The 68,634-nt window shown below is 32.1% G+C and overlaps 2 protein-coding genes across 3 annotated transcripts; one reads left to right on the plus strand and one right to left on the minus strand.

Annotated features, from left to right (window-relative positions):
- Window positions 1-10,467: 10,467 nt before the first annotated feature.
- LOC145258109 (small ribosomal subunit protein uS8A-like) lies at window positions 10,468-35,926 on the minus strand. Of its 2 annotated transcripts, none has more exons than XM_080115850.1 (5): window positions 35,238-35,926; window positions 31,796-31,936; window positions 26,173-26,252; window positions 16,245-16,330; window positions 10,468-10,591 (listed from the first exon to the last, which is right to left on the minus strand). In XM_080115850.1, exons 2-5 carry the CDS (start codon window positions 31,926-31,928, stop codon window positions 10,498-10,500), a joined length of 393 nt encoding a protein of 130 aa, XP_079971976.1. In that variant the 5' UTR covers window positions 31,929-31,936; window positions 35,238-35,926; the 3' UTR covers window positions 10,468-10,497. The 2 variants fall into 2 exon arrangements, with proteins under 2 accessions (XP_079971976.1, XP_079971977.1); XM_080115851.1 differs by having other exon boundaries at window positions 35,022-35,244.
- Window positions 35,262-59,453, plus strand: LOC145258108 (gamma-glutamylcyclotransferase-like). The gene is made up of 4 exons (XM_080115848.1): window positions 35,262-35,394; window positions 41,908-42,022; window positions 50,872-51,005; window positions 58,305-59,453. The coding sequence occupies exons 2-4, from the start codon at window positions 41,918-41,920 to the stop codon at window positions 58,585-58,587; spliced, it is 522 nt and encodes a 173-aa protein (XP_079971974.1). The 5' UTR covers window positions 35,262-35,394; window positions 41,908-41,917; the 3' UTR covers window positions 58,588-59,453.
- Window positions 59,454-68,634: the final 9,181 nt, after the last annotated feature.

Consider the following 68,634-nt stretch of genomic DNA (forward strand, 5'->3'; position numbering starts at 1 on the left):
GTGACAATCATGTTAGAGATTAGAGACGTGAGTGATGTTACAGCCATAAGGAGAAGTCATGCGTGGCGGGAAAATGAGGAAATCAATGTCGTTGTTACAAAAAAAAAGAGGAGATGAGTTATTATTTGTTCTATATTCCTTGTGATGTACTTTGTTATGTGTTTTATGTAAACAAGTGTGTACAATGTTACAATGGAAAGAGAGAGCAAATCAATGACGAAAACATCTGACGAGAAGAACAAGTTGACGGTAACCCAGCCACACACAATAGCTTTTGAGTAGCAGTATAACTACTAAAATTTCATCGAACTGACAACCATGTTTTGTTTGTGTTTCTTGAACAATTAATTTTTGATCAACATTAAAAAAAAAATAGAGTTCAAAACAAATAGGTCCTGGATATGACCTTAAACTATATCCAATGGTGAGGCCCCAGCCTGTGGGCTTTGGGGAGTGTGGAGCCACTCTTTAATTACCATTGCTCCCAGTTCCACTCTGACCTGGATTGGTAGTACCTGTTAGGGTCCCAACTATGAGTTAAATAGAAACTGACTTAAAAAAACAAATATATATTCTATTAAAAAATTGTTTGTCAAAATCACTGGATTCGGCATTAAATAACCTGAAAAGGGTTGATATGCCGTAAAACAAAACAAATAATATTGAAATGCAGTTGTGTTAGAACTTTTGTACAAGGAGCGGATAGAGTAGTTTATTCAAAATCAATCCAAGGTAAAAGTCTATCAAGCATGTTTACGTAGTGTGATTAAATGTGGAAGTGAAATCTGGCCGGTGAGAGTTGAGGAAATGCAGGCAACATGATATGATTATGATATGATGCGATGCGAGTCTGAAAGAATAGACAAGAATTCTTAGATTAAATGAATCAGAGTACTTTAGTTAGTAGATGTAGGACAGTTGAGGTAGTAAGGTCTGTAGGCAAAATGAATGAAGGGAAAACATGTAAGGAAGTGATAAAAGGTGGATTTGAGATAAAGTGGTGGTAAATGAAGACCTGGACAGAGATCGATTAGTTTGGAAGTCAGTTTCTAAAGTTTACTTTTAGTGGCAAGCATTCGGTATACAGGAAGTGTAGTGGAAGTAGTAGTGTTAGAGAATGGATCAAGAGAGAGAGAGAGGGAGGTGTGTATATTATATTGAGATACGTTGACCGGAAGTCAGGATCAGCTGATCGGATTGTGTGTGAGTCACGTGATCAGGTTAGCTGAATCGAGGAGATTGCATTTGGATTTAAAAGGCGACGGACGGCTTAACAGTTGTCTCCTCCCCTTCACTTGGGGTGGGGGAGACGCTGACATGTGTAGAAATGAGACCAAAAGTAAACCACGCAACCCAGAGATTCACTTTCCATCCTTCTGCGAGACATCTGGAAAAGTGCATAAAAACTATAAACAATTCCTTGTCTTGGAGTGAAAGGTACCCGTCTCTCCTCCAAGACACGAGATGATTCCAGATAGACCAACATCCACGATGCAGAAGGTATGTCTAAAATATATGTACCATACACACACACAAAACAGCATATGAACAAATAGATGATCACACGATGTTCGCCCTTATTAGAGATAACATAACAGTAGTAGGTCGAGACAAGAGAACTAATATGTAGTTTGTGTGAAACATGTGTAAGATAATAGAGATGAATGAGAACTCATATATAGAGAAAGAATATTTGGATGGCGAAGATACAAAAGTTTCAAGAAGATTTGTTACCTTGGTGATATCATTGAAGCACAGGGTGGAGCAGGTGCTAGTGTGATCGCAAAAGTTAGAAGTGGATGCAGTAAGTTTAGGGAACTGTTATTACTAACCAGCAGAGCGTTATCACTGCTGACTCAGGGAAGAGTCTGCCATGCATATGTACGCAGTGAGATAAAGTGGGGAAGTGAAACCTGGCTGGTGAGAGTTGGGGACATGCAGACAAATGATTTTTTTTTTTTTTACACGGTGGTCACCACTTATATTGCAAGTACAGTACGTTAGTGTGGAGATTTGAGCATGATACAATGCGAGTTAAAGATGGGCTTAGTTTTTATGAGCTCAGAGGGAGATATTATTCGTATGGACATGTTGAAAGAATAGACAAGAATTCTTAGGTTGATTGATTTAAAACAGTTGAGGTAGCAGGTCCGGAGAACATGAAAGGAAAATAAGAATTGACTTGAAATAAAAAGGTTTGTTTTGAAAGTCACTTTTTTAAAACCATCCAAGACGAGTATTCTGGTAGTTAATAATAAAAAGTGTTAGGAGAGAAAAGAAGTAAAAACAAAAGAAATAGGAAAGTGTTTACTGGGGTAGACAAAAGAACAAAGCGATTGAACAATGGATGGGAGATTTTTTTTTTTTTTTTTTTTTTACATAGGCATCACCACTTATCAAGGCCAAGAGGCCACTCAAGAGTGTACAGTAGAAATTGGACAATATAGTAATCATTAGTAATAAAAATTTGGTCAATTTGATAACTCATATGGAACGGCTCATCAAGAACTTATTTACGTTAGACTTGAAGACAACCATATTATAGTCAGCCGGAAAGCAGGAAAACGGAAGACAATTCCACAGGCGTGCAGTTCTAAGAAAGAAGCTTTGTTCATGGAATCTACATTTAGGTTTAGGCACAGATAAAGAGTGGGGGAAATTATTGATAGTGTTTACAGCTAGACGAGTGTTTCTTGTGAAAGTTTGGCGAGGGGGGACCATAGATTGAAGCTCAGTTGAACACTTTCCATAAAAATAACGATACATCAGAGACAAACTCGCAACATCTCTTCTGTGAGATAGAGGTTGCAAGGAGGAGAAAAGGACATCTCCTACGAGGCTACGAAGTCTATTTTGAACTCTATCAAGGCAGGACAAGTTCTTTCTAGCAGCTCCTGCCCAGATGTGGCAACAATATTCCATCCTTGGACATACCTGGCTCTTATATAGATAGAGAATAGCATCAGCAGTGAGATATTTACCGGATCGATAGAAAGATCCCACCATTTTTCCAGCGCCCTTGGCAACAGATTTGATGTACGTGTTCCATTTAAGATCAGGAGTAAAGGTCAAGCCCAGAAGTTTGTCAAAACTTGAGGCCTCCTGAAGACGAGAGCCATTCATTTCAATTGATGCCAGATGTGGATCAGAATGTTGATGTAAAGAGAGAAGCTTGGTTTTAGATGCATTAAAAGTAACCAGCTACTCCTTTCCCCATTGTACTACGTGCTCAAGATCAGAGGAGAGAGAATTGGAGAGAACTTGGTCGTTTACTGTCTTAGATGTGCTACCATAAATGGTAGTGTCGTCAGCATAAATGTCTACAAATGATGTAAGGATGTGATTTGGAAGATCATTAATGTAGATCAGGAAAAGAGTTGGGCCCAGGATGGATCCCTGAGGGACACCGGCATTATTACTGTGAGCTTCTGATTTTTGCACCTCAACTACTACTCTTATGAACCTATCAGAAAGAAATGATTTAATAATTGAGAAGACATTTCCAGCTATACCATAGCTAGAGATCTTATGAAGTAAACCTTTATGCCATACCCTATCAAAGGCCTTAGATATGTCAAGAGCAATTGCCCTAGAAAGGTGGCCTCCGTTGAGAGATTTGCTAATCATCTATAGATCTAGCACAACGGAAACCATATTGAGTGTCACTAAGAAGGTTATTTTTGTTGAGATGGTTGATTACTTCTGTAGTTAACACAGATTCCAACAACTTACTCTTACGCTGCTCAGCTACTTTGGACTTAACAGATTGAGCATACAACTCTCTTCCATTCTTTATTACTTTCTTACAATGGTTGCTGGCAGTCCTGAAAGCGGCTTTAGTTTCCATACATCTATTACGTTGGAAACAGTGGAAAAAGTGATTTCAGTGCGCAATGGCAGCAGCACATTCTGGAGAGAACCATGGCTGGCTGTTAGGTTTTTGCTGAAACTTTTTTGAGGGTATGAAACGGTCAATACCTACAATTAACCATTCCGTCAGGTCTAATACTATAGAGGACACATCCTTTTTAAACATGGAACGCAGAGGTAGATCAGATATAAATGTACGGAAGCTATCCCAGTCAGCCTTAGTGTATCGATATACTGTACGATGGAGAGGTACGTCTAGGAACGTATTACATTTCATTTTTATCTTAATTGATACAACAGAGTGGTCGGAAGATCCAAGAGGCGACAGAACAGAAACTGAACATAGTTCAGGGCAAGTTGTGAGAAAAAGGTCTAGTAGGCTCGCATACTGGCCGTCATTGTCGGGCACACGGGTGGGTTCCTGAACAATTTGAGTGAGGTCATAGGCAATGGAGAAATCATGACAGAACCTCCCCTCATCATCGGTCTTGTTTGAGTGGGTCAACCATTCGACGTTGTGAACATTGAAGTCACCACATACGTGAATGTTAGCTGAAGGATAAGCAGATAGGACTTGGTCAATTTTCTCAGATATGCTTTGAAAGATAGTAACTCCGCTGTTATGGGGGCGATAGAGAGTAAATATAAATGCCGTAGTGTGAGCTAAAGCAACCCGGAAGCACATATAGGGTAAGTTAGGATCTTCCCTGGAGATGTCCCTACCACATGGAAAGCTATCTTTAATATAGGCACATATTCCATGCCCATGGCGATCTTGGGGGTCAGATTTAGAAGTTAAGTTAGAGTATCCTTTAATTGCGAACTCTTCTAGGGAAATAGCCTGTCCAATGCCAGTTTCACTTAAAAATAAAAGGTCTGGTTTAGTCTCCTGTAATTGGGTTTCAACCTCTGGAAGGTTAGAACGTAGACCCCTGATGTTGGAGAAGGGGTCTACGTTGGAAGTTGGAGAACCGGGTTTAATCGTGTATTTTTTCTTGAAACTTGTCATGATGAAATTTTGGAATTTGTGGACTAGGTTGTCAGATTTACTTAGAGCAGGACAGAGAGGGGAAACTAAGAGAGAAAAAGAAACATATTTAGATTTAGTTTGTGGGTACTTTAGAATTGATAATGGGTTTTATGATGTTGGGGGAGAGGGTCTGGAGTTTTTTATGATAGTCGTGAATCAGACTTGACAATAGTTAGACACTCGATGACAGTTGAAGATTGATAGTGGCTCAGAGCAGATGGAGAGATGAACTGACCAACTGACTGACAAACGCAACCTCGACAGTAAAACATAGATGCGGACATTTAGAGAGTCAATGGTGTCACACACGCACCCAGAGTTTGACCAATATGTGAAACTAGCCTGAGTACCCGGTGTTGCCCGGGTGTTTGGAGGTGTGTGTTGAGCAAAAAAAAACAAAAGTGGTAGTAGGCAGGCAGACTTGAACCTGTACCACGAAGGAGGAAAAGAATGTGAAAAAAAAATGTGATGTCTTTGCTGTTGCGTCCATCACCAAACCGGAAGTGACAAAGATTTAAATTAAGGCTAGTCAATCAAAAAAAGGAGATGATTTTCGAAAATATCAGCGAAAAAGCGACCCTCTCTGTAGAAAAGTGCCCAGTTGTGGGTGAAGAAATTAATGTTTTAGACCGATTTTTCGATATTTGTTGTCTGAAGGGTCAAGCTTTAAAATGATACCAATCTTGTGAAAATCCGCTGTCTCTGTCGAAAGTTTTAGGTAGACATACAAACATACATTTAAACAGACCGGTGAGATTTATATTATAGACTAGCAGGGGGTACCCGACATTACCCGGGTGTTTGGAGGTGTGTGTGTGGTCACCCAGGTGTGTCGGGGGGGGGGGGGGGGATTTAAAAAAAAAAAAAAAGTTTTGGTAGGTAAGTATGAAGGATCAAACCCGAACCCTTGAGGCAAAGTTGGAAATTAAAGTGTAAAAAAAAAAGTGCGACGTTAACCACTGGGTCACCACGAAATACTAACGGAAACACGTTTGAATTTATTTAAGTATTTACAATTGGCAGGTGCCCGTTTTAATGAGGTCAACTTTGACTGCGGGAACGCTTTTTTTATTTCCCCAAGATGTTGGGGGGAAACCAGCTCCGCATAACAAGGGGATTGTCACAATTGAATAGCAATTGTCTGATATAAAGAGAAATGCAGGTTTTTCTGAGAGCTGTCAGTCAGTTGGGCCAAGGTTTCTCTCTTAGCAAGGTGAGCTGTTGGGGCTCTTAACTGAAGGACTTCTCATTTTGCAATTCTGCCATTCAGTTGGTAACTTCGAAAAAAAATTTAAGAAATAAAAAAAAAAGTTGTGACCTTTGATTGTAGGGAGAATTCCATTGTTGTAGCGTTGAATTGAACAACCTTGGACTGGCACAATGAATGAGATGATCACAGCCCTTGTGTAACAGAGCACAGGCGCGCATATGCACATGCATACAAAATGATGTCACTATTAGGAAAAAAAAATTATGAAAAGTGAGAGCACATTAGAGAAGGCTAAAAATGTCGTATACATCGTTTGACCATTTAAAATAGGTGCAAAATAAATTTTTTTAAATTATTTAAAAAAAAAAAAAAAAAAAAAAAATCAGTGCTCCAGATAATTAAGCTTTTTTTTTTTTTTTTTTTTTTTTTTTAAAAAAACACTGGCTGATGGATAGCTGAAAGTTCTTACAGTTTTGTTCAAATTTATCTGTGGGTCAAGTTTCTTTTAAGTGTGGCTCATGGTCACTTGGCACAGAGGACTTGAAAACACGACAACCGGTGTTCACAAAAAAAAAATTCTGATTTTTTCCCTAAATCTACTTGCTTAATATTAAATTTCATTTCAGAGTCAAGAGAGTAGGGATTAGAATGTCACACCTCAAAGCTAATTCCTACTTAGACGACTGTGGAAAGCCAAATGATAGAACCATGTTTGGCCAAGTCAAGCCTAAGAACGAGAAAGAATGAAAGTCTATCAATTTCTTGTTCTGCGCATGCACAAATCCTTTTTGTATTTCAAACAGAAGATTCAGTTCTCAGGTAAGAAATTAATTCAAGGGACGTAACTCTTAATATACTAAGCCAACATTATAAATACGAGTCGACAAACGACCTTCTTGGCCTTCGAGCCAGGATCAAAGTGTAGTATCTGTCCTGCAGATGATGCACTTAAGGTAGTTTGTCCCAGTCAATGGATGGGAAACCCTCTACACTGGAACAATTACTATTTTTGGACCCAACCAGAGTCCCCTTTTCCCTTTTTTTCGGGGGGCTGGTTTAACCCCAGTTTAAAAACGACCTCGTGTCTCATTTTGCTTTGGTTGAAAAGCAAATAAATACTAATAAAATATTTCGATTTCTTTTTGTCGAAGTACACTACTGATCAAAAATTTAAGACCACTTGAAAATCTTTAAAAAGAAACCTTTTAAACTTTTCCGACTTAAGGTTACTAATACTACAATCTAAGGTACATTACAAAAATTTGCATTTTTATTAAATTAGGCTTTTTAAAATTATAAGACCAAAGGTATAAATTGTTAAATTTATGGTAATTCTAATGTTTTTATTCCAGTTAGAGATTAGCAATCACTGTGTAAAGATGTTATCATGCCTAAAGCAAGAAAACTAACCAAAGTTGAGCGCTCTCAAATTCTAGGATTCCATAAGCAAGGTTTGTCACAGCGAGCGATAGTAGCTAAGGTAAATCGCAGTAAAACTTATTTGCAACTTTCTCTAAAGAACATTGAAAAAAAAAAAAAAAAGGCACGGTAAATAAAAAGCGTAAACAAGTTCCTCGATTGCTTTCACGTCACAAAGTGGACAGCTTAAGATTTAGTCGTGAATATCAAACCTGGGACGTTGAGAAGTAGAAAGTCTAATGAGAAAAAAAATTCAATTTAGATGATCCTGATGACTTCCAGCGATCTTGGCATGACAAAAACATGCCCCTAGAAATTTCTTATAGTGGTGGAGGGTCCGTAATGGTATGGGGTGCCTTTTCTTACAGAGGGACGATGGAGCTCCAGGGTCATCAGACAACAGCTGGTTATGTTAGCATGCTACAAAAAGCACCTTTGATGATGAAGGGTCATCGTTTGTGTGGGATGGATGGTTATTCCAACAGGATAATGCTGCAATCCACACCTTGGGCTTTCTACAAGAAAATAGAGTCCATCTCTTGGGACATACTGCATGCTCACCAAACTTGAACTCAATTGAAAATGTTTGGGGATGGATGACAAGAGAGGTTTATCCAAATGGCAAACAATATTCAACAACAACAACAAAAAAATAAACTACGTGAAGCCATCTCCAGAAACTGGAGCAGGATCCCCCGCACCTTAACGGAAATGCTTATTTCTAGCATGGCCCAAAAGAATTTTTAAAGTCATCAAAAGCAGTGGAAGTAGAACTCATCAAGTTTGATTGTTCCTATTTACACTGCCTCCCCACGGGACAAAGTTAGACACCAGGGTCGTTTTTCAACGTGGAGAAAAGGAACAAAAGTAAAAATTGTCTCAGTCGTGAAGGATTTCTCCTCCACTGACAGGACAAGAAATTGAAGTGCAGCATCTGAAGGACAGATACTACACTTTGATCTTGTCCCGAAGGCCAAGTAATATGATTGTTTACATACAATTTAATAGAATTTTTGTCTCTGGTTTTATAATTTTGATCATGTGTTTAATAAAAATGTAAAAATTAAAAAATAAATCTTTGGAATTTTTGTTTCCATAACCTTTTAGATTCTAGTATTGGTAACCTTAAGTCAGAAGAGTTTAAAATCTATACTTAAAAAAAAAAAAAGTGGTCTTAAATTTTTGATCAGCAGCGTATCTGATCTCAGTCATTACTCATTTCTAAAATGCTCTATATAAAATGAGCCATGTCACATTTGACTAATGAATGTTTTGCTTTTGATAAAATCAAACAAAGTCAATTCCACAAACAGTTGCATATTGGCATTGACTGGCTAATTAACATCCAGTCAGCCTAACTTCAAGCAGAATCTCATTCCAAACTTGAAAAGTTTCAAAGGATTTTATGTATGATTTCTCTCATTTATAATTAAAGTTGAATAAAATAAAAAAAACTCCAAACGGTAAAGTCTGATGTGCTCATATTTCAACCCTTTGAGTGTCGTTCATTTGAGTTTTTGACAAGTGTGGGTTTTGAAGTATTTCTACAAGACAAAACCCATATGGACACAAATGTTTATCATGATTTATAAATAAATAATAAAAAAAAAAAAAAAAGTGGCAGACGACAATTAACTATCAACATTAAATCAAACTTTTTTTCACTGATTTAAGCCCCCTCCCTGTTAAGAATAATACTTTTCTTTAAATCAGTATCACATGTTTTGAGGAAGTATTTTTTATAGGATGGAGGTGGGGTCTAAATATTTTTAAAACCCTAATCATGCTGTCACATCGGTTGAATTGTGGTTTTACATTAATATCTCATCTGATTCAAAAATTTTTTTATTTTTACATCTTTTCTAATTGTAAACTGCTTGTCATTTGGATCGATTCAAGTCCCTTCCAATAGAAGCAACGGCCTTTGCAGCATCTTGTCCAATAATTTGATCTTTGTTGGCAAACAACACAATGCCACCTTGTCACAAAAAAAAAAAAAAAAAAAAAAAAAAAGGTATTGTTTCACTTTTTCTACATGGGTTCAAATTCTTTATATGAATCAACATAAACCTTTTTTTTGTTTCTACAGAGATGCTATGTAGGGAGTTGAACAGAGAGATGTTTGTTCACATTACATTTAAGCTTCTACATGTCAGTACAGCCAAGAAACCGGGAAGGTTAGAGTAGGCCATGCAGTATCTACTTAATGTAGGGGTGGAATTTTGCTGTTTGTTGGGGGGGATATTTAAGATAGAGAGAAAAAGAAAAACGTTAGTCATTAGATCCAAATAAAATCTTCAGATCTAGCAGGAAAACTGCTAATTTGGCAACACTGTTTACCAAGAATCCATTATTAAAAACCCGGCATATAACGCATGCGATAGGGTTCAGAGCCCAAGCTACCTAGGGAGGAAGGTGTATCGAATAGCAAAATAACTAGTGAAGAATATGTGGTGTTGGGGGTAGAGTGTTTGTCTACATTCCTGAAGAAGTGCTAGGACAAAACTCATTGAACATAAGAGACTAATAGATCCCTTGTTTGCAAATTGATTGGCAGGTCAAGATGCCTGATACAAAAATATGGATGAGATGAGGGACATTCATTGAGCTCTCTTAGTTGTCACTCATTCTTACTAGTATGTATCAAATGTTCAGCTTGCTACTTCACACACAGTAGGTAATGCTTGGGAGAATAGCCTCAATATCAATACTAAACTATCATTCTCTGTCGAACCTTAAAAAAGTGGTGGGTCGGGTATCATATTCTTGAAATATGTAGGCAGGTGGTTGACTGCACCTGTAGCAATATTCAAGCCAGTGAAAGGATTATGCAGAAAGTTGTTTTATTTTTCATATATAAAATATAATTTCAAAGTTATGCCATTGTCATAAAATAAAGTTTATAAAAAAATAAAAATAAATAAAAATGACAAACAACTGATGTGATGAATTTTTATTTACACTTCATTTAAAAGAAGTATCCCAAAATTTTGCCACCAAGATGTTTTCTTCTGGCTTCTTCATGGTCCAAGATACCTCCAGAAGTGGTCAATACTAAAAACCTGCAAAAACAAGGAAAATGGTTTTCACCTTTGAATTATATATATATATATATATATATATATATATATATATATATATAAAAAAAAAAAAAAAAAACAAACAAACAAAATTGTCAGTCCAGCTAGTAGTATATTTAAAAATTATTAACAAGCCAGGGATGCAGGGTCTCCCCTCCACGAATGAAAAGTTTACTTTCATCATAACCAATGTTTGTACAAAATTATAAAAAAAAATCAAAGGGTTATTAAAGAAAAAGTGCGAACAGACAAATAGGATCGAATTACTAGGTCCAATCCATTTGTCGGTTGGGGACTAAAAACTAAACCATTCCCTACAAAAATTGCACAAAGAACTTGTTAGAAAGAGAAAATGCTAAGCACACACACCCAGAAACAGCTGACTGTGCATTAAAATAATATTTTAAAGTTTTATTTTTTTAATTCCAATAGTCAATTAATAGTAAAAAAATAAAATAAAAAATCTAACAATGCAAGAAATACAACCAAAATTTAATGAATAAATCTATAATTAAATATTACAGAAAAGAGGAAAAACATGTTTATAAAAATTTCTATACGTAAAATGATTACCTGTTTCTTTACATGGCTAATTGCACTTTATTATTTTTAACCAAATAAATTTGACTTAAATGTTCCAATAGTTATAAAAATAGAATTGACAAATTTAAATTCAATCCACAGAAAATAATGTCCGACAGATAATGATGGTGAATACAAAGATATATTCCCCAATTATTTTTTTAATTATCCGTCAGTTAATGTTGCATCCGGCCCTTCCTGAATGACTCATGAGGGAGCCAGCCGTACACAGGGATGCAGAAAATGATTGTGAAAACCTTTCATAAAGTAATTAACACAAAAAAAAAACAAAAGAAAACGCTTAAATTTTTTTTTTTTATATGTTGGATTATGCAAGTCTACAATTTAATTGCACAAGAAAAATAAAGGCTAAAGAATATGAACATAAATTTCATGTAAATTTATTTAAATATCAAACCCACATTTGAACAAAAGGAAGTTTTTTTTTGTTGGGGGAGGGGGGGGGGTTATTACAATCTAATTTGATTTTTTTTTGTGTGTTAAAAATACAAATAGGACAAACAATACAAGATCAGTTTAATTTTCTTTTCCATAATATGGACCATCTGTTGAGATCCCAAAATCCAAACTTCAAAATCATATATCATGAAATAAGAGCCACCAGAACAACCTATCACGAAACCGGCCAAACATATTGGACAAAACTGTTTTATAAATGAGACAGAATTGGAAAAGTCGCCAAAAATACACCAAGAACTTCTATTGTAAAAAAAAAAAAAAAAAAAAAACTGGATAGGCACGCCAAGTATTTTCTGGGTGAATTCACTCAGAACTAAGGCTCACTCCACTGGAATTAGGAGAGAATTATAATGGCTACTCAAGGTCAAGGATTGATAAATGCTTTGATCACAGCAATGACAAGTGCAGGTTCTGCCACGCAGAATTAGAGTGGGAGTCATCTGACATCTAGCTGAAAGATTTTGCTGGGGGACAACTACTATGGAGTGTGTAAATATCTCCACAGGACAATCCGCAAAAAGTTAAATATCAAATGTAAAAGAAAAAAATGAGAACATGTTTACCAGCAAGAACAGTTGGAAATAAGTCAGACACCATCCACTATGACTATGCAATCCCTACAGCTACGTGCTGAGTTCAATCCTGAACGAAGGCAATGAAAAAGTAACATTCAAAACAGAGAATCAGCAACTATGTCCCAAAGCCTAGCTGGAGTCCGAACACGGTACCCCCGTAATAATAATAAAGGGTTGGGTTCGAGACTCCTAACAAACGGTTCCTCAGTTCAATACAAAACACCTGACGAAGGCCGGAGGGCAAAACGGCCGAAACGTTGTGACAATAACAACCAAGATGAGGAAGTCAGTCCGACAATCTCAATCAATGAAAACACCTCATCTCAAAAATACGATCCAATATCCATTTTGTACTGAAGATCTCCAGAAAAAAAAAAAATTCACTTAATTTGATCTAGTAGTTTTTTGTTTATTTTTTTTTTTTACAGCAGAAAAACATTTTTATAACAGCACGTTGAAGATAGAAATCTTTGAATTTTTTTAACACGCCACGGGGAGATAACTCAGGTTTAAAGTGACGACACTCCCTCCCCATCTTCAATACTAGCTTTTCTTCCTAAAAATCAAACCTTTTCCTCGGTATCATAAATTGCTTTTTTGCTGTACAAAAAAACTACTTTACGAAATTAAGTGAAATTTTTTTCGGAGAACTTCATTCCATAATGGATATGTACAATTTTATTTTTATTTTCATTTTTTTAATGTCTTGATTAAACTGTACAAGTACCTTCAAATTAAATTAAAAAAAGCTGAGGCAAAAACAAAAATTCAGAGATGGTTACATCTCCAGTTAAAAATGCTACATAGAAAAAGTGGAGAGGATTACTGATTGCTTCTTCATTTTGATGATTTAAAAATCAATAAAATAATTCTAAAAAGACAATGAATTGATTTCTTTTCATTTGTAGACAGTTTTATAATTTATATTAAAATTACCAACATTAAAAGCAAAAGTCATTTCAACCAATGAACTTTACAAAACTATGGCGTGCTAACATAAGTTTACCTACAATAGGATTTTTTAAATAAAATTTGGAAACTTAAATTCATTTTTTTTTTTCTTTGGTAAAATAACCAGCCAGACTCATTCATATTTGCACAGATTTGATTTTATAGAGATTGCAAACAAATTTAGAATAAAATTTAATTAGAACATATGATGTAATTTTGAGAGGTGGAGATATTAAATCACAATTAGATCTTAAGCACGCGCACACACACACACGCGTTCAAACCGGGGGGGGGGGGGGTTTACATAATTGTTGAATTTTTTGTATCTCGTTTTGTCCGACAGATAATGATGGTGAATCTATAGATATATTCACCATTTATATATATTATATCTATCAGTTAATGTTGCATCCGGCCCTTCCTGAATGACTCATGAGGGAGTCAGCCGTACACAGGGATGCAAAAGATTGCTGAAAATCTTTTATAAATGGTGTAGTTTTTTTATAAACGCAACCTTTTTGGGATTGATTAATGCAATTTACTAATAGCTGAGAATGGGTAAAATCCATATCTTCCACAACAATTCTAAGATGCGTGCATTCAATATGCATGTTTAGGGAGAACTTTTTTTTTTCATCTACATATATTCTAACAAAATTGTTTTTCTTCATCCACATATATTCTAATAATTTTTTTTTTTTTTTCATTCACATATATTCTAACAAACTGTCATATGTTGAAGTCTTTCAGATGTGTCAGCCTATGGGGCGGGGCATGTATTCCAACTTTTTCGTGCACATTTTTTACATTGAAGCATTGCTTTGATAAATATATTTGATAATCGTTAATTATTTTAAGGGAAATACAGTTGGAAAATTAGCCAAAATAATTTATTTTGGTTTCTCTACTCTTGATAACATATTTGCTTAAAAAATAAAAATAAATAAAAAGAGAATTCTTTAAATCGCCATGCGCGAAACTTTTTCAGACGAGATGAAGTTAAAATGAATAAAATAGCGCGAAGCACCCCAACCCCATACACCAATTGGTTTCCATTTATCTTCAGACAAGAAGATTTTGAGCTTAAATGTAGTTTTAATAATTTAATGACCAAATACTGTGATAATCAACACATCTTTCAGAAATTTAAAATAGTTTATACAAAGAGTAGACGAAAAAAAAAAAAAAAAAAAAAAAAAAAAGCAGGAATGCTAATTTGGCACAACTAGTAGAAAAAATGTCATCAGTAATGGTGTGTGAGCCACAAAAGATCGTTTAAGATACTAAGATATGTCAAAAGCAAATTTTGTAATGCAACACATCAAGAAGCTAATTGACAATATATACACATTTATATTAATGTGTTGCTATGGAGAAAATGTATACAAACATAATTGATCTTTTCCTTGTAATTCCTGTCGCGCCTATTGACAAATGGATGCTTCAACAGGATGCTTTACAGAGTACCATTCTTAACAAGGGTGGACTGCACCAGGTCAGTTGAGAACACAAAATATAGATATTTGGCTAATACGAGATGAGGTTATTGAGAAAATTATCAACGGCTGAACGATTTGGGGACAATTTTACCCTGCTGAGGGGGGGGGGGGGGGCACAGTTATCATGGAAGATCTGTTCTGGCAAAAATTTACTTTCACCATGACTAATGTTTGTGTAAAAAAAAAAAAAAAAAAAAAAAAAAAAAAATCCAAAAAGTGTGAACAGAGTGAATTATCAGAACCCATAAGAAAAAGTAGTATACAAAGAAAATAATGTCCGACAGATAATGATGGTGAATCTAAAGATATATTCACCAATTATTTTTTTTAATTATCCATCAGTTAATGTTGCATCCGGCCCTTCCTGAATGACTCATGAGGGAGCCAGCCGTACACAGGGATGCAGAAAACAAATCTTGTAACAAAGTTTTTTTATAGAGGTAGAAGGAAAAATAATTTCAAAACTATGTGTAGAGGAATGATGTATTTTATACACAAATAAAAATCAGTAATATATAAAAAGCATGTAGAATAATTATAAGCGTAATCAAATTAAATTTTTAAATGCAAATCTAAAATGCTTTTTAGCAATAAACCCCCTCCCATTTGTTCCAGTACTTAACTCATTATTTTTGTAATTTAAAAATAAGTTTGACATGTACCCCCCCCCCCCCCGTGAATACTAGTTCTTACTAAGTACAATATATTTAATAAACAAATTAAACTCAATACCATGAAAAAAAAAAAAAAGTCTATGTTAAGTATGCATGTCAATAAAAGTTTTTTTTATTGTTTTTTTTTTTTTAAATAATTCTATCTTATCCATTCTGAGTAAAAAAGATACAAAAACTACACTCATGCTGGAGGTTTTGGATTAATCCTTTTAGTACACAAAGACTACTTTGACATGGATGATAAGAACATGTCCGAGGGATCCATCTTATTGTTTACAAATCAGACGCTTACAAATAAAATTCATGCACAAACTAAATTACTTTTTTTGTTATTTACAATTAAACATTGAATTAAAAAGATCAAAAGTTTAGAGAAAATAATCATGTCCGACAGATAATGATGGTGAAATATTCACCAATTTTTAAAAATTATCCATCAGTTAATGTTGCATCCGGCCCTTCCTGAATGACTCATGAGGGAGCCAGCCGTACACAGGGATGCAAAAAAGAAATCTGGAAAACTTTATGATTGACTATAATGAATCCATCTTAAAATTAACAAGGTTTATATATGTTAAAATAGTTAAAGCATAAAATATCAGTTCACATCTACACAATTTTTCTTGGAAAATCAATTTATCATTACAAATGATCCAAGGTAGCACAGTTGAAAAGTATAAAACACTGAAGATTCTAAAAACGCAAACTCTAGCAGTAATAACTGGAGTTAGATATATTTATAATATATACACACTACTAGTATAAAATAAATTTCATCCCAACCGTGAAGAGTATTGGACAAGTCTAACAATACGATGCAGTAAGAATAGAGGTATGAAAATAGAAATAAAGTCACGTTAAAATAGAAACTTACCCAAACTGCCTAGAAGGAAGTAAATTATTCGTCCATTTTTCTAATTCACTCAATCTTATGTCAAAACGGGGACTGATCACACCACACTGAAAAAGAAAAAATTGTAAAGAATGTAAGAATCTAAAAATTGATTTTTAAAATGAAAAGCTTTAAAATTATATTTCAAAGCAAATGAAATTTAAATGGGCAAATAAATTGTACAACACATTTATAAATTTCATTGAAAACAGAAAGGAAAAAAAAAAAGAAAAGAAAATTGTATTATTTGAATTCATCGGACTACTGTTCTCATCTTAAGTGTTATTTTCACGTTTCGATTGATGTAACCACCGACCTTCTTCAGGTAGATCTCTTCTAACTTGGGAATTTGGACGGAATTTTGAGTGGAACCCTTTATTTACTTCACAGGGGTAGCATGCTCTTGTTTTGTCAGCCATGATTGGATCCTAAGTGATTCACAATTGTATTTTTCGGTTACCCACACGGAGGATTGAACCTTCAGGAGAATATCACGTTTTACAATCGATTTTTTCCAAGTCTTCTAAACATTGCGTCACAGATCCTTGCGGACAATTTTAGATGCTTTAAACTTATTTTTATTTCTAGTTGTAAATATCACTTAACGTATATCCATCTCTCTCATATATATATATATATATATATATATATTATTATTATTGCCTGTATATATTATCTATTGTTTATTAATCATATTATTAATATTTTTACTTATTACTTGTATATATTATAATTACTGGTTCCCATATAGTATTATAAGCAATAATATAATATATATATATAGATATATATATATACTAGCTGTACCCTGCTACGCGTTGCAGTGGCTCAATTTGGTGTAATGGAAAAATTTAATAAAAGAGAAAATGCATCCACTGCAAAAAGTGAAAAAGAAGGCGAAACTGAAAAAAATGGTGCTCTTGCAGAATTTGATCTGGATCCTCGAGAGTTTCTGTCAATCATTCATGTTTTGAACTTGACCAACAATCAGTGGATGAAGCCGAACGTAGCAAAAATGTTGAAACGCTAAATGCTTTTTTTTTGTTGTTTTAAAAAATGTGATTTAGTAATTAATATTTGGTTGATGATGGGGGAGGGGGGAGGTTACTATACACAGATTCGAAAAAGTCATCCAAAAACAAATAAATGAAAGCAAAGGTATGGTAATTTACGTTTCTACCTAATTGGATAACTGTTTAGTGTTTTTATGTAATGTAAAATGTTTAATTGGCTCAAAAAACAGAAATGGTCGCGAATTCTGTTGAATACGTTAAGTTTGGGAAAGTAAGTTGAAAACTAAAAACTATACAAAACAGTGTCTGAAACTCACCAAACATATGTTACCATGACATAGGCTGGCATAATGGATAGGTTTCTGACAGTATTTTGTATAGTTTTTTTAGTTTTAACTCACTTTCTCTAACTTAAAGTAATCAACAGTATCCACCACCATTTGTAGCTTTCAAATACACCAATAAACACTGTTTTTCGAGCCGACTAAACGTTACATTAAATGAAAAGGGTTTATATTACTAAACACAGATACAAAGAAGTTGTCAAAAAATAAATATATAACAAATAAATGTTATCAAAGGCAAGAAAAGTGTTCTACCTAACTGGATAAGATTTTAGTGTTTTTATGTAATGTATAATCGGTTCAAAAACATTCAATGTTTATCGGTATATCTGAAAAATACAAATGGCGGCAGACTGTATCGAACATGTTAAGTTTGGGGAAATTTTGGGAAAATGAGTTTAAACTAAAAATACTGTTAGGAACTCACTCAATATATGTTACCATGATGTATGCTGGCATATAATCGGTGGTTTTAAACTTTTGCTTGATACAGGTGACGACTTTTAAAAACCCCTTTTAGTGATTACCTGGTGTGAGGATATTTGTACAACGGCAAATCTGCTAAAAAAAATCCGGTATTATTTTACTTTAAGGCCGGTTTCACGTTCATATATAACGAAATATTCTATTGTAGATTTCGGTGTGCTAAAAACGAATCTGCAAACCGTTTACGTAGCAAAAAAAAAGTTTTCATGACATTCATGAAATTACTTTTTCGAAAAGTGGGTGATCACTTTTCAATGTAAATTTAACTTAGAATGAGCACCCACTTTCTGGCCACCCGAGAGAGGGGCATTTTTCTGTTTCTTGGCTAAAAAGTTTTTTGTTTTATTTCTTTTGCATGGTAATAACCCCTGAACTCTGGGACTATTTTCCATTTAACAGCCGTAGCCTTCGTTTACGCTATGCGTAAGCATAAACGAAAGCTGTTTAGCCAATAAACATGGGAAAAAATCCCCCCTCTCTCAGGTGGCTAGAAAGTGGGTGCTCATTTTAAGTTAAATTTACATGGAAAAGTGATCGCCACTTTTTCGAAAAAGTAATTTCTTCATATCATAAAAACTATTTTTTTGTGACGGAAACGGTTTGCAGATTCGTTTTTAGCACACCAAAATCTACAAAAAAAATTTTGTTATTTACGAACGTCAGACGCACAGCCCTTAATGGAAAATTATATCAAAAATCCGGGGAAAATAGTTTTCAATAAAAACAGCAAATGAATTCGATAGAAAAAAAATGGATGCTATTTTTTTTTTTCTTTCTGTGTGTTTCTTGGCTTAAAAGTCTTTTTGTTTGATTTCTTTTGCATGGTATTAACCCCTGAACTCTGGGACTATTTTCCATTTCACAGACGTAGCCTTTGTTTATGCTATGCGTGAGCATAAACAAAAACCGTTAAATATGCATTCGCGTACCAAACTGCCTTGTCAAAAAAAACCTTTAAGCCAATAAACACGAAAATAAATGCCCCTTCCTCAGGTGGCCAGAAAGTGGGTGCTCATTTTAAAAATTTCTTCAGATCATGAAAACTATTTTGATACTCCTTGGGCGTTAAGTTCCATGGCGACCCGCAGAATTATTTAATGGTCGTTCCCTTAGTACCCCCCCCCTAGTCAAGGCTAACGCATGCGCACGTAACATTTTTTATTTATTTACTTACGTGGTGGAGTTTCTATACTGATAGTTTTTTTTGAAATTTTTTCACTGGATTATTATTGATTGAACACTAACCAGATTATGAAAAAAAATTGAAAAAAAAAAAAAAAAAAAAAAAAAAAAAAAATCATTTCAACATTTGAAAGGGATACTCACTTTTTAGTTACCACGTTCTGGTAAATCGGTCACTTTTTATTTATTTTTTTTTTTCTAAATACGGAAGTGTCTTCGGGAGATATAAAATGGTCGCATGTTGACGAAGCAATGTATCGGGAGGCGTACGGGATTAAAAATTATTGGTAAATTTTTAGATTAGGTCCACCTCCTCAATTTTCTTTTAAATGACGACTTGAGATGGTTTTCGACTATGCTGAATACGAAAATCGCATCGAAATTTTGCAGAAATAAGTAGTTATCAAGATATAAAAAGTTGTATTATGCATTGTAATCTTTGGCGGCCATCTTTTTTACGTGTGTGTATTTGTTTATGGCGCGTGTGCACGTAAAAAGATGGCCGCCGAAGAATACAATGCATAATACAACTATTTATTTCCGCAAAATTTCAATGCAATTTGCGTGTTCAGCATACTCGGAAACCTATAAATGTCGTCATTGAAAGGAAAATTGTGGAGGTGGACCTAATCTAAAAAAATACCAAATTATTAAACATTTCTCCAGCATGTTAGTGAAATTTATAATACTTTAAAAAAATTAAAAAGAAACAAAACAAAAGTTTTGAAAAAAAACTCACCTTTCACAAAAACAATTTAAAAAAAAAAAAAAAAAAAAAAAAAAACACAAACTGACTAAATAAGTAAAAAAAAAAAAAATAATTAAAAATCTCCAAACTTTATTTTCATGAAAACAAAAAAAAAAAGTCCTGTTCTCTCTATTTTTTTTTCTTTGAGAAACAAATATATTTCTGACTTACAAATGCGGTAGAGACTCATTATTTTTACTTTCTATGGTTTTGATATACCGCGTTTTTATTGCTTACAAAATGGGTGACTGATTTATCAGAACGTTGTAACTAAAAAGTGAGCACCACTTTCAAATGTCGAAATAATGATTTCTTTTTTACATTTTTTTTTTTTAATAATCTGTTTAATTAGTGTCCAATCAATAATAATCCAGTGAAAAAAAATTCCAAAAACCTATAAGTATAGAAATTAAGCATGGGAGTAATGTTTGTACAACAACGTAACGTCGCCTTTCGCACTTTTACAAACATTTTAAAAAAAAATTAACTAAACCATTTATTGCTAATTTGTCACGTGTACAAACATTTATTTATTTACGTAGGCTTAACTCCTTTCATGAATAAGAAAAGTTTTACTCTTTAAGAATAATAAAAGGAAAAAGTTACTGAACATTTATAAAAGGACTTCTTTTCATGAAGGCCAGAGGAATAGTTGGCCGAAAATTCGTGAAACAACAACAATAAATAAAAATGGTGCTAATGCAGAGAGCCGCGCTATTTTTTAAATCATATTTCCACGTTTAAATAACGTTTTACGATGTTTTTTTTTTTTTTTTTTTTTTTATTTAATCAATTGTAAGGTTAAAGTACAGAATAGGTACAAAACATTCTCTCCTCCACATGTTAAGAATGGCCTTTTAAATAACATTATTTCAGCACGGATCAATAAGTGCATTAGTATCGTAAAGTTTAATCACTACATTACTTCATCAGCTATTTTTATTTGGTAGTTTAAATCAAGTTAAATACAAATGTTTAAACTAAGTTAAATACAAATGTTTAAACTAAGTTAAATACAAATGTTTAAACTAAGTTAAATACAAATGTTTAAACTAAGTTAAATACAAATGTTTAAACTAAGTTAAATACAAATGTTTAAACTAAGTTAAATACAAATGTTTAAACTAAGTTAAATACAAATGTTTAAACTAAGTTAAATACAAATGTTTAAACTAAGTTAAATACAAATGTTTAAACTAAGTTAAATACAAATGTTTAAACTAAGTTAAATACAAATGTTTAAACTAAGTTAAATACAAATGTTTAAACTAAGTTAAATACAAATGTTTAAACTAAGTTAAATACAAATGTTTAAACTAAGTTAAATACAAATGTTTAAACTAAGTTAAATACAAATGTGAATGCAGCTGCTAAAGTCGGCGATTCCCCGATAAAAAAAAAGAAAAAAAAAAGAGTAAATCTGGTAAAAAGGAGACATACACAAAAGACTAACACATTTTTAGCAAAATAACTATTTCCGCTCGAACAATGTGCACAAATGAACTTATGCATGTGCATTGCGTAAACATCAGTGTGCAAAACAAAGGACATAACAATGCGTTAGGCTTGTAAACGTAAAAAAAAAGGAAGATGATGGCAGACATGATTGTTTTTCATTGAAAGTGTATTAACGAAGGTTTAAAAAAAAATTTTTTTTTTAATGGAACAGAACATACAAGGCGGCCATAGTGGATAATTGTTTGAAAATAAATGAATCCGATATTTTGAAAACCTGGTGATCGTAAGCAGACAGTCATTCAAATTGGTCGGACTTGGTAAGTAGGTACGGGCAATTTAATGGTTTTTTCGGTAGGTGGGGGTGGGAATGTTTTTGAACGCCAGCTAATCGTAATTTTTTTTTAAATTTTCGATTACTTTTTTTTTTTTTTTTGTGTTTGAAAGACTATGGTTTAAAGTTAATTTCTCCAAGAAAAACTCTGAAATAAAAAAAATACATGGAATAATTGTAACTAAAATCTGAAAAATCCTACATTTCACATAAAAATTCATTATGACAAAGATCGGTGTCCATTTATGAATCTGCGATATTACGACCTGGGAAGTATGCAAAAACGTTTCAGAATCTAACCCCGATGCAAAAAGCCTTTCACGGACATATACAAATGCTTGCGCCATTTTGCCTGATCTTAAATGGAACATATACATTAAACCCGTTGCCAAGGCCGCTGGAAAAACGGTGGGATCCTTCTATCGATCCAGTAGATCGATCACTGCTGATAAAATTCTCTATATAAGAGCCAGGTACATCCAAGAATGGAGTACTAGCAGTATCAGAATTTTTGTAGGAATTTTTGACACCCCTAACACGAAACTGCGAATACAATATAAAAATCTCGTAATTTCTCTGTTAAAAGTGGGTTATTTATTTTCTTTATGGATTATACTTCCAAAATAAACTATTACAGTTGTTTTAAAAGTAATAAAAATATTTTTTTTTTTTTTTAAAAACAGTAATGAATTTTCCGAACTCAATATTTTTCAATTTTTAAACTTTAAAAATCTATCAAAATTTTTCTATTGATTCTATTTTTATGATATTTTCAGGGTCAATGTGAAATTTTATGTTCTTTCCAATAAACCGAATATAATATTTTAGACAAACGTTTTTATATATCACAAATTGAAGAGAAAAGGTCAATAAATAATATATTCAAATTTAAAAAATCAAAAAAAAAAATCCCTTTTTTAGAAATTTACCTGTAAAGTCCGAAGTTTAAAACCTTATTTTATAAGAACACATTGTTTTTGTTTTTTTTTAAATGAAACCTTGGTCCTTGCTCCTTTAATTGAAAAAAAAATTAGGGCTTGAATTACAGTTTTCGAGGAGTTATAAGCTTGGAAAGACGGGGTCGAATAATTCACGCCTCTCATTTTGAAATGTCTATTAAAAAGTAAATAATTAATTTATGTCGTGGAGTTTTATATATCACAAATTGAAGAGAAAAGGTCAATAAATAATATATTCAAATTTTAAAAAAAAAAAAAAAAAAAAAAAAAAAAAAAAAAAATCGCTTTTTTTAGAAGTTTACCTGTAAAGTCCGAAGTTGAAAACCTTTAAAAAAAAAAAAAAAAAAAAAAAAAAAAAAAAAAAACAACACGTTGTTTTTTTTTTTTTTTTTTTTTTAAATAAAACCTTGGTCCTTGCTCCTTTAATTGAAAAAAAAAAATTAGGGCTTGAATTACATTTTTCGAGGAGTTATAAGCTTGGAAAGATGGGGTGGAATTATTCACTATTTTCACGAAATTTCTGACACTGCTAATGGAGTACTAGAAAGGACTTGTCCTGCCTTGATAGAGTTCAAAATAGACTTCGTAGCCTTGTGGGGGGATGTCCTTTTCTCTTCCCTGCAGCCTCTTTATCACAGAAGAGATGTTGCGAGTTTGTCTGCTTTCTCGTTATTTTCATGGCAAGTGCTCGGCTGAGCTCCATTCTATGACCTCCCCCCCCTCGCCAAACTTTCACAAGAAACACCTGTCTAGAAGAAAACACTATCGCTAATTTCCCCCACTCTTTATCTGTGCCTACACCTAAACAGATTCCATGAACAAAGCTTCTTTCTTAGAACTGTACGCCTATGGAATTGTCTTCAGTTTTTCTGCTTTTCAGCGGACTATAATATGGTTGTCTTCAAGTCTAACGTAAACAAGTTTTTGTCAAGCCATTCCATATAAGTTAACAAATTTACCAAATCTCCATTACTAACGGTTACTATATTGTCCAATTTCTACTGTACACTCTTTAACCCTTATCCTCGAGTGGCCTTGATTAGTGGTGATGCCTAAACTTGTTTGTAATATACCGAATTTTACTGGGTTTGTATAATTCAGTAAATCTCCATATACCAATAAATTTTAAGCCAAAAATTTAAGAAAATCAACGAATAGTATTATTAAAAGATATTAAATGGCTAAAGTTTTTTTTTGTGGTAACGTCTTATGACAGGTTTTAAATGATATGAAAATTAGGTGATATATAAATATTTAAAGAAGCTCCCGACAAAGATGCGCCCGGGATAAATGTTTTCACATGTTTTATTTCCTTTAAGCTTCAAGAATGAAAATATACTTTAAAATCTTAATTTGTTAAATAATCAGCTTCAAGATTAAAAAAAAGAAAATACTTTAAAATCTTAATTTGTTAAATAATCAGCTTCAAGATTAAAAAAAAGAAAATACTTTAAAATCTTAATTTGTTAAATAATCAGCTTCAAGATTAAAAAAAAGAAAATACTTTAAAATCTTAATTTGTTAAATAATCAGCTTCAAGATTAAAAAAAAAAATACTTTAAAATCTTAATTTGTTGAATAAGCTAGCTTAGCCCTTTTCTGTATCTGCTTAATTAATAAATCATAGATGCATTTTAGGGTTTACCAAAATAGAAACATCAAATGGCCCTGGTTTACGGCAATCTTGGGTTCCCATAATCTCAACTAAATATTTAAAAATTATTAACGAGCGGGATTATCTCCCTTTCGTAGCTAAGAGTACCCGATATTTGCCAATCCCAATTGATGAGAACGAAAGAGAATGGAATAAAAAATAGAATGGGATCTATAACCTTGAATGATGAATGAGGATTAAATAAGTATAAGGTAATGTTTGGGCTTTATTTCCCTATTAAATAAAATATTAACCTAAAACTGCTCTTAAATCTAAGAAATAAGTTAGTCGATATTTTTGTAAACAAAGTAGCGAGAATAGGTTGAATACGAAACTAACATAACCATAACGTTTTAGCTTAGTTGATCTGGCCATAATATAAAAATAAAATTCTAAAAAGTTTTTTTTTAAATAAATTATGTGAAATAAATCTAATTTAAGAAATCAACGAATAGTATTATTAAAAGATATTAAATGGCTACAGGTTTTTTTGTGGTAACTTCTTATGACAGGTTTTAAATAATGATACGAAAATTAGATGATATATAAATATTTAAATAAGCTCCCGACAAAGATGCGTCCAGGATACATGTTTTCGCATGTTTTATTTCCTTTAAGGGAAATGTGTTTATATATTGTTCTATTGTTAAAGTGTTTTTTATTCAATAAGTCTGAAGAGATGCTGGTTATATGAAAATTTTCAAAACTAAATCAAGCACAACTCAAAGGAAAAGGGAAAGATAACTGCACGTAAATACGAACAACTGTTTGTAGGCTCTATGGCCTACCATAGGTGAGCTAATATCACGTAACAACAAATTGCTGAAATAAATTATCGTATTTTTAGCAAAATGCGGAATTATTTATCAATTTTTTTTTTCTTTTTTGGTATTGATTCTTCAAAGCATTTCCTATTTAATGGTATATTAGCAATATTGGGCTCACTAAAAAAAAAAAAATTAATTTATTTTTCAAATATTTAAAAGTAGTGTTTTCGTAAAAATGATGGAAATATAATTTTTATTTTGCTAATCTACAAGATAATTATTAACATATTCAACAAAACAAAAAAGATGAAAACTTAAATTCAAAATTAGGATTTTCAACCTTAAAATGTGATATGTGCACGGTTGTTTTTTTAAAAAATTTTTTTTATTATTTACAATTCCCCCTCCCCACAATACAATATATTTTGTTCAGTTTCAGCTCATTATTTTAAGCATATTTGTAACCACGAATAAAGAGGGGGTTTTGTAGGCTATATATATATATAGCAATTATGAAAAAAAAAAAAAAAAAAAAAAAAAAAAAAAAGTACACTGTTATAAAGTTCATTCTCCACTTATTCTTTCGAAAATTTTGTATTGATTAGATAATTACTTAATTTAAAGAGAGACTGTAAAAAAAAAAAAAAAATGCTTAGTCCCTCCTTCCGTTTTGGGTGTGCCTAGATTATAGCATATAGCCCTGGTAAATGTCCGAAGTCATCCCATTTGACATTAGACTACTAATGAGATGTCTTTAATCTTCGGCATTTTAAATTTGTGTATCAAATCAGCACTGAAGAATGGAAACGGAGTCAACCGTCTTAAAATTTGAAATACTTCACTATTTCACGTACTTAAAACGGATCTTTAAATTTTGGGAGATAATTTGAAAGTGCAGATGTTAAAATAGAATCTTCCCAAAGGTAGACATGGAGAGGGGCGGGGGTAAAAACAGAAAAAAGTCTTACTTTATTGAGTCTACCATTGAGATTAACAACGATTTTCCCATTTCTGTGATCATCAACCATTTCAAATTCATCAATGTAGCCTGGAAAAAAAAAAAAAAAAAAAAAATTTTTTTGTTTGAAAAAGTCTTAATATTTGACATTAAAAATAATTACACAAATCAATTAAAAAAAAAAGAATCAAATAAAACTCGAGATTTTTTAGTGTTCTAATCAGAATAAAAACAGTGATATTTGATTTTAAAGTACAATTTTGTTTGGCCTGAATAAACTCACCATAAAAAAGCACAAGTGCTACTGTGACGAGCGTTTTTGTGCCAAGAAAAATTTATTTTAGAAAATGAATTTGATCAGAACGTAATAAAACTGAATTAACACAGAAATGTGTTTTCAAGCCGGAAGTAACTATTAAGTAACCCCACTCAAGATAGAACAGCTAAGCTTGTTTGAATATGTTGGAATTCGCATCGTCTGGAAAATTTCTGCAGCTGTATTTCAAAAGTTGACTTTAAACGTGTTTTTCCTTTTTTAATACGCATGCATGATCTGAATGGTTTCATTTTGAAAAGACACCAAAATTAGTTTCCGGTTATACCGTGAAAGAATGCTTCAGAAAGCATTCCCAGAAACACGTTTTCTATCCTCATCAAGGAGAGTTTGAATTCCCAGTGGGTAACATTTAAATGTTCAAGTTTGCAAATTTTGTATCCAAGGGATTTTCATCTCTAGATATTTTTAACACAAATGAACTCTTGCATAAGTGATGCACTTAGCATGCCATCAAGGGCTGGCAGAGAACGTCTCCAAGTACCTTGTCCGTCTTGACTAAGCCAAATCAAGGATTTGGGAAAATATCAATTATTCCATTGCTGTATTGGTTTGGAAAAGTTATGAGATCCATGACAGGAATTGAGTAAAATTCCCCACAATGGGGATTCATTCACAGCATGTCATCTCCAGTAATAAGGCGGGAAAATTTTCACGTCGGAACATAACTGGAAACTGATTTTAGCACGCCTTTTCAAAACGAAACAATGTTCGTCAAGCATACGAAAAAAAAAAAAAAAAAAAAAAAAAAAACTAACAAAATATGCAGTAAAATAAACACCTAATAAGATAACAGGTATAAAAAAAAGGAGGGGGGGGGGGTAAAAAAAAAAACTCCCTTTCTACCTACTTGGATAAAAGTCTTAAAATTTTTTAAAAGGGTGTTTGATTCAAAATTGCATTGCACTGATCACTTAATCACTCAAAATTTTTTTTAAATACTGATAGAATTTTGCATGATCAGTGAGATTTATTGAATGTGTTCTACCAGTATTTTGATTAATTTTCAATTTTTAGATTATCAAGGGTTTCTGTGCAATGGTATACTTTTTCCATCCCAACGAACACGCTAGAGATATTTGTTACATTTTTATTGTTAACTACATTCAAACACAACCTCATTTGTTCAGTATTGACTTAAGAAAATGAGAAATGATTCGACCCCACCCCTCCCATAGGATAACTCAATTCGAATTATTGCCCTTGGAGGAGGCAGAAGAATCGTTTTTTTGTGTGTGTGTGGGGGGGGGGGGCGTTAAGAGCACCTTATCTTGTCATTGGTAACATGTTTTTGGGATGGAATATGGGGGGGGGGGGGCATTACGTCCACCTCCACAATTTTCTTTAAAATGACTACTTTTAAAGGTTTTCGACTATGCTGATTAAGAAAATCGGGTTTGTATTAATATATAGATTCACAAAAAATCAAAAGTATAACAAACTAATGTTATCAAAGGCAAGATAACTTATTCTTCTACCTATCTTTTTAGTGGTTTTACTTACTTTAAAACGGGCAATCGCTTCGAAAATCAATGTTTATTGATATATTTTAAAAAGAAAAATGGTGGCATACTTGCTATTGAACACGGTAAAATGAGTTCAAACAAATTATACAAAATACTGTTAGAAACCCACCGAATATGTCCACCTATGTCACAGTAACATATATTGAGAGAGTTTCTAACTATATTTTGTTAAAACTCGTTTTCCCAAACTTACCGTGTTTAACAGCAAGCATGCCACCATTTGCATTTTTCAAATACATTAATAAACACCGTTTTTCGAGCCGAATAAACACTTTAAATAAAAACTCAAAAATTATTCAGTTAGGTAGAAAAGTAACTTATCTTGCCTTTGATAACATTTATTTGTTATATATTTGTTTTTTGACAACTTTTTCGGGTACTAGTGCAGAGTGATCAGGACGTAACTCAGCCACTGCTCGGCTGTCACCGGAACACTGACGTCAACAGCCAGAGTAAGCCGAACGTTGCCGTAACAAAGCTGAGCCACAATGTTTTTCACTGCGGCGCGCGTTGCAAATTCAAAGCAGCAGACGACAATTTAGAAGAGGAAGAAAAAAAAGTAAAAATAAAATACACACCAGTTCCTACATTAACGGAAAAGACACACAAGTTATTAAATTCAGGGCAGGAAGAAAAAGTGTTAAAAAAAAAAAAAAAATTGATCTGTATGTGACCAACTCAAAACCCCAGCCGGAGTACTGGATTTTTGCCAGCAAAAAAAATTTACTGGCAAGGTCGAAAACGTGTTCGTCATGCGGACACAGCTGTCAGCTTATGAGAAGAGCAAATTCAGCGATGGCTATGCCTCGAGGTGTCAGGTTAGCAATTGCCGAACGTATAATTCACTAAGGACTGGCACACTTTTTCGCCAAGTCCAGGCTTACAATAGCAACAATTATCAAAATCATTGACCTATAGGCCTACCAGCGAGCCACGAAAAAAGATTTTCAGCGGTTTAAGGTCATCACACACCATCACCGATTGGAAAAATTTCCTGAGAGACATCTGTGGAGAATATTTTCTCAAAAATCCCCGACAGATAGGGGCCGGGGCCATATGGTGGAAATAGACGAGGCAGTATTCAATCGCCGAAAACATAATGTAGGCCGACTAATCACACCGGTCTGGAGGGTTTCTTGGTGAGTGTACCAAACCGGAATGCAGAAACCCTCTTTCCCTTAATAAAACAGTATATGCTGGCGGGGAACACGGTCGTATCAGACTGTTGGAAGGCACATAACAAAGTGGGGGGAGAAGGTTTCGCCATTTGACAGTGAACCACAGACTTCATTTTGTAGATCCCGAAATGAAGGCTACGACGAATCATGTGGAAGAAAGCGAAACAGCGCAACAAAGTAGAATGCGGGACCAATCGGGAGCTTTTGGACACATATCCCCTAGAGTTTATGTGGAGGCAAAGATTTGGTAAAGCTCAGTTTGTCTCCATATTAGCTCAAATCGCCAAAAGCTACCCGGTTGATCTGCTCCCTTGCACACCCGCTACCACATCTGCGTCCACTTTGTCGTCGTATGATGCCGTCCAGCAGTCTGAGGAAACAATATAACCCCCCCCCCAAACAAATGTTTCACTTTTCACGGTTTTCTTAAAAAGGAAAAAAAGAAAAAAAAAAAGGAAAAAAGAAAAAAGCTTCTTTCTTAGAACTGCATGCCTGTGGAATTGTCTTCGTTTTCCTGCTTTCCAGCTGACTACAATAGGGTTCTCTTCAAGTCTAATATAAACAAGTTTTTGATAAGCTGTTCCATATAAGTTAACAAATTTACCAAATTTCCATTACTAACGATTACTATATTGTCCACTCGAGTGGCCTCTTGGCCTTGATAAGTGGGGACGCCTATGTAAAAAAGAAAAAAAAAGAAAAAAAAAGAAAGAAAAAAGAAAAGAAAAAGTTCTTTTTTTCTTGTAACGGCTTGCTCCAGCTGTTGTATGTCCGGACCACTCTCTGCACTCGTATCATTTTTCAAATCTATGCGTGCAGTAAAACAAACGCAGAAAATCTAATTTAAATTTTGCAGATGCACACTAATTTCTCGGTTGTGAAAGGGGGGGGGGCAGTGAATTACAGTGCATAATACAGGTCTCCATATCTCAAAAACTACTTGTCTCTACAAAAATTAAATTAGATTTTCTTATTCAGTATAGTCGAAAACAGATCAAAGTCGTCGTTTTATAAAGAAAATTGTGGAGGTAGACTTTATATATGAATAAAATACCCTCCCGTTTAATTCTGCTAACTAAAATTAAACATACTTTTTCTGGTAGATAAGAAAAGTGATTCATTTATGGCTAAAGTTTAATGGTAATCGTGAAGAAAGAGAGCCTGTTTCCTCCGTTTGACTATAGGTGGCGTTACTGTGTCCGCATTACCGAAGCACAAAATGTATATGGCACCCTTGAAATAGAAATAAATGTTTGGGTTTATATTACTGTACACACAGATTCGAAAAAGTTCAAAAAACAAATATATAACAAATATTATCAAAGGCAAGATAAGTTACTTTTCTACCTAACTGGATATATTTTTCGTGTTTTTATTCAACTCGAAAAGCATACAGTGTTTACCGTACCGATGTATTGGAAAATTCAAAATGGCGCCCGACATTCTTAAACACTGTAAGTTCAGGAAAAGGTATTATAAATAATAAACTAGACAAAATACTGTTAGAAATTCGCTCATTATATGTTACCGTGACATAAGTTGACATATATTCGGTGTTTTTTTTTTTAATAGTATTTTGTCTAATTTATTATTTATAACACCTTTTCCCAAACTTACCATGTTAAAGAGAGTGTCGGGTGCCATTTTGAATTTTCCAATACATCGGTAAACACTGCATGTTTTTCGAGCTGAATAAACATGTTACATTGAATAAAAACAAAAAAAAATGTATCCAGTTTGGTAGGAAAGTAACTTATCTTGCCTTTGATAATATTTATTTGTTATATATTTGTTTTTTGACAACTTTTTCGAATCTATGTGTACAGTAATACAAACCCAAATGTTTTTGTTATATTTTAATTTTAAACGTTTTTTTTTTTTTTTTTTTTGCAAACATTTACGTTTTGTTGCTGGTTTATTTTCAAACATTTACGTTTTTTTTGCAGGCATGAACTAAATATTTTTGAAATATTTTTCTTTTTGAAAAGTTTGCTTATGCACTTATTGTACCGCGCTATTTTTTAAATAGTAGTTTCAAGTAAGATTCAGGTTTTACAATACCCTTTTTCAAATATATATATAAATACTCGTGGAAAAGGTAAAATAAGTGCAGAAAAAATTATTTTTTTTTATAACAGTAAAAAAATACTCGCGGAAAAACGGTTGTACCCATAAATATGTTTAAAAGAAAAATATAGCAAAAACATTTAGTTTATGCTTGCAAAAAACAAAAAACAACGTAAATGTTTAAAAATAAACAAGCAACAAAAAGTGTTCGGAAAAACAAAACCCAAAACCATGTTTAAAATTAACATATAACAAACATTTATTTTTATTTCAAGGGTGCCATTATATACATTTTGTGCTTCCGTAACTGGGTGGACAGACAGTAACGCCACCTATAGTCGAACGGAGCAACCAGGCTCTCTTTCTTCATGACTACCAGTTTAATTTTATAAACCAAACCTGCTAAATCTAAAATGAAACTGTAGAGGTCCATTGTCTACATTAAAAACCACGTGTTCATAATCCGAAGACAGACTTTTCCGTGGAATCACTACTCTAAAAAAGAACGACAAATGAAAACCAACTTACCATGTTTCATCATGACCATTAAAAACTTGCAGGTAACTTTAGAACATGGCCGCACCATGACTTGTCGTTTGCCTTTTTTACCGGCTTTTTCGATCGTGTTCAACGCATCGGCAAGTGGGTTCATACGCACCATTTTGACAACTGGAATTTACAAAAAAAATTGAAAGATTGTAACTTTTTGGCGACTTATATCACGAAAAATAAAAAATTTAACAAAATTTGCTTAATTCGAACATGCAACATGGCTGACCGGAAGCTCGTCAACAGCAATAAACATCTTCACATCTCATTTAGAAAAAAATAGGTACTCATGCAGAGAGTGATCCGTGCTGAAATAACGTTATTTAAAAAGCCATTCTTAACATGGGGAGGGGTAGGTGTTTTGTGCCTATTCTGTACTTTAACTTTACAATTGAATAATAATAATAATTATATATATATATATATATATATATATATATATATATATATATATATATATATATATATATATATATATAAAACTTTAATTAAACGTGGAAATACAATTTAAAAAAATAGCGCGGATTCACTCTGCATTAGCACTAAAAAATAAACCAAACATCCCTAATTTAGATCTGACATAACTAAATGTTATAAATAAAAATAAAATTGGGTACTTAAGCACTTTTGTTACCGTGCTGAAATATTATTTAGAAAGCCATGGGAGGGGTGTTTTATAATTCTGTACTTTCGCCTACAATAACTTGGTCTTTTGGTCAAGATCAAAGTGTAGTATTTGTTCTTCGGATGCTGCAGTAAAGAGAACAAGAAACGGAAGTGCAGCATTGCTGCACTTCCGTTTCTTGTTCTCTTTCGGCGGAGGAGAAATCGTTCACGACTGAGACAATTTTTATTTTTGTACCTTTTCTCCACGTTAAAAAACGACCCTGGTGTCTAACTCTGTCCCGTGGGGAGGCATAGTAAATAGGTACAATAAAAAAAAAAAAAAAAAAAAAAAAAAAAAAAAAAAAGCACGGTAACAAAAGTGCATCCATTTCATGTACCAATATGAAAAAGTTGTCAAAATACAAATATATAACAAGTGTTATCAAAGTTAGTTCTCTATGGATAATTTTTGTGTTTTTATTTAATGTAACATGTTTATTCAGCTCGAAAAACATACAATGTTTACCGATGTATTTCAAAATTGCAACTGGCGGGGGGGGGGGGCTCTCTGTTGAATACGGTAAGTTTGGGAAAATGAGTTAAAAAATAAAATAAAATACTGTTAAAACCTACCGAATATGTCAGCCTATGTCGCGGTATCATATAGAGTGAGGTTTTAATATTTTGTATAGTTTTTACTCATTTTCCCAAATTTACCGTGTTCAACAAAGAGTTCCCCGCCATTTGCAATTTTCAAATACATCGGTAAACACTGTTTATAGAGTTGAATGAACATGGTACATTAAATAAAAACACTAAAAAATTATCCAGTTAGTTACGTAGAAAAGTAACTTTGATAACATTTGTTATATATTTGTATTTTGACAACTTTTTCGAATCTATGTGCATAATAATACAAACCCGAAACGGTTACGGACTTTTAAATTCGATGCGACAGGTAGTTTTAAATGAATTTGAAATTTCAAACGATTTACAAGAAAACACAATCAGCGACATTTATATTTAAATGTCGCTGATTGCGTTTATTTTACAATGAATCATCGAAATTCAACTGATTTTTAATTTAAGCATTTAATTCCACGGTAATTATGCACTTATGTTACTGCGCTGAAATAACGTCATTTAGAAAGCCAGTCTTAACATGGAGAGGGAAACGTGTTTTAATATCGTGAAAATTAAAACGCAATTATAATAAAGCGACTGTCCAGAAATCCAAACAAAGTAAAAAAGAAAAAAATTGAACGTAATCGTGACGGAAAGAAAATGTATTCATCATATTAAGTAATTTTATTTTTAAGTAAAATATAATTTTGTGATCAACAGAATAGCGACGCCATCTTGAAAACAAGGGAAATAACTCCAAATAATTCAAACTTGAAATCTATTGAATTGTTTTTAAACACTTAACTCGTCTAAAAATAATTTCTTGATAAAAAAAAATAAAAAAAAAACCTATTTTATCAATTTACATTTTTTTTTTTTGTGGAGACTAATTTTTTTTTCAATCACGGCGACATTTTTTCTTCGTGTTTTAATATGGAGGGGAAATGAGCACCCGGAACTCTAAAATAAAATTTGCCGGGGATGGTAAAGTCATCATAATTGTTTTGACAAAAAAAAAAAAAAAATTGAAATATAGTTTAATGAAATAAACAATCATTGAAAAGTGCTATCTTTACAGTCGTTCACGTAACAATAAATGATTTAGAAATACAGAATTTTTAAAGAAGTCCGCTGAAGTTATAAGTCAATTATTACTGTTGAATTGTGCTTCTAAACAAAAGGGAAAACATTTTTAGAACACACATGGGTATTTTATTTTTTTATTTTTTTTTAAAACCATTTTAGCCATTTATAATACGAAGTTAACTCCCTTTCCAAAGAAATCGTGGCAAGAACACACATTGGTGTGGAAAGTTATAATTTTATGGAAACAGATTGCAGAAAAGTAAAATGTAGATTTTAAATTTATAAAGAAACATTTAAAAGACAAAATAAATTTTTCCAACACAAATGTTTTTGACATGAAAGTTATTGCACGTGGCGCCGGCAAAGTAGAATTTAAAAATACAAAAATTAAAATGGCGGATTTTCGTAAACTAATGCAATAATTTCGATTTTTTTTTTCTTTTTAGAGGAAATATAAATAAAAGATTTAAAAATCTAAACTTTAAACAAGGATATTTTTATTAATTCACCCAGTAGTTAATGAGTTTTTTTTTTATACATGAATCTAAACACACATTTATGAAATAATGCGTTTGCTAAAAGTGGGCATTAACTTTAATACAATTCGAGTTAAAAACAAACATGAAAAGATTGAATGTAAAAACGGATTTGAATCAAAAAGTTGTATTTATTTCCTATAAATAAAGTGGTTCACGGAAATTCACAATTCTAAAAATCCAATTCCATACACGCAACCAAAACACATTCGCGTTAAGTTTTCTAACAAGTACCCTCACATTTTTTTTTTTAGGGAAAGCGACTCGTTTTTTTCTTACTGATAAACTTTATGTATAAAACGAATTTCATAAAACGTAAGAAGCATATTTAGACAAAGATCCATCACTCAAACCTGTTCAATGGAAATGAACGTAACCACGTTGTAATATGGTGCACGGAAGAGATTATAATTTTAAAAGATATCTGTAAAAAATATTAAAATAAAATTTGACAAAAGCAATGGTCGGTATGGTCCGCTTTAAAAAGATACATAAATATAATAACTTTAATAAACCACACAGTAGATGTCAGTGGATTATTAGAGACATAGGAAGATGGACGTACATACCTTTGGCGTGCAATCCCTGAAAAGACTGAAAACGAGGCTAGTTTCAAAGATCACGTGACCAAAGGGAGATAATCGTGAGTTTTCATCACTCCACCTCCCCTCACCCGGGTATTTTTTTCCCCGTCTCCTTCAACATTATACGTCGACATTTGAAAAGGCAAGAACTTTTAATTTCTTTGTTTATTTTACTAATTAACCAATTGTTTTTTAAGGGTTGCTTTTTATGTAATATACCGTAGATTATAGCATTAAATTTTAATGCTATTAAAGGGTATTTAGTTCTCTCCCACTGCAAGAACACCAGGGTCGGAAAGTGGGATTGAGAAATCAACGCCCCAGAGGAGGGGCAGTGCACTCTGACCTGCAAAATGTGCCTGGGCAGCCCCGTCGGCATTCTACGGTGAGGGCGCCTCAGTCAATTAGCAATAAACTAACCCCTTCTCAAAGAGAGATGGCCAAGCCTGAGAGGGAGGGAGGACCTCCTAGAACTATACAGAACTTATCCACCGCAAAATCAACAGGGACCGGTCATTACAGAAATGTCTCTGTTGATTCTGGGGCGCAGAATAAAAATCCCTAGCCGGATTTTAATGCTATTAATATATAACTTGACATTATTTGTATCATTTGTATGTACTTAACCTTTCAGCCGATGTAAACCTTTTTCTGAATTTGCAATACCGGTTTACAAGAGACACCGGAAGAAGATCGGAGATCACTTCGGTTGAAAAGTTTTGTAATATAACAAGCTGATAATCTAATAATCCGGTTCTCGTGACTCTTTTGCCTCCCAATTTTTCGTCTCCTAAAATTTTAATCGCGTGATTACGGCGTAACGTCAATGAAATAAACCATTCATTCGAGTGCCGCTTGTTATGGATTTAGCTCAATACGATATTAAAAATCACTTTATTGGTACTTATGCACTTATGTTACCGGGCTGGCGGCGGGTGTTTTGTAACTATTAATGATTTAAATTTAAAGTGTTGTGTAGCTCATTATTTTGTAGTACTTATTTTTTTAGAAATAATTGCATTTTATTTAAACGGTCCTTTATGTCGCTAAGTCACCCCCTTCCAAAAATATATATAATAAAATGATTATATAAATTCAATTTTTACGATGTCATTTTTGTTTATTAAATTGTTAGGTGAAAGTACAGAATAGTTACAAAACACCCGCCAGTCCGGTAACATAAGTGCATAAGTACCGATAAATATCGTATTCAGCTAAATCCATAACAAGCGGCACTTGAATGGTTTATTTTATTGTCGCTACACCGTAATCACGTGATTAAAATTTTAGCAGACGAAAAATTGGGAGGCAAAAGAGTCATGAGAACCGTCGAACCGATAATCCATTTTTTTTTTTTTTTGCGATGATTGGTATTCCGGCATAAAGCTCGAGACAATAGTCTCTAACCCCCTTTCACAACAAAAGGAACTAATTTCCCTATACACCGCTTTTGGTTACTATGGGAACAGTTAATTTTTGTGATGATTCGATTTTTAATAATAAACACATTTTATTATTTTAAATATTAATATTTATTTTTAATAATAAACTACACTGATTAATATCCCAAAAACTACTTTTTTGTGACAAATTTAAATGCGCTTGCTTGCATGTATAGAAATGGCCACCACCGATAACAAAGAATTACATTGCTTAATATGAATACTGAGAATACTCCAAAAAACACAGGTCAGCTGCTGCAGGTATAACATCATCAACAATTTTATCCATAAGTGCAGCACTGCAGCAGAACGCGTACGATTTTTCGATTAATTAGCGGCAGTACTAATAATTTGTGCGGGTTTTCAGATCAAATAATAATTTAAAAAAAAATCGACAATAATAAAAAAAAATCGACAATAATAAAAAAAATCAGCAATAATAAAAACAAAATAGATTTTATTGGTTTATTCCTCGAATCACAAAAATTAATAAATAAAAAATCCTGTATATTGTAGGCTACAATAAATGTTTGAAGCCAAATCTTTCAGCAAAAAAGGCCAAATTCAAAGACAAAACCACATTTTTTAGATAAAAAAAGGCCAAAAAAGTCAAATTTTAACTTTTTCTTTAATAATTACTATTAAACAAATATTGTTTTACTTTTAAAATATCCTGTATATTGTTTATTATTAAAAATCGATTCATCATTATTATTAAAAATCGAATCATCACAAAATTAACTGTTCCCATAGTAACCAAAAGCGGTGTATAGGGAAATTAGTTCCTTTTGTTGTGAAAGGGGGTTAGAGACTATTGTCTCGAGCTTTATGCCGGAATACCCGATGATTATCATTTAAACAATTTTTATTGCTTGTTAGGATAAAGTCAACTGATCGATTTAAGCAAAAGAATCATATAGAAAATAGTAATATATCAAAAAATGGCGCTGTTTTACAATTTGTTATTGTTCTAAAGGAGACAACTCTCTTTTACTAAGACATTATTCGTTCATTTTTTTTTTCATCTCATAATTTAGGACGCTAATAATGCTGTCAGTAAGTTTACACGAACGGTTTACAAAAACATACTTTTATGCTTTTCGTTCTTTTTTTTTTTTTAAGGTGGGGTGTTCAATTATAAACCTTGTATAGTTTTTAACAGGTGCTTCTGCAGTTTAATTAACCGTTTTTCCGCCGACATTAACCGAGTAGAAGAACCGTTTAATATTTCACTTACATTGGGGGAAGGCGATGGAGGGGAAAGGGAGGAGGGCACCTCCACTGCCCCTCCACTACCGCGCCGCGCCACACCCCATTAACTGTAATTTAATATTATCATCCTAACCTTTTTATCATTAAAAAAGCTTAAAATAAACTGCTATTTTTTTCTAAATTTTTACAGTATACAGAAATAATGAAAATGCGAGGCTAAAATCGTGTTTACATTATCGACGCCTTATAACAACGTTCCTATGTGATGATCATTTTCAAGCCGTAAAACATACCCATGTTTAAAAAAATGTAGCAAAAATTGACTAATGGTCAGATTTTCGTGAAATTTTCGATATTATTTATTTTTAAATGAATTTACATATTAAAAGTAGGTTTCATTAAATATATGAGGGGAAATATTTTTTTAGCTGTTGTACCCCCTATATTTCATGTTACAAAAACTAAACAATATAAATTTAGGTCCATGAAAATTGCAACAATTTATAAAGCTGAAGTGTTTAACTAATTAAAAAATATTATATAACCATTACAAAATTTACTTACCTTGAAATTGTAAATAAAAAATGGACATAAAATCAATTTTAATATGTTAAAAAAAAAATCAATGTCTTTTCTCAGCAGTTTTTTTCCTCGACAATATAATTATTTGAATTACAAAAAAAAAAAAAACCCCAGAATTCTAAAAAATAATTATTGTTAAAAAGATTTTAATGATATTAAATTCTAATATTCCGCAATATGAGGTTGAAACATAGAATTTTTTATAACATGTTTCCAATATTAAAAAAATACAATATATAAATAAAAATATATTATAGAATATATGACTTTTGTCAATGTTAAAATCGGAAATTCAGCATCAACCTAAAAAAAAATTAATTTTGATTTTATTATTTGAATTGATGTAGTGTCAACTTGATTTTAGCGCCTTTTTCAAAAAATGTACGGAGGCCTCTGTGCAGTCACTCTCCACTCTCTCTCACACACACACACACACACACACACACACACACACACGCTCGCGTGCAAATAAACGAACCTTAATTCATTTCAATCACCCCCCCCTCCCGCACATTTTGAAAAAAAAAATGTTTTGTCAGCAATGGCACAATTTCAAATACGCCCACACACTTTTCTCAACACAACAAAAGTAAAATGAACATATTTTTGGTGGACGTAGTTGAAGACAGCATCACGTGACACAATTAACCAATGAGTAAATTAAGAAGATTGTCTTTTTAACGATTTTCCAAAAACCAAGATATCAGCAGCAGCAATTGTGTTCTGGAGCCACCCAGAATGTATAAAACAGTCGTCTACTGAGGGATTTCAGCTTTTTCCCTCTCAGCTCGCTTCGACGACACAACGATAACATGCCTCTCATGTTCACAACATCATCACTGCCAATACCACCAACACTACCATACACACGCCACGCGGACACTCAAAAATCACTTATGCACACATGCATTCATTCCGCACATCTTCTAAATTAATAATAACAAATCACTTTCTTTTTTTTTTTTTTTTACATGGAGGTCACCACTTATCAAGGCCAGGAAGCCACTCGGGGATAAGGGTTATTATCAATGAGATAGTATCGTAGTAATCATTAGTATTGAAGATTTGATAGGGTGTCTTACTTAAGAGGGCGGTTTGTCAGGAATTTGTTTATGTTGGACTTGAAGATATCCAAGTTGTAGTCAGGTGGGAAATAGGCAAACGGAATTGAATTACTTTCCTCATGGGACTCTTTAAGTAAGGCGAACTTCACCAGATAAACACAAACTTTAAATTAATCTTATTATTTTCACACAGGACTTTAACCTTCAAAACTCATTAATTCCACGAAGGACGTTCACCTAACATTTTAATCATAATGACTTCGAAAAAACTTTCACGAATTGGACCTTTGTTAAAAAATAAATGTAGTGCATTTAAATCAGAAGAAAGAGTCGTTTTGTTGCATTCGTTTTTTTTTTTTATTTTGTTTGGGGTGAGGAAATTTAATTTCACTTAAACTTCTGAACCCCCACACCTCTAATCAACAATATCGTTATTTACATACGTTTTGGTCAACAGAAAAGACATTATAAAATTAATGTCATTTTATTAACTATCGTCTGTGTAGTTTGTTAAAAAAAACTATTTGTTTTACAAAAGGTAAGTCTTATATTATTTTTTATTCATTTTTTATTGTAAATTTTTATTTATTCATAAATTTTGGCATAAAAACACGTATAAAAGTTTATCAAGTAACGTATAAATTTTTATTGGTTTTTTGTTTTGTTTCTTACAGTTACATTGAATTTAACATGGACTAGATTTTTTTTTTTTTTTTTTTGTAATATGTAAGAAACTAGCTTGGGTGCCCGGCGTTGCCCGGGTGTTTGGAGGTGTGTGTTGATCAAAAAAAAAAAGTGGTAGTAGACAGGCAGGCTTGAACCCGTACTGCAAACGAGGAAAAGAATGTGAAAAAAAGAATGTGACGTCTTTGCTGTTGCGTCCAATGCTAAACCAGAAGTGGCGAAGGTTTAAATTAAGGCTAGTCAATCAAATAGAGGGGATGACTTTCAAAAATATCGGCTAAAAAAGCGACCTCTCCCTGTAGAAAAGTGCCCAGTTTAGAGTGAAGGAATTAATGTTTTTAGCCAATTTTTCGATATTTATTGTTCGAAGGGTCGAGCTTCAAAACGATACTGACCTCGTGAAAATCTTCACCTCTGTCAAAAGTTTTAGGCAGACATACATACATACATACATTTAAACAGACAAGGGAGATTTATATCATAGATTACATTTTTTGGAACTTATGCTACCATGCTAAAATAATAACATTATTTAGAAAGCCATTCTTAACATCGGAAGGGAAGGGAGTTTTGTAACTATTTTGTACTTTCACTTAACAAGGTGATAAAATAATATTGTAAAACATAATTTTAACTTGTAAATACGATTTTAAAAAATAGCACGGTAACATAAGTACATAAGCACCATTTTTTTTTTTTATTAATATCTACGATTTATTAAATGAAAATTAAAAATAATTTTAGCCTATTTTTATTTTAACTTCTTTTTTTCAATGAATGTTAATATTTTAGATTTAATGTACAAATATTTATAATATTATTAATCATCAAACTGTGTAAATCTTAAAACCTAACAAAATTATAACAAAGATTAATTAATTGCAGTTTGAAAAAGAAAAACAAAGGTTTTTAAAAAAATCATAAAGTTGCTTCTGCGGTTCCATACTTTGTATAATTAACTCTGATGTCACAGGATTTTGTGCTCCGTTCTTCACAATCGATTGATAGTCCCTAATACTTAACTTTATATAGAGGGAGATATAAGTTCATCATATTTAATTCATGAAAAGAAATTTGTTCAGCACTGATGGAATTGTTTCGAAACCTAAACCAAATTCAGTCAGTATCAATCTGGCGTCTTGTAATACAAAGCAGCCATTATTTCAAAGGTTAATTATTATTTTTAGAAATTGTACGAGAAGACAATCGAAATATTTTTTTAATTTGTGAATTCCAAAAATTGTGAAAAATGATCCAGTAGAAAAAAATGATTACAAATAAAAATAGAATTTATCGAATTATCAAGTTTTATTGTATGTTTTAATATGGAAGAGTTGTGTGACCAATTCTGTATGACAAACTGATTTATCTCCCTTGCTTTCCTTAAAATCCATGATTTTAAAAATAGAAAATGTCTGCCCGCTAGTCTCTACGATTTTTTTTTAACAAAAGATCTAACACATCTTCTATTGGACTATTTATTATAATTTTTGGAATTTATACTAATTTCGACATGACCTGAAAGTATGTAATAATGTTTTTTTGTGTGAAATGCATTTATTCGAAAACCTTTTATACTGCACAAGTACTGATTTTTTAATGGAGATTATTATATAACGAACTATCAACTTTCGTTTTCAAGCGTGAAATCAATTTGTTTTATATTTTCAGCTTTTGTAAAATGTCTGGAAAATTTCTATATTTTGCATATGGGAGTAACCTGCTTTATGAACGACTCCAGATGCAGAACAAATCAGCTGTTTTCAAACAGATTGCCAAACTGGAAGTAAGGCGTTGATTTTTTTTCTTTATTTCTTTTTTATGTAGATGAGTCCTAGCACTTTTTTGAAAGACTTTGTTGGTCAGTATATAGACTTTGATCTGAAATAGAATTTTCTTTGGTCCATCCTGCAAGATCTGTGATATAGTAAATAAAGTACTTGGTGAAATTCAGTTGTAAAGTTACACTCTTCTGGAGGTTGAATATTCAATCCACAATACAGGCAGTATTTAAAATACAATTATGAATTACTTCTACCCAGGCATGGCTGACGGAATGAAAGCATACTACCCCATAGGGTTTTGGGAGAAATTCCGTCCAGATTCCTGAGTTTGACAGAAACATTCCCAAGTTTGACAAGATACACCTGAAGAATGTTGAAGGTTATATCGACTGAAACATTGTGAAAATGACAATCAAGATGAGAAGAGTAGTCCAAATAATATGAGCATTTTCTTTGGTCTGTCGTACGTAAGTTTTAAATAGCATTGTCTTTGGTCTGTCATGCATAAATTTTAAATAGCATTTTCTTTGGTATTTTTTTTTTTTTTTTAAACAGTGGTCACCACTTATCAAGGTCTGTCATGCATAAGTTTTAAATAGCATTTTCTTTGGTCTGTCATGCATAAGTTTTAAATAGCATTTTCTTTGGTCTGTTATACATAAGTTTGAAATATCATTTTCTTTGGTCTGTCATGCATAAGTTTGAAATAGCATTTTCTTTGGTCTGTCATGCATAAGTTTTAAATCAAATTATTTTTGGTCTGTCATGCATAAGTTTTAAATAGCATTTTCTTTGGTTTGTCATGCATAAGTTTGAAATCAAATTCTTTTCAGTCTGTCATGCATAGGTTTGAAATAAACTGATGTGCAACCACTCTCTTTATTTGTTTTTCATTTCAATATTTTTTTACCTCAAGTTGTTGATGGAGAATTGCCAGTGATGGCACTGTAGCGATGGTAATTTGCCAACAGAAAGAATGAACAAACAAAAGACAGCAACAAAAGAAGGACTTATTAAATTTTTGTCATTATTTACTGGAAAGAAAATTTTGTACTACAGACAACAAAACGAAAAAGTTGTCAAAAAACAAATATATAACAAATAAATGTTACCAAAGGCAAGATAAGTTACTCTTCTACCTACCTACCTGGATAAGTTTTTTTTTGTGTTTTAAATTATTTTAAAGCATTTATTTATTTTGATGTTCGTAGGAATCCACCCAATAAATATTGACATTTATTGGGTGGGTTTCTACCAGCATTTTGTTTAATTTTCGAGTTTTGAGCGATCATCTAAACTCCTTAGATAACTGTTACATGTCAGCCATATTTTTTTTTGTTCTAACTTGAAACTTGACATTACTTTTGTTTCAAAATAAAAAACACTTTAAAATAAGTTTAAAGAAAAAAAAATTATCCAAGTAATATTTTTCTCTATCTCTACTTATATATAAAAGGCATTTTGTCTGTATGTATGTATGTGAGTTCGTTCCCTATGAACTTTGAAATGGCTGAGCCAATTCTTTAAAAGATGTCACACAAATGTACTTTATGTGTCTGAGAGTGTTCTTAGATAGATTTTGTATTGGAATGTCTCTGATAAGTATCGAAAATCGATAATCTAAAAAATCTGATTAAAAAGAAAGGAACAATCTGATTACAATCAAAGCGAACAATAACACTTTTATTTATTATAGATTTATTATATTTCATTTTTATCTTAACTGATACAACGCAGTGGTCGGAGGATCCCAGAGGAGATAGAACGGAACATGAGCATAGCTCAGGGGAAATGGATAGAAAAAGGTCTAGGAGGCTTGCGAACTGACCAGTACTATCGGGCACACGGGTGGGCTCACGAACAATCTGAGTGAGATCATAGACAATGGCAAAATCATGATAGAACCTCCCCTCCTCATCAGTCTTATTTGAGTGGGTCAGCCATTCCACATTATGGGCATTAAAGTCACCGCAAATGTGAATGTTCGCTGAGGGATGAGCAGACAGGATGTGGTCAATTTTTTCTGATATACTCTTAAAGACAGTAACTCCACTGTTGTGGGGGCGATAGAGGGCAAATATAAATGCGGTGGTGTAAGCAAGTGCAACCCGGAAGCACATATAAGGTAGATTAGGGTCTTCTCTGGAGATATCCCTGCCACATGGGAAGCCATCTTTAATGTAAGCACATATTCCATGCTGTGGCGATCTTGGGGGTCAGATTTAGAGGTGAAGTTTCCTCCTGGTGCACTGCAGTGGGTCCCTGACTAGAGCAGGCAATCAATCGATTTGTTTGAACAATGGCTGATTTTGTTGATTATTGTATTGGAAGTGTAGAACATTTGTTAATCCTTATTCACTCTCGGACAATGTCAGGTTTCCCTGCTAGTTTTTTTTTTATATCTATTTGTTTTTTGACCGCTTTTTTATTTTGTTGTCTATAGTGTAAAATGCCCAGAACATTTTATACAGCTTATATGTTATATATACAAGGTGGAACAATAAAATTGTCGCCATAGAAAAGATGACATGATTCCATTTCCGTTTGATGAAAACCTGTTTTCTTTTTTTGTTGCAGACCATTCTGTATACAATTTAAATAAATGACTATTTCAGTAAATAAACTCATCCTTACATTTTATAACAAGGTTTTCCAACCATTCTGTTCTATACGTGTTGGCCAGTTGTATGCAAGTCACAAAAATGATAGGAGCCTTCTATCATGTCTGAAAGTGACACAATTTTCAATGAGCAAGATTGGAGATGCGCCACTGTACAACTCATGCTCTCTATCGATCCAAATTATGACAACAGGACCATTTCCCGTACCCTCTTACCACGAATAACAGGGACATACCCAGGGTGATAAAAACAAAGTTTCCGGCCACGGTTATGGTCTTTGGTGCGGTTTCAAGTGAGGGCCATATTATGCTACCTCACGTCTTCGAAGTTGGCTGAACATTGTGTCACTTTCGGACATGATAGAAGACTCTTATCACTCTTGGGATTTGTACACAACTGGCCAACTAGTAGATGGTCTGCAACAAAAAAAAAAACGGGTTTTCATCAAACGGAAATGGAATCATGTAGTCTTTTCTAGTGTAACAATTTTATCTTTCCAATATGTAATCTCTTTTTCTATGAGTAAATTCTCTCCAATAAAACCTTGATGAACTCGGCCAAGTTTCCTTGTGTTTTTTATTCATTTAGTTAGATAGATGAGGTGATCGACAACCACTAGACGACATAGCCACATATAAATGTTGAAGTTAAACAGCAATGTTGCAGAGAACAGGAGACTCGCATGCAAACACCTACATGTAAAATTTTATTTGGTTTGTAACATAGAGGGGGGGGTCGAAAAGTTGGGATGAGCTGATCACATATGAAAAAAAAAAGGAACACACTTCCCTTTGTGGAACAAGGTCAAAATAATTGATAGGGATGTAAAGAGGGTCAGGTGACTCAAGGAGGCAGCACATATGCTAAAAAAAAAAGAAAAATTACTAGTAGTAGTAATACCAAACAACATATTGTTTAATGCTGGACAAGACACATTCTGCTACTTTATCTGACAGTCAGTTTTTCAATCCGTAATTAGTAGATTTCTCTTGCATCAATCAATGTGAAACTTATATATGACTTTAAAATTCTTCTTTAAAATTGTCTTTTAATATTTTTGTTGTGATTTGTATATTTCAAGAAATCGTGATTTAATTCTGCCTATTAACAATGAAACATACTGTCATAGGGTGTCTGCGAGCGTAGATGACTTTTTTGATGCATGCGGTTTAGGTCTGTTCATATAAATACTCGACACAAGTTCTACTAATCGATGACGTTTCATATTTCACAAACAATAAGATAAAAGAATTGTCTTTACCATTTGAACAAAACACATGCGACTTTCCTGTCAAAAGTTGGAACATTTTGAAGTTGAGGCTTTCTAGTAAAAAAATAAATGTATATATCTATAAAAGTGAAAGTCTGTGTCTGTGTGTGTACATTTCCCTACGCAATAACTCTGTCAATTTTAAGTCTACAGACTCCAAAAAAGGTAATATTTTTTTTGTTTTTATGCTCTTTTCAAAAATGCTTGATTTGAGTTTATTAAATGAAAAAAAAAAAAAATGGTGTGGTATTGCTATTACTAAGGGGACCAAGCCTAGAGATAATAGCATCTGAGAGTCTTTAATTGTCGAAAACACAAAAATTGTACAGCCTTAAAAATTTTGGCGATGGAAGGGAGATAATCTCTTGTCGATCTCTATTAGAGTTGTCTACCCTTTATAAACCAATTTTCTTCACACATACGAAACGATAGCAATAAAATAGAGACTAACTCCAAGAATACAAAAATATCTATGGAGCCAGTAACTTTTCTGTTTTCTTTTTCAAACAACAACGAACATGCCTGAAGACAGTCGAAGGCCAATCCAACTGAAACGTTGAACAAATAACACTCAAGATGAAAACAATAGTCCGATCGATATAAGTAATATAAACAATCAGCCCTTTGTGACGTCAGAGCAAAGCGAACATTCAATCTCTCTACCTCTCTATCTATCTGACGTTAATACTTACTCTCTATATATCTCGCTATCTCTCTCTTCCTAAGACCTAATCAGCCAGACAACCTCCTCTCTCTGTGAAGATATGTCGTGGCAGTCACTTGGCTGGGGGAAGTGGGGTAGAGGTTGGGTGTGACAATCGCCGTAACGAACGGAAATATGTTGTCATGGCAACCAGACAGCGAACATTTGAGGTGGGAAAGCTGAACACGAGGGGACTTGAAAATAGGAAGATATACGGCAGTTGGCGTAAAGAAAGCGGCACAGCCCGGTGTGTAAACATTATCTCTGAGAATCGAACCTCATCGAAGATTGAGATTTGAATTAATTGAATTGCTGATTATTATTCAAATATGATCGTATTGCCGATTGAACTCAACATTTATTCTTTTTCGGAATTATGATTCGAGGAAAAGATAGACTTTCGCCATCTCACCTTTTGTTTTTTTTGGTTATCGTGTTTGTGAACTTATGATCCGTTTTTACCCTAACGGAAAAAATAGCTAAGTTTGGCCTATCTCATGCCAATATCTTTTCTTATCCACAAACTTTTCTACATATTATATTGTAATTGCATGTCGCATACATCTGGCAAACATTCCAAAGATACGTCTATCTCACTCATTCTTTTTATCGTGGCTTCTTCTTCTTCTTCTTCCTTTTTGTATATAAAAGTCTTTATTGAATTTTAAACTTTGATTGAGTGTTTGTTTCGTCATTCATTGCTCTGTTGTTCCATTCCCCTTAATGATATATTTCGCTGGTTGATCCGACATCTGACGATTAACCGAAGATAAGTGATGAGCCATTGGATATCAAATAAAATAAATTTATGTGTCTCGATCTGATTGCCAATCAATTCGGTCATCCATTAACCGGGTCGTGACACCTTATATAAAAAAAATTCAGAACTTTAAAAACATAAAAGTCGCAATAACCACTGGTTATTTTAGCCCTGGGTCTGTTTTTTTGTTTTCACCCCAAACAAGGCACAGCAAAATCCCACCCCTAAACAGTAGAGATCCCTAGATGCAAGAAAGCCTTCTACTCTAATAGTTTCTTCCCTAAGACTGCTAGACTTTGAAATTCCGTCCCGGGTTTCTGCTTCCCTGACTGTACTGACATGCAGAAGTTCCAAGTGTAATGTAAACAGACATCTTGCTGCTCAACTCCCTACATAGTATCCCTGCAAATTATGTCCCAGATAGTAGCCCCCTACATCATGTCGGGGGCTTCTATCTGGGACATAATTTGCAGAGATATGTAAAGAGTTGAGCAGCAAGATGTTTGTTTACATTACACTTGAACTTCTGCATTTCGGGGAAGCAGGAAGCCAGAATCCGGAAGAGAATTCCAAAGTCTAACAATCCTAGGGAAGAAACTGTTAGATTAGAAGGATTTCTAGCATCTGGGAATCTTTACTGTGTTCGGGTGGGATTTTGCTGATGTCGGTTTTGTTAAGGGTATTCACGTAGAGTGAGTACAAGGGCCTGTAGTTTGTAAGAACACCTACCATTAAATAATCCTAATGAACCGCCCCCTTAAGTAAACACTTCATCAAATCTCCACACAAACGTAATGTACTTGCAATAACCCTTATCCCTGAGTGGCTTCCGGGCCTTGATAAGTGGTGATCACTGTGTAAAAAAAAATAAATAAATAAATAAAAATATTTATGAAACAGGCAGAAGGATGCAACAGTTTGTTGATGGGACAGATGTTGAAGCCTAGCTGACAGTTCAGGACCTATTATTTTGGTAACTCTCTTTTGAACCCTGTCTAAGAGTGAGAGACTAGTAGCAGACGCATCAGTCCAAATGTGACAACAATACTCCATACATGAGTGAATGGTGGCTTTGATACTCTCAGGTGTGAATAACTTTCTAGCACGGTAGAGAGAGCCCTTCTTTGCAGCAGCCACGGCAATATCCTCAATGTATCTGTTCCAACTCATGTTCTCAGTGAAATTTAAGCTGAGGAATTTGAACAAAGTACTTTCAGGTAATGTATAATTAGCCATGGCTATTAGTGGTTGAGAAGGCTTGTAATTATAAAAGGAAAGAAGCTTAGTTTTGGCAGCATTGAATGTGACCATTCTTTTTTTGTCCTCATTCCACTACAGACTAGAGGTTTTCTCTAGGTTTCCTGCCATTGCCTTAGATATGTGTTCATTCATTAACCATCTGTTGAAATTGAAGTCAGTTAAAGGTCAGTCAACCTTTGACTTCCTGTTTTCCATGGGAATCCCGATACAATACCCTAATCCAGTTTTATTTGCTAAAATGTACATATGTGTGTTTGAATACATGTATTTTTTTTTATAAAGTCACTTGATATTGTAACAGAGTGCATATTAGCACGTAAGAAAATCTCAGCAGCAGACAAAGGATGGATGGCAAGTCATTTTATTAGCAGCAGGAGTAGCATTTGAATGTGTATGCAAATGCGTAGGTGTGTTCTGGCTTGCATCTGAAAAAAAAAAGGATACCATGTAGTCGGGAGAAACAAAGTTGGCGCCGAAGGAGACAGATGTGTAAAATGAAGGCGAGAATGTGCTGGCTGTGGCTAGTGTGCGGTCGGAAGAAAGAGAAACACGTGCCAGGTGTAGAGGAGCAGAAACGAGAAACTTTTACACTGGTGTTGAGACAGGGAGAAAGAAAAACGGTGATAAACGACTTGAGTTAAAAAAGAAAAAAAATCAAAGTTGGATTTATTTAGTTTTGTTTGTTTGTTCCTTTCCAACAGTGCCGGATGGCGTGGGGGGTCGGAGAGAGGTTTGAACTGTAATGAACACGGTTCGAGCGTAATGGTTACATTACAATATAAGTAAGTAAAAAAATATGATTTCAAGGTCAAAATTTGATAAATGTTAAAGGGATAGAGTCTGACTCAGAAAACAGCAATTCCTCCCTCTTTGTCAGAAACATTGCTTCTGGAATGTGAGGAGAAAGAACAAAATAAGGGAAACAGAATTTAACGTGTGCATATATGCATGTATGATTGTATGTATATAGATATGTGTGTGTATGTGTGTATATATGCATTTTGAAAACTTTTATAAAAAAAAGAAATTGTAATCCAATGCGTAAAAATAAACTTATTTTTTATTTGTTTTTTATCTATTTCCTTTTTTTTTATTTCCTTTTTTTTTATTTGCTTTTTTATTTGCTTTTTTTATTTATTTTTTTTATTTATTTATTTGCTTTTTTTTTTATTTATTTGCTTTTTTATTTGCTTTTTTATTTGTTTTTTTTGTTTTGTTTTTTTATTACTCATGATTTCATTAATTTTCAATCTGGAATTTAGAATATTTTGTATGGATATCCAACAGACAAGTATGCTAAAAAAAAAAAAAAAATTTGCAATGGTCCAGATTACAAATAAATTGTCTAACAAACATATTTCTCAAACAAGTTTTTTTACATGACGATTATTTGGATTCTTCAGACCACTGTTTTCATCTTGATAGTTATTTTCACAATGTTTTGGCTGATGTATCCCTTTCACTGGACAATACGTAAACTTCAACTTTCACCATTATAGTGGATAAAGTACTTGTAAATTTCAGTTGTAAGTTACCCTCTTCTGGAGGTTGAAGGTTCAATCCTTAGTGCGGGCGACTAAAATACAATCGTGAATTACTTAGAATTTTTATCCAGTCATGGTTGGTGGCATGAGAGCACGCTACCCTCATGGATTAAATCAGGTGTTCCATTCAAAATTATGTGTAGATTCCCGAGTTTGGCAGAAAGATTCTTGAGTTCAACAAGATACACCTGAAGATGCCGAACATTGTAAAATTATCATTTTCAAGTCAAACATTTCTGCTGTAACGTTGGATTTACAAACGAAGAAATGAAGAAAAATCCAGATCCGCATTTTTTTTTCTTTTTTAACGAACGCTTTTTATTACCGTTACTCTCCCTGTCTCGACATCACTTAAAAATCTCGCCCAGTGTACACTTTTCTTTTTCTAACCGCATGCTGGACATAGCTGGCCCATTTTCGTCCTTGACTTTACACGGCCATTTTCTTTGACGCTGATTTTGTTTCTCCTGACCACGTGTTATATTTTTCTCCTTTTTTTTCCTTTTTCTTCGCACCCACACTTCCTATTTTGCATATGCGTGTTTTTTAACCCAACTGCTAATCTCTTCGCAAGCCAGCTATCTTTTGCTGCTGCTGATATTTTCCTACGCACTCATATGCACTATATTACACTGTTACGAGCGCCACGGTTAAACAACCTATTATAAGTACCTCATTTCTATTTCGTTTCAGAATTTCAAACTGGTGTTTGGTTATTTGTCCCAAAGATGGCATGGGCATGTTGCTTCCATTGCTGAGTCTCCTGGCAGCAGTGTCTGGGGTGTTTTGTATGAGCTCAACGATTCCGATTTAAAAAATCTTGACGCGTAAGTTTAACAAAATAATGCCCCAGTTAGAGATCCTTCTAGTCTTGTCTTTGTTATTATATTTACAATGTTTTGGACAATGTAACTTTCTTCAAGTGCATCTTTTCAGACTGTAAAATCTGCTGTAAAAAAAGGTGGGCTCCCTTTACCGAGCTAGAAAACTTGTCACACCTACCAGTATCTTATATTTTTAATTTTATTTTTTTACTCACATTCACTCCTAACAAGACATATCACCACTTGGACATAAGAGGCTACTATTTGGGGTCATACTTAGGAAAGATTAACAAGATGTTAGTTTACGTTACATTTAAACTTCTGCATATCAGTATAGCCACGGAAGCAGGTAGCAGGAAGGGAACTCCAAAGTCTAGCTGTTCAAGGGAAGAAACTATTAGAGTAGAAAGCTTTCTGGCATTTATGGACCTCAGCAGTGAAGGGGTGAGATTTTGTTGTTAAGTTGGTTTGTCAGGGATATGTATGTCGAGGGGACACAAGTGCAACGAGTTCATCAGAACACATTCAACTAAGATTATATCTCATCATTTGCCCATGCATAGAGTATTATTGTGTTATATTATGTGACGAAGGTTCTTAATTAATTATCTGTTGGTGTATTTCTTTTAGCTAGCTGTTTGTTTAACTAGTGCTAGTACAACTAAAATGTAAATGGATGGTAGCATTTAATGCTAGTAAAACTAAGCTGCTCTTCTTGAACAATTACAAGACGCCTCTCCAACCGCCTATATCCATGACAAATAACACCCTACCTGAGAATTCTACCTTCAAACTCCTCTGTGTAACATTTGCAGGCAATATGAACTGGAACAAATACATAAAGGACATTGCAAAGGCTGCTGCAAAGATGGTGGGTTCCCTCTATCGAGCTGGAAGACTACTTACACCTGAGAGTATCCCGTAACTTTACAAGGCCACCATTCACCCATGCATGAAGTATTGTTGCCACACCTGGGCTGGTGCATCTACCACCAGTCTCTCCCTTTTAAATAAAGTCCAAAAAAAGAGTTGTCAATCTAATTGGCCCCACATTATCAACTAAGCTCCAGCCCCTGTCCCATCACCGCAATGTTGCATCACTGTGCCTGTTTTACAAATATTTTAATGGAATGTGTTCTGATGAACTTGTTTCACTTGTACCCCCTCAACGAACATATCCCTGACAAATCTGCTAAGCAATAAGATCTGACCCCTTCACTGTTGATGTCCCTAAATGCCAGAAAGATTTCTATTCTAATAGTGTCTTCCCTCAAACAACTAGACTTTGGAATTCCATTTCTGTTGCCTGCTTCCCTGGCTGTACTGATATGCAGAAGTTTAAATGTAACATAAACAAATATCTTATTAATCTTTCCTAGACATGGACCCAAATAGTAGCCCCTTACAATATGCTTTGTAAGAAGTGAACATTTTGTAAGGTGGAAGCAAGGTTAAAAAATCACCATTTTATTTCTTTGTTTACATAATTGAATTTTCAGTAAAACAACAGAATAGAAATGACAAAAATTACATCAACTGGTGAATATATAGTTGTTGCTTATCAGGATTCCTGGTATCCTGGTACTGTGAAAGTTACATTGAGGATTCATGTAGAGTACGATTTATGGTTGCATCTCAGAAAATAGGGATATATTTTGAGCCAGATAGAGAGGATTTACAAAATTGAAAATTGGACTGGTCCCAAAATGCATAAGTTCTGGTCGATTATGGGAATTTCCATCTTTTACAGAAAACCAAAATCTATATGAAAAATTTTCTTCAATTTATTTCTGAGATTAATTCATATCTACTCAATTTTTTTTTCTTTGAGAGGACTACCAGCCATAAATGCTATTTAGGCATTCAATGGCTACACTCCAGATTAAGCTCTCCTTTGGGGAGGAGGCAGTTAAATGCTTGCTCTCAATAAAGCTATATTTAATATATATATATTATATATTATTATTATATATTATTATATATAATACTTAGTTTTGTTTATGAATAGACACCCACTGTATGTATCATGTGCCAGTTGAAAAAAAATTGAAATTTGTACATCTGAATTTATAATTCATGGCTTATGGTAAAGAGATACATCAGATTTGACTGCATGATCAGAAAGAGCACACAATTTTACATAAGACTGCCAAATTTCATGAGAATAGCTTGAAAAATAAATAAATGGTGGTGAAATTACTGAATTTCATGAAATGTTGAGGTTCGTAATTTAACCCACTTTTTCTAAAGAAAAATGTCCACGGAAAAGCCTACATTTTGGCACTTAAAATTATATGGTTATTATTGATTTTTTTATTCATTTTTTTACATTATTTTTATATGGTTGTTATTGATTTTTTCATTCATTTTTTTTCATTATTTTTATATGATTGTTATTGATTTCTTTTATTCATTTTTTTATTATTTTTATATTGTTATTATTGACTTTTTTATTTATTTGTTTTCATTATTTTTATATGGTTATTATATTTTCATTCATTCCTTTTTCATTAGTTTTATATGGTTGTTATTGACTTTTTTCACTCATTTCTTTTTTTATTATTTTTATATAATTAGTATCGACTTTTATCATCCATTTTTTTCATTATTTTATATGGTTATTATTGATTTTGTCATTCATTTCTTTTTCATTATTTTTATATTGTTATTATGGATTTTTTCATTTATTTTTGAAATTTTTTATATGGTTATTGATTTTTTTATTGATTTTTTTTTTCATTGTTTTTTTTGGTTATTATTGATTTTTTTCATTTATTTTTTTAATTTTTAATATGGTTATTGATTTTTTATTGATTTTTTTTCATTATTTTTTGTTATTATTTTCCATTCATTTGTTTTCATTATTTTTATATTGTTATTATTGATTTTTTTCATTTATATTTTTAATTTTTTATATGTTTATTGATTTTTTTTCATTATTTTTTTTGGTTATTATCGATTTTTTTCCATTCAATTTTTTTTTTCATTATTTTTATATGGTTATTATTGACTTTTTCAGTCAGTTTTTTTAATGGTTTTATATAGTTAGTATCGACTTTTCTTCATTCATTTTTTTCATTATATTAATATGGTTATTATTGATTTTTTTCATTCATTTTCTTTCATTATTTTTATATGGTTATTATTGATTTTTTTCATTTATTTTTTTAATTTTTAATATGGTTATTGATTTTTTATTGATTTTTTTTCATTATTTTTTGTTATTATTTTCCATTCATTTGTTTTCATTATTTTTATATTGTTATTATTGATTTTTTTCATTTATATTTTTAATTTTTTATATGTTTATTGATTTTTTTTCATTTTTTTTTTTTTGGTTATTATCGATTTTTTTCATTCAATTTTTTTTTTCATTATTTTTATATGGTTATTATTGACTTTTTCAGTCAGTTTTTTTAATGGTTTTATATAGTTAGTATCAACTTTTCTTCATTCATTTTTTTCATTATATTAATATGGTTATTATTGATTTTTTTCATTCATTTTCTTTCATTATTTTTATATGGTTATTATTGATTTTTTTCATTCATTTTCTTTCATTATTTTTATATGGGTATTATTGATTTTTTTCATTCATTTTCTTTCATTATTTTTATATGGGTATTATTGATTTTTTTCATTCATTTTCTTTCATTATTTTTATATGGGTATTATTGATTTTTTCATTTATTTTTTTAATTTTTAATATGGTTATTGATTTTTTATTGATTTTTTTTCATTATTTTTTGTTATTATTTTCCATTCATTTGTTTTCATTATTTTTATATTGTTATTATTGATTTTTTTCATTTATATTTTTAATTTTTTATATGTTTATTGATTTTTTTTTCATTATTTTCTTTTGGTTATTATCGATTTTTTTCATTCAATTTTTTTTTTCATTATTTTTATATGGTTATTATTGACTTTTTCAGTCAGTTTTTTTAATGGTTTCATATAGTTAATATCAACTTTTCTTCATTCATTTTTTTCATTATATTAATATGGTTATTATTGATTCTTTTCATTCATTTTCTTTCATTATTTTATATTGATTTTTTAATTCATTTTTTTTTCATTATTTTCTATGGTTATTGACTTTTTCATTCATTTTTTTCCATTATTTTTATGGGGTTATTGATTTTTTTTCATTCATTTTTTTTTCATTATTTTTATATGGTTATTATTGACTTGTCATTATTTTTATATGGTTATTATTGCCTTTTAAAAATGTTTATATGGTTATTATTGACTTTTTCATTATTTTATATTGTTATTACTGATTTTTAAAAAAATTTATATGGTTATTAATTTTTTCAGTTTTTTATTTACTGTTTTCATTATTTTATATTTTTATTACTGACTTTTTCATTCTTTTTATATGGCTATTATTTATTTTTAATTCTTTTTTATTCTTTTTATATGGTTATTATTGACTTTTTCATGCTTTTTATATGGTTATTGACTTCTTTATTCTTTTGATGTGGTTGTTATTCATTTTTTCATTTTTTATTATGGTCATCATTTTTTTTAATTCTTTATATTTTTTCTTTTTTTTTCATTCTTTTTATGTGGTTATTTACTTTTTCATTATTTTTATATGGTTTATTGACATTTTTATTCTTTTTATATGGTTATTATTTACTTTGTTTTTAATCTTTTATATGGTTATTATAGACTTTTCTTTTTTATAAGGTTATTATTGACCTTTTTTCATTCTATTTATTTTTTAAATGTTTTTATATGGTTATTATTGACTTTTTCATTATTTTTATGTTTACTGGAAGATTCACTCAGCATTGTCCAATATTAAATGTAATGTTAAATTCCTTAAAAAAATGAAGTAAAAAAAAAACAGAAATAAACTGAGATATGTGTATGCGAGTATTATGTTTTTGTTTCTAAACTTCTTGTAAGGAAAAACAAACTGTAGCTGAGATCAAAACCTAAAGACAGTGAGTCAAGTACGATATAGCAAGTAAGCCACCTTGGTACAATCTTTAAAAAGTGTTTCCAAATCTACTTTTTTTTTTATTGCATTTTCATACCAAACAAGGCAAATTATTAAATACTAGCTGTTCCAACCTAGCATTGCCCCGTAGACTTTTTACTTTCGGTTTTTTGTTTAGTCTTTTCTTTTTAACCTATTAGTACTCACAGTCTTTTTTTTTTTTTAATTACATTTTCACCCCAAACAAGACACATTGCTACTTTGATGTAGGGGGCTTGTTCTGGAACTCGCTGCAGTTATTCCTCAGAATCTTGCTTTCAGGTACCTACAATACCGTCTAGCAGTCAACTTTTAGAAAGCGTGCGTTGGCAGACAGATAAACTCAAATTAACATAACGAAAACAACTATTACGTTGAAGACGCTTTATTAATTAGGTAAAAAAAAATCTGAAACAAAAACAAAACAAATAATTAAGAGGAGAAAACATAATTAAACAAAGGGAAATAATACATGAAAATAATTATGTTTTGGACAGACTTCCAAATTAACAGATTCTGGGATATCTTATCTTTTTCAATCAACTGTTAGGTGAAAGTCCGTAACAGTTAGAAAAGTGTCTTTTCTTTTTATTATTATTAAATCGTTAGGTGAAAGTATGGAACGGTTATGTCTCCTTTTTACAAAGGTTGTTATTCTAGTGCGGTGCATAAACTACCCGACGCCCATGAAATAAAAATAATAGAAGTCTGAGAAAAGATATAAGTTCTGTGCGAGCGAAGAAGGAAATAATTAGAATTTCTACAAATTAAGTGTGGAAGTCACACACTAGATTAAATAAACAGAAACAGGGTTTCAAGTTCTTCATAGAAGAAATAGCTAGGTAAAGGAATAATAGGATGTACTAAACGTACCTCATGGCTTAAACGGGGAAAGCCCAGTTCATGGAGTCGAGTAAAGTCAGTCCGTGTAGTTTTGAATTCCGCAGTGAAAAGGAGGAAAGGAGGGACAGAATCGCAGAACGAGACTAAAACGAGATCCCGTGGATTTTTGACATTTTTTTCCTTTTCTTTTTTCATTTGGAATGCCTAAACGGGTAAGTTTTCCATTAAAGAAAGATCAAGAAAGGAAGAAATAAGAAAGAAAACTATATATGAAAAAACTCGCACAGAGATGAATGAGAACGAGGCCCAAGGCACCGGTGCTCTTAAAGCGTGTGTCCCTTGTTAAAAAAGGGCCCGGTCTGAAGACAGAACAGGGCTACTATCAGGGACATAAGCATCAGGGGTACTGTGTAGGAAGTTGGGCAGCAAGATGTCGGTTCACGTTACACTTGAACTTCTGCATGTCAGTACAGTCGGGAAAGCAGGGACCCGGAAGGGAATTCCAAAGTCTAGCTGTTCTGAGGAAGAAACTACTGGAGTAGAAGGTTCTCTTGCATCTAGGGATCTCTACTGTGAAGGGGTGGGATTTAGCTGCTTGTCGGGTTTGTCGGTGGTATTTACGTCTTAATATAATGTGAATGATTTGTGCATGCGCAGTCGTGAAACAGTTGACAAATAGATAAAAATCCGATGATCCCCCCACCACCACCCTACCCCCATCCAAGTTCAAATTTTTTTCAATTTTGACCCCTTAGCAGCTGTATTTTTCTGGATGTAAACCGATTAAAAACTGTTTTGCATGTCTAAATATCCTATATACCAAATTTCAAGTTTGTAGCTCCAAAATTTGTTGAGTATATAGGTTGAGAAGTGTCCTCACACACACACACACATTCTCACTTTTATAGATGTATTAGCAGGCTGCTCGACGTTGCCTGATCATAAAATACGCATAAATATTATATTTTAATTCATAAAAAAACTGAGACATGTGCATTGTGCATGTAAGTATTATGTTTTTTTTCTAAACAGTTCACTTCTTGTCAGTAAAAATAAAAAATACTCAAGTTGAGATCGAAACCAAAACCTAAAGACAGTGAGTCAAGTACGATAACCATTTGTCCAGCTTGACATGATCTTTAAAAATGTTTTTAAAAATCTACTTATTCTTAATCTAAGGAATCTGTGATGCGAACCATTCACGCATGCGCATTCATGAAACAGTTGGCAAACAGATAAAACTTTGATGACCCCCCCCCCCAAGTAATAAGTTTTCAATTTTGACTTCTTAGCAGCCCTATTTTTCCAGATGAAAACCAATAAAATAGTTTTCCACATGTCTGAACATCCTATATATCAAATTTGAATTCGTTGAGTATAGAGGTTGAGAAGTATCCACATACATATGCACACGCATTCTCACTTTTATAGATATATAGATTACTGACTTTGTTTTCATTCTTTTTCAGGCAAGAAGGTGTCATGAACGAAATTTATTGCCCAATTTCGGTTCAAGTCAAAGATAAACTGGAAAATCTGTGGGAGTGCCGAACGTATCAATTGGTTAAGAATAATTTTGGTGCACCCTCACCTCACTATAAAGACGTCATTGTCAGAGGCGCTAAGCAGCATCATTTGCCGACGGAATATCTTGAAATGCTTACGGCTATTTGTGACAATGGCTGTACTGAAAATGTACCTCTTTATGATGAGGTGATGAAAATTCTAAAGGAAAAAAAACTTTCCGAATAATCTTTCATAAAATACAAAAATTGTTGATATGCGTTCAGGGCAACATGAATGATTCTGAGTTACAAAACAGGTGTTGTCGAGAATTGAACATTTCAACATGCTTAAAGAAATAAGCGGTAAGAAATTGAAATTTGGAATATATATATATATATATATATATATATATATATATATATATATATATATATATATTTCTCTGGAAATATTCTTTATTCACTTATATTTCCTTTTTATATATACCAATCCTTATTTAAGAAGTTCAATGTAATTATAGAGTATATAATGAATGAATGACAAAAGGAATAAATTGTAAGATGGTCAACATCATTTTATCGTTATTTCCATGGCAGGTACTCGTCTGAACTCCAATCTCTGGTCCCCCCTCGCCAATCTTTCATGAAAAACACCTGTCTAGCTGAATCTACTGTGAAAAATTTCCCCCACTCTTTATCTGTGCCTAAATCAAAACGTGGATTCCATGAACAAAGCTTCTTTCTTAGAACTGCATGCCTGTGGAACTCTGTTCCGTCTGCCTGCTTCCCACCTGACTACAACTTGGATGTCTTCAAGTCCAACGTTAGCAAATTCCTAATGAACTGCCCTCTTAAGTAAACACTTCATTAAATCTCCACACTAACGTACTGTACTTGCAATAACCCTTATCCCTGAGTGGCTTCCAGAAAAAAAAAAAAAAAAAAAACCTGATGAAATTTGGAATATAGACTTTTGTCATTCATTCATTATATATATATATATATATATATATATATATATATATATATATATAGGGAGATAGAAATTTAAAGAACTAATATTTTTTATTTATTTAATGAAGTTTATATTAAATTCAGTGGTTTAAAAGACAATTCATTTATTTTTCATTTAAAATTTTTTTTTTTAACATTTAATTAATTATTTAAAATGTAATTTTAAATAAATAATCTCTAAAGTATGGCAGAATCTTGAAAAAGTAAATTTTTGATCTTCTGGCATTTTTAGTAAAAATGGTGCGGTCCGTGTAATGCCTAAGTGCAAAATTTTTCTGTCATTTTTAGTAAAGTTTTCAAATTAGACAATCCTTTGTGTTATTTCACATATACTCAAGTGCTGGCAGAGTGAGGGTGTTGAGGTGTTCTCATCCTCTCAAAAAAATCATCAAATTTTTCTTTTTTTGGCACTTCTGCATTACACGGACGGCACCATTGTTAGGAGCGATAATTCCCATTTCTTCTTGGTCAAATAACACGTCAAAATAAATAACAAACAAGATTTTTTTTTCTGAACACAAAAATAATTGAAAACCAAAAAAATTATTGTATAAAAATGTATCAATATATAATTGTAAAAATATTAATTGAAAACTTTGCATAAGAAAATATAATTTTAATAAAACATTTCTGAATTAAAGTAAAATTGGATTTTTTTTCAAACAATTTAATAATTTAAACGAAACATTTTTCAAATTAAAGCAACATTAGATTTTTTTTCCGAAACATTTTTTGAATTAAAGTAAAATTGTCACTGTAACAAAATATAGATAAATGGGGAGAAGTGGCACCTCGCAACAGCTTAGTGAAATGCACCAAAAAAAAAAATGGTGTGGTCCGTGTAATGCAAAAGTGCAAAATATTATTTTTCTGTCATTTTTAGTGAGGTTTTCAAATTAGAAAATCCTTTGAGTTTTTTCACATCAACTCAAGTGCAGGCAGGTTTGGGGTTATGTAAGTGTTCTCATTCTCTTAGAAAATCATGAAACAGTTTTTTTTTTTAATGCAAGTTTTTTTCTTGCAAAATTCGTCTTATTCATTAAATGACTTTAAATTCTTTAAATTCTTGCAAAATTCGTCTTATTCATTAAATGACTTTATATGTACGAGTAGATCCACATAAATATATTACAATTCAACATTCAAGAACATGTCTGGTTTTATTTTTCGTTCAGATAAGAAAAGATTGTATTTCTACCAAATTAATATTATCACTGTTTGTTTTTGTAAAGTGGTAAAATATGTCTTCCAGCTTGTTGCTAAAATCCACATAAAAGCAAATGGCCATGTTACATGCAAAATAAATGTCTAGGGGTAAACACGCTACATATATTGAAAAAAAAAACTAAAAGAAGAAGTTTAAAGGAGAAAAAGGGAAATTATTGAACAGTTAAACAAATAGAAACATATTTACAAAATAAAAGGTGTAAGATTAGAAAGTCAATATTTACCAAGTGTTCGCTTATTTTGTGAGGGAGTTTGCAATAGGCTTGTCTCAGGAAATTCTTTATGGCTGGATTTTATCCCAGGAAATTGACAGGAGTCATAAATAGTTGAAAAGTCACTCCAACAGTGTTCCTTCTCAGAGCTGATTGGATAACTGAAGTTATGACGCTATTAGCATCTATTTACAGTCATCATGTAGGAGTGGAACCTTCTAGAACTTTCAAAAATGGAACATCTCAACTTTGGAACCTTCTAGATTTTCTGTTCTATTTCTAAATTTCTCTTTTATTTTCTAACTATAATGTAATGTATTTTAATAGTAATAGTTTTCTATTATTATATATTATATATATCTAATTTTACATAATATGTTTTATATTATGATGTATTATTATATTAATTTATATTATTATTTATATCTATATATATTTGTTTTTATATTTATTTTATATTATTTTTTATAAAAAAAAATGGTAATTTCTTCATATTTTAACAGGAACACTGTCCTCTCATGACAGTCGCCTCCATCTATCCTGTAAATATAGCTATCAGGGGAGATCACTACCTGGTTACTTCCTGTCTCTCTAGTTTGGGTTCTCCTATACTAATCAGTGCGAGATGTTATAATCAATATGAAGGTGGTTGATCTAACAAATGCAGGAGAAAAGAAGAAGCAAGGTATTTGGGAAACATGTTGCTACCTCATAGGTTAACCCTAGGAGGAAAAAGAGGAAGTGGCTAACATTTTATGTCAAACAAGAAGTTACTTTTGAGTATGTATGCTTTTGCCAGTGAGCGATCGAGAAAACAAGTCAACAAAACAAAGTCTTTTTACATATGTAAGCAGTCTTTCATTCTGTTGATTGTTGTTTTTAGAGAAAATCATGAAATTATTTATAGGTATTATCTTATTTATATATTTTATTCTCGGTAAAAGTACATATCATCTTCATAAAAAAAAAATGTCATAAAAACCATACAACAATTACTAAAAACAAAATTAGGCACAAGGCCCTCTTAACAAAATAATAGCTTTTACGAAAACTATTAACTTAAAAAAATAAGTTTTTGTAAAAAAAGTTCTTACAAAAACTATTATAACAAAATAAGTTTTTGTAAAAAAGTTCTTACAAAAACTATTATAACAAAATAAGTTTTTGTAAAAAAAGTTCTTACAAAAACTATTATAACAAAATAAGTTTTTGTAAAAAAGTTATTACAAAAACTATTATAACAAAATAAGTTTTTGTAAAAAAGTTCTTACAAAAACTATTATAACAAAATAAGTTTTTGTAAAAAAAGTTCTTACAAAAACTATTATAACAAAATAAGTTTTTGTAAAAAAGTTCTTACAAAAACTATAAAAAAAAATGGTAATTTCTTCATATTTTAACAGGAACACTGTCCTCTCATGACAGTCGCCTCCATCTATCCTGTAAATATAGCTATCAGGGGAGATCACTACCTGGTTACTTCCTGTCTCTCTAGTTTGGGTTCTCCTATACTAATCAGTGCGAGATGTTATAATCAATATGAAGGTGGTTGATCTAACAAATGCAGGGGAAAAGAAGAAGCAAGGTATTTGGGAAACATGTTGCTACCTCATAGGTTAACCCTAGGAGGAAAAAGAGGAAGTGGCTAACATTTTATGTCAAACAAGAAGTTACTTTTGAGTATGTATGCTTTTGCCAGTGAGCGATCGAGAAAACAAGTCAACAAAACAAAGTCTTTTTACATATGTAAGCAGTCTTTCATTCTGTTGATTGTTGTTTTTAGAGAAAATCATGAAATTATTTATAGGTATTATCTTATTTATATATTTTATTCTCGGTAAAAGTACATATCATCTTCATAAAAAAAAAATGTCATAAAAACCATACAACAATTACTAAAAACAAAATTAGGCACAAGGCCCTCTTAACAAAATAATAGCTTTTACGAAAACTATTAACTTAAAAAAATAAGTTTTTGTAAAAAAAGTTCTTACAAAAACTATTATAACAAAATAAGTTTTTGTAAAAAAGTTCTTACAAAAACTATTATAACAAAATAAGTTTTTGTAAAAAAAGTTCTTACAAAAACTATTATAACAAAATAAGTTTTTGTAAAAAAGTTCTTACAAAAACTATTATAACAAAATAAGTTTTTGTAAAAAAAGTTCTTACAAAAACTATTATAACAAAATAAGTTTTTGTAAAAAAGTTATTACAAAAACTATTATAACAAAATAAGTTTTTGTAAAAAAGTTCTTACAAAAACTATTATAACAAAATAAGTTTTTGTAAAAAAAGTTCTTACAAAAACTATTATAACAAAATAAGTTTTTGTAAAAAAGTTCTTACAAAAACTATTATAACAAAATAAGTTTTTGTAAAAAAAGTTCTTACAAAAACTATTATAACAAAATAAGTTTTTGTAAAAAAGTTCTTACAAAAACTATTATAACAAAATAAGTTTTTGTAAAAAAGTTCTTACAAAAACTATTATAACAAAATAAGTTTTTGTAAAAAAGTTCTTACAAAAACTATTATAACAAAATAAGTTTTTGTAAAAATGTTTTCAATAATTTAATGATCAGATTATAATGTAATAATTAAATTTAAATCCAATTAAAAAACAACTAGTAAAACAACAAAAAACAGCAGTGCAAGTCGAGGATTCAAACTAATTAAAAAATAAAAAGAAAAAAGAATCTATATGATGTACCGTATATACTTGTTTAATTCAATCCTGTGTATAAGTCGGTGTGTATTTTAAGATAAAAAATTGTGTCATTTTAAGTATTACCTGTGTATAAGTCGACTAGATTCTAGACAAGTTAACTGGTCCGTCTCATGACTGTTTCTTGCACAGATAATTTCCTTTTTAGAGTTTTTTTTTGTAAGATATATTATAAATTGTTTCTCCGCATCCGCAAGCAATAATATGTGCATTTATCCAAGTGTGGGCTATTCAATTTTCATATATAGAACCAAGCCACTGCACACTTATATGCAACGAATGCAAATGTTGCTAATTAGACATTCTGATCAATGAAATGCTATAGATTCCAGGCGCAGTTACTATTTTTAGACATAATTTATGTTACATACTATAATAACGTAAACGCATACATTGCACGAGCCATAATATACCGTAATAATGTGAACGCATGTGTTAAGTGCCATTAAATGGTTTCATTAAATAGTTGTCATTAAATTGTTAAAATTTGTTGAACTTAGGGGAAAATGACATATTGTAAACACTACATTTCTTAACCTACTAAAAAAACTGTCATATCATCACCGAATACATCATATCGAACTTAGGCCTATAGCCACGTCTAGAAACTGAATATTATGAAAGCTATTCCAATTATTATTAAGCCTCCCACTGAAAAACTGCAGTGGGGTTTGGAAAGAGTGTGATTAATTACTAGGATTACCGGTACATATCAAGTAAACAAACAAAATGGCATTTTCTGTTATGATCGAATGCCGAGTCATTCTTTAACATTTCCAAAAATGTTACCTACGTATAAGTCGATCCCCCAAAAATAACCTTAAAATCGTCTCCAAGAAATTCGATTTATGCACAAGTATATACGGTATATATAAAATTAGTGAAAAGAAATACATATGGCAATCAAGCTACATAGAATTTTCCACATTTCATTCCCATAACAGCTAATTATAGGAATTACAATATAACGTTTTTTTTTTTTTTTTCAAACATAACTCAACTGCAGAACTAAAGAATATTTCAACACGTATTTTGTGTCATTAAGAAAAAGATTTAGGGGAACAAATATTTATTATGTTATTTGTTTTGATCGGACTATTGTTTTGTTTTGTTTCTTTTTTTTTTACAAAGAAATCGCCACTTATAAAGGCCCAGAGGCCACTCCAGGATAAGGATTAAAGAGTGTACATTGGTCAAAAGGACAATATTATAGCAATCGTTAGAAGTGTAAATTTGATAAATTGGATTGCTTAAGGGGAACGGCTCATCAAGAACTTGTTTACATTGGACTTGAAGACACCATATTGTAGTCAGCTGGAAAGCAGGTAAACGGAATGATCAGATTATAATGTAGTCATTAAATTTAAAGCCTATTAAAAAAATAATTTAGTAAAACAACAAACAAAAACAGCAGTCGAGAATTCAAACTAATTAAAAACTAAAGAGAAATCTGTATGGTTTATGCAGTTTAGCAACAATATTAAAAAATGAAGACAAAGAAAAATCTCTATGATATACATATGAATATTTAGTCGTACTGAGGAGATCTTATTTGGGCTGTGAATACTATATTATTTTGAATATTTAATTAGAGTTTACTTATAAAGAAAACTATCCTCATGCCACCTTTCTGACAAACCCGTGGATAGAGAGACCTTTGACAATCGAGCATAATGTCTAGTAGGTATTCAAGTTCTCCCCAGTAGACATTCAAGTTCTCTCCTTAACTGTTTTATTTTACTTCAGTTGAAGTTCTCAGAAGTCAAGGGGCCCAGAACATGGGGCTAATACTTGAACTCTATATGAGATACATAGATATTCGAGTATTCCATTTAAGTTCTTTATCTCTCAAACACTGAGTTAGTAAAGAAATTGAGAACATAATTTTCCTCTCCCCAATTAACCATTTTCATACGTTGTAGTATATCTTTCATTTTGGTCTCTTGTTCTTACTGGATTCCAGGACAAGAATTTATCTAGTCTGGTGGAGTATCCAGCTTCGTGCTATTACTTGCGGTAATATCACTTGGAGAAGGTGCACCATTCCTCGTAAAAGCTAATATGGGTTAGCCATAGTGAGGAGATCTTATTTGGGCAGCGAATAATATGTGATTTTGAATATTTAGTCAGGGTTTACTTCTAGGGAAAAAGTATCCTCATGGCAGGTTGTTCTGACAAACCGTTGTACAGAGAGACCTTAGACACTCGAGGAAAGTGTCTTGTAGGCATTCAAGTTCTCTCCTCTCCTTAAAAGAATGAGCATGGATGTGTTTAAGAAAATAGGTGTGGCTATGTTTATTTATTTATTTATTTTTGTTTTTTAATTAAAAAAAAAAAATTTTTCTTATTTTTTTTTTTAATTTTCTTTATTTGAAGATTGTAATGTTGGGTATAGGGCAGCCAAACTAGCTGCCAACATTGCCCTGGTTTTTATTGAAACCAACTGAGAGCTCTTTTTAGTATCCTCGCTGTTCCCTTAAGTGCAAAGAATGGGCGTGGCTATGTTTATTTTTTTTTTTTATTATTTATTTATTTTTTTTTTTAATTTGTTTTTTAATTTTCTTCCTTTGAAGATTGTAATGCTGGGTATAGGGCAGCCAAACTAGCTTCCAACATTGCTCTGGTTTTTATTGAAACCAACCGAGAGCTCTTTTTAGTATCCTCGCTGTTCCCTTAAGTGCAAAGAATGGGTGTGGCTATGTTTAAAAGAATGGGTGGGACTATGTTTAAGAAAATAGGCGTGGCTTAGCATGGAGTAAATGCAAATAATTTTAAACAGTGTTTTATGCACCGACACCCTCTAGTCACCCCCCCCCCGCCCCGAATAAAAGATAAATAAAAAAAAAAAATTTTGTAATTAATGATATTGGAAAATGAATTTTAAATCCATTCACAAATCAAATCTTTATTTAAAAAAAAAAAAAAATGTGTTAAAAGATTTCATAGCGTTCAAATATAATCAACATTTTCAAATGATTTTAACCAAGATAAAATTTCCTTTGCATAATTGGAATCTGATGTTTTTTTTTTGTTTTTTTTGGTAACTGTTATTTAATTAATCAAAAAGAAAAAAATACGTTAACATTTTCAATTTCCTGCTAATCTTTTTGTACTGGGTTTTAGGGCAATCTTTACATACGACATTATGTAGGGAGTTTATTACATTTAACTTTCTGTGGGTTAGTACACTCAGGGAAGCAGGAGACTGGGAGGGGATTCCAAAGAAACTATAGTGAAGAGATAGGATCTTATTGTTGGACAGGTAAGGGTTAGAGTTAGTTAAGCTGAGGAGGCACAAGTGCTCCAAGTTCATCTGAGCATATTCTATTAAAATGTCATAAGAACAGAACTCCGATATAAGTTTAGAGATTAATTGTACATTTGATGGAAAAAGTTATAAGGCAGCATTTTCTGACAAATGCCTATTTTTACCTTTGCCTAAATTTCATTTTATAATCAAGAATTATTTTGTGACAATTTACTGAATATCTAATATTTATTTATTTATTTATTGTGTAATCTGAGGAGTTTTTGATTAAAGTTGCCAACATTTCACAAAAAAATTTACACAAGTTTCCAATACATGTCAAACTCTGTGATTGAATCTGTTATTATTTTTCTATAAATTTGTTGTAAAATTTTTTATTGATTGAATATACGAGAAATAAAGACAGTATTTTTTGTTTAAACTTGTTTAGTTATTTTATTTGTTTTGTTTGTCTTTCTGTTTTTTTATTGTTTTTTTTTTTACATGTTTCAGAATTTTTAAGATAATGATTAATAATTTTTATTATTCGGACTACTGTTCTCATATTCGTTTTTATTTTTACAATGTTTTTGCTGAGATGACCTTTGACTTTCGTCGCATGCATTGTTTCAAACTCTGGAACCGAGACAAAATTTTGGACTGAACGCTTTATTTAATCCACAGGGGTAGATTGTTCTCATTTCGTCAGCCATGACTAGATAGAATTGGTTAGTAAGCAATTTTTTGTCTAGAATTCACCCTATATCAAAGAACAAAACTAAAGAAAAATCTGTATAATGTCACAAGGAGCAAGGTGATGGTCAAATAGTCTGTGATCTTCTCTAGGTCACTTTTCCACATGTTCAGTTCCTTGTGAATAATTGTGTGTACAGTTCCCACACTGACATCAAACTGTGCACTTATTGTCTCTATAGACACATGACGATCCGTATTCATGAAATTCTTAATTTGGCCAATAAACTCTGGTGCTCTGGCTTCATTACCGCTCCACACCTCACATCATCCCTCACAAACTCCCTGCTTTCCTTGAATCTCTCATGCCATTCAAAAATTGATGCTTGATTCATGCAAGATGGTCCAAAAGCAGTCTAAAGAATTCCATACATTTCTGTGGCGTTTTTTCCAAGTTTAAAACAGAATTTATATCATATCATTTTTCTAAAGTGTCCTCGTGTTTACAGGGTGGTCAAAAAGTCAGGTAACATTTTAAAGAAAAACGATATTAGCAATACACGTATATTTAAGTACCATACATTGAAATATAAAATGAAACAAACATGAAATATGTTTATTTTGTTAATTGTCGTCCATTTCTCTCTATCAATCGCTGGAAGCGATTAACCACTGATTGTGTAACACGTGTAATTACCTGACTTTTTGACCACCCTGTAGATTGCATTTTTAAAATTCAACTGTTACAATCAGGCTTTAGTAGGGTGTATTCCAATTCCTGCTGTATCTATTCACTTGTTACTTATTTTTTATTCATAATTAAATAATACTTATTTATCTCCATCAGCAATAATAATAAGAGTTTTTTTTATTCTTTAGTAAAATATAATAATTATTTAGTTTTTTAGTTTTATTTTGGATTTTTTATCTTTTATTCCATTAATGATAATAGTAATTATAATAATTATCTACCCTATCAACTTTTACTTATTATTCACTAATTATAAATTTATAATCTTTTCCTCTTTCATTTATATAAAAGATCTTATCTTAAACTTATCGGACGTATGTATCCACCTTCTTTTAAACTGGGCGTATCTTTGCTCTATCTACCACCACCCCCACCACAGCAGCTGGACACAACAGAACTTCTAACCGATGTATGACTGCATT

Source organism: Euprymna scolopes, chromosome 33, assembly GCF_053919585.1.
Source record: "Euprymna scolopes isolate OS-2025 chromosome 33, ASM5391958v1, whole genome shotgun sequence".
NCBI classification, from domain to species: Eukaryota; Metazoa; Mollusca; class Cephalopoda; order Sepiida; family Sepiolidae; genus Euprymna; species Euprymna scolopes.

Excerpts from the sequence above, each read along its gene's own strand:
- LOC145258109 (XM_080115850.1), bottom strand. The coding sequence starts at position 31,928 with ATGGTGCGTATGAACCCACTTGCCGATGCGTTGAACACGATCGAAAAA. Across the intron at positions 16,331-26,172 it reads TCAATGGTAGACTCAATAAA|TGTGGTGTGATCAGTCCCCG; the intron begins GTAAGACTTTTT and ends TTTCTTTTTCAG. Across the intron at positions 10,592-16,244 it reads CTTCCTTCTAGGCAGTTTGG|GTTTTTAGTATTGACCACTT; the intron begins GTAAGTTTCTAT and ends TTGTTTTTGCAG.
- LOC145258108 (XM_080115848.1), top strand. The coding sequence starts at position 41,918 with ATGTCTGGAAAATTTCTATATTTTGCATATGGGAGTAACCTGCTTTAT. Across the intron at positions 42,023-50,871 it reads AACAGATTGCCAAACTGGAA|AATTTCAAACTGGTGTTTGG; the intron begins GTAAGGCGTTGA and ends ATTTCGTTTCAG. Across the intron at positions 51,006-58,304 it reads GATTTAAAAAATCTTGACGC|GCAAGAAGGTGTCATGAACG; the intron begins GTAAGTTTAACA and ends ATTCTTTTTCAG.